We start from the raw sequence: 72089 nt of genomic DNA, 5'->3' as shown, positions 1-72089 counted from the left end.
ATTCCTCCATTAGCTGGAGGGCAGAGCTACACATAGCATCTCTTTCTCTGGAGCACCCGGCATGTCCATGCATCACGTGGGTAGCACATTGATTTCAGTGGGCACCATGTTAGATTTTATTTAGCCGGTTGTGGCGCTGCAGGGCAGTTGGACCCTTGCTGCCAGGTCCTGTGCAGATTATATCCTGCGATCGGTTAATTTGTTCAGAACCTTATACCATGTTTTTTTCAGTTTCAGAAGAAAAGAAAAAGTATAGAACAGTATAGGTTTTGGGTAAGTCTTATAAAGTTCTGAAGATCCTAAGAGATAGAAGGCGTTTAACTTTTTCCAAGTTCCAGTGCTGTAAATTATTACTTAGCAGCATATGGTGTGTAGCTCTCTGCTAATATATTCACTCAGGCTGCCTCATTACCAATTCCATCTATGCAATCTGCTTTCACAGCTTATGAAAATCACAATGAGGCGCCGCAGTATTAAATAAATGCATAAATAAGTCTCACCTGGGTTTCTTGAGCGGAGATGCTTCTTCCATTCTTCGCGAGCAAAATCATTCTCTGTACAATTTAGTCGTTTTCAGACACTTTTTCCCCGTCATGTAGTTTGCCTTCTTCCCTACTGCTCTTATCCCATTCATCTCCAGTGCACTCAATTTTCTGCCTGGGTTATTATACTGGGAAATATGTAGTAAACTAATCCTTGAGGCTAAAAGAATTCTTGGGTAATTTCTTCTATGTGTGTAATTCTCAACATCCATCTCCTAGACTCTCGCTAATTTTTTATGTCATACTTCAAGGATTTCTGTGTCCATTGAGACGTGTCACAGTGACATTGATGACTCAGCATGCAGATCAACAGAAGGTCCCATATAAATTATTTTTGATTCTGAGCTTGGTTTTCTCCAAGAATCCAACACACAGATTCATCATGAGGGGAATGTTTGAAGCCGGTTTTGCAGGAGTCTACATTGCCGTCTTTGTACCAAATTTATCAAATATCGCACAGTGTTTGGTGCATCATATGCAACATCAGTAGCTTATATGTCAGATAGATGCGGGTCCCACCTCTTGGAGCCATACCTCCAGAACGGCCCCTGAAAGTGAAGGAGAGCGCACCGCACATGTGCAGCATGCTCTCCATTCATTTCTATGGTAGTTCTGGGAGCGCGGTATTCTGGAAGCTCGGCTATTTTCGGCAATCCCATAGAAATGGATAGAGGGCGGAGGAGCCTATGCGACTGCTCTCCACTCTCTTCGGGGTCCCATTCTAGAGGAAGGTGCAGGGTCCCAGAGGTGGGATCTGCACCTATCTGACATTGGTGGCGTATACTAGCAATATGCCACCAATTTCTCAGATGAGACAACCCCTGTAAGTCAAAGGGCTCATTCACACGACCGTCTCCGTTATCACACACCGCAAATTGCAGATCTGCAAAACATGGATACCGACTGTGTGCTTTCCTTCACATTTTGCAGATCGTAAAGTCCTTCTCCATGATATAAATGCCTATTTCTCAATTCTGGATAGCAGGGCTTCATAATTTCCTCCAGTTTATATTCTTAGTAAGAATTGTTAATCCTACATTCAAATAAAGTCACTAAAGAAAACTAACATAAAAACGTAAAGGGGTTCTTTGGGCCTGTACCTAAAAAACCTCTTTTAGCCAACCTGTGGAGAGAAGACACTAAGAACCGTCCTTACCCCTCAGTCGCGCTGCTAATTCTGCCCTCCCTGTTGGGATAATGTAAATGCCCGATTGCCCAGGGGCACTTCCTCTGATATAGCGGCCAGATATGTTCCTCTTCCTTTCTATTCAGCTACATCTACATTAAGGGTAAGAAGAAGGAGAGTCGGCAGCAGTCAGGTGATGAGGATCCCAGCTGTGAAGTGACGGACATGGTCCCGTGAATAAGGCCTAAGAAAATTACGGACCAGATCAGAGGATACATAATTTATTTTATACTAAATATAAAAAGAATATGACCCATCATTATATATCTGCTTATTATTTTTAAACTCTGGACCAAACAATGGCAAAAACTGTTATAATATTTACGCAATTCCTTTATTCCCCCAGAATATAATGTTATTACTAGAAGTTTCATTGAAATATAATTTAGAAAAATCTGTTTCTTTGAGTACTGTAGTGAAATATATCACTATCAGTGAAGCAGAGGTAGATTCACCTACACATAATGAGAATACATTGCTGTATCCACATTCAGACGGCAACTGGTTTATGACACAGGAGCTAGACATGTATAACGTCTGCCACCTTGAGTTTAATATGTGTCATTACATTTTATTTCTTAATTTAAAAGTGATACCTCGATTAAATGATTATTTAAGGGGAGTCAGCAATTTTGACCATGCATAACCATGGACAGCACTTGGTAGGGGCTGGGGGGAGCAGAACAAATATACCTTTTGTGGAGCTTTTCTCATCAGGAGTAGTTAGAACATGAAGTTTTATTCTGCCAGAATTTGTAATGACCAGGCCCGTTTTGTTACAATAAATAAAGTGTCATTATTGAGGATGATAGGAGTTGCAGTACATATATCAGCAACATGCACAGTTCTGTGGTATTTCACAGAATAGGCTTTTCCCAATAGTTATGTATAGGCAACGGTAACAATGTTGGTAATCCTTTGAGCCTCTCTAGATACCATTTGCAATCTTCCCAAATAACCACAGGAATGCAAATTCATTCTTTCTGCAATTCTCAGTCTGCAGGGTGATCTTAGATCGTGGGTGTGTACTCTCTCATTGAAGTTGCTTTTCCTAGCAGCGTTCAGTCTCAAGCATGAAGGTTCATTGGACTAGGCTTCACTTTAGGACTACGTCTCATGAGCTCACACACACACATCTTCCTCTAGCTCTGATGACTATACACTCACTTTGCAGGGTGTGGGATCAGCCCATCAGCCAGGCAACTGCACTAGAGAGCTGCCTCTAGTCCCATGTGGGATACATAGTGCATAAAGAAACATTAAAATCTGTAGCATTAAATTAACCCTTTGCAGTGATTCTCTGGGTCATTGCAGTTGTGTGTGACATGTATGGGGTGGAGTAGGTCAGTAGCGGCCAAACACCTCTGTCAACAGAAGACTGTTAAAAATATCTAACGTCATCACATGTTTTTTGTTATTTATGATCATGTTACAAACAGCAGGGATTTTTCTGTTGTCTCACCTTCTCCTGTCCAATGGTATGGTTTACGGCTGATCCATTACTGTAGGTCAGCTGATCACTTCGCTCAGCTTGGTTAATTTAGGTTAGCTTAGATAGGTTAGTTAAATTGGTTAGCCTTCCTTTAAATTTTTGCACTTTCTGCACTAGTGGTGTGGTGTGGTGTTAAGCGTGAGTTCTGTGCATTTGTATCCACAAATCTCGTTATTCCTCGTATCTTCTTCTTAGCCTTGATTTGTGTTTTGTCATTGTAGCTTGGTTCTTGAGGTCCTTCTACCTGTACCTTGCTAGGTTATATTAGGCAGGTACCACATATTTATTATAGAGTGTGATATGATGACACACCAGTTCAATACTTATCAAAGCCTAGTTGTATGTGTAAATCATCCACACAACACTGTGAGGACAGAGGAAACTTGGCCAGACCTACAGCTAGGTGTACCTCTGGATTCCGACCCTGGTTGTCAGTTCATGAAATATTTTTAAGGAGTCTAGGCCCAGCCCACTTAGCCCTCCACAGAGTAATGTGGCTAGAGGTACTTACAGTATATGCACAAATGTCATCAGCTATATGACAATATTAGAATGTGCCATAACTTTTGATAAATGGCTCCTAGAGAGATGATATGACCAACAGATTTCCCATCATGATTTTACCAATCTGGGGACATGAAACATGCAATAAGACGAACTGGAACCAACATTTGATTCTCAGGTTCCCCAAGGCCAAAACTTCTCTTGAATGAGTCTCTTGAATGTGAATATGTTGGTGGATTATTCCCAACATATATCATGGCTGTGTTTTTGTCCTATACAGAGGTTTTTAGACTGTATCCACCTCTTGTGGATTGGAGAGCCAGAATGTCTAGTGACCCTTTATAAGCAGCCAGGTGAGAATTAGCGATTCAGGGACAACCTTTCGAACAACAGTTGGAATGGCCACCTGAACTAATTTGATTAACATCTTGGAAATGTAATCAGCATCCCTCTGCCCTGGAATACACAAAGGGGCTCTGGATTTATATACAGTAAATATGACTCATACAGGACACAATACGATTTATAACATTTATACAAATAAAATGTAACTCTTATAAGGGTATTTTCACACTAGCGTTTTTCTTTTCCGGCGCTGAGTTCCGTCCTAGGGGCTCAAATCCGGAAAAGAACTGATCAGTTTTATCCTAATGCATTCTGAATGGAGAGTCCGTCCCTCAGGATGCATCAGGATGTCTTCTGTTCAGTCTTTTTGACTGATCAGGCTTTTCAGAAAACCGTAGCATGCAGGATTTTTACCTCCGGCCAAAAATCCTGAACACTTTGACTGAACGCCGGATCCGGCCTTTTTCCCATTGACTTGCATTATCGATCCGGCCTTTTTCCCATTGACTTGCATTAACGATCCGGCGCCGTGTGTTCAGTCAAAACGGATCCGGCTTTTGTATGTTAAACCCGAAAAATAGGAAAAAAAAGTTAAAGTCCATAAATGGCGGATCCGTTTTTTCCAATGCATTTTTCCATTGTGATCGAAAGCCTGATCAGGATTCAAATGTAATCAGTGTTCACACGTTTTTCCGGATCCGGTGGGCAGTTCCGGTGTCGGAATTGAACGCCGGATTCAAACAACGCTAGTGTGAAAGTAGCCTTAGACGGGTTATAACACCTTCCCATCAGAGATGGTATGGAAGATTGATTTACAGATCATCTCCCAAGCCCATCTCCATTGTTTCCCGTGGGGGGGATAAACCATTGGCATTTCCATGTTCACTTCCCTTCCTCTGCGGTCTTGTAAAGTCGTACTGCTGTAAAGCTAGGCTCTACCACAGTAGTTTGCCATTATCACTAGTCACCCTGTGTAACCAGCTCAGAAGATTGTGATTAGGGATGAGCGAATCAACTTAGGATGAAACATCCGAAGTCGATTTTCATAAAACTTTGTTTCAATACTGTACGGATAGAGCGCTTTGTACAGTACTAGAATGTATTGGCTCCTATAAGCTGAAGTTATTACTTTGCAAAGTATTAACTTCATAAATTGATTTCTACTGTGAAAAAACATTTCCCAAACTTGGGTTCGGTTCCAATTGGTACCTTGAAACCAAACCCGAGTTCGGGAAATGTTTTTTTACAGTAGAAATCAATTTATGAAGTTATTACGCGAAGTCTCGCGAGACTTAGTGAAGTAATAACTTTGGCTCACAGGAGCCAACACATATTAATACTGTATGAAGTGCTCGCTCCGTATAGTATTGAAACACATTTTTATGCGAATCGACTTCAGATGTTTTATCCGAAGTCGATTCGCTCATCCCTAGTTGTGATTGGTCACTATGGTGAAGTTGCACCCATGGAGGTATGGTTGCAACCCAATAGCTAGGCACTCCTTCTCTATGGTGGCATAGGGTACCTTGGGTACCTTGCTGCTCAAATACATAATCAGGTGCTCCCTCTTGAATTTACTGGGGATCTTTCCGATAAAAACATTTCCCATAAAAAATTACATAAATTGCAATACATGGGGGGTTGTCTATATGATAAAATGCTCAATTTGCGATCTAGTATATTTGGGAAGTACGAGCAGACAATACAAAACCAGATTACGAGAGCATCTTAACTATATTACCAACCCCCGGGCAGTTGGTACATCGAGTGCAGCGAATCACTTTATAAAGGAGCATAACAGAGGCCTGTGTGGCTTCTGTACATATGCCATTGAGAAAGTAACTGTCTTACCCAGGGGTGGAAATAGAAAAAAGAAAATACTGTTACGAGAGGCTTACTGGATTTTCAGATTGAATACCCGACATCCATCGGGACTCAATCTGAAAAGGGAGTTAATGTATTTTTATCAATGATAGTGGAGTCTAATATATATGTAAAATACAATGGCAAATAACATCTGAAACTGAAACAGCAGTAACAAAACGCACGAAAGCAGCAGCGTTTTGGTGTCCGCCTCCAAAGTGGAACTGATGCAAACTGATGTATTCTGAGCGGATCCTTTTCCATTCAGAATGCATTAGAATGCAAACTGATCCGTTTTGGACCGATTGTGAGAGCCCTGAACGGATCTCACAAACGGAAAGCCAAAACGTCAGTGTGAAAGTAGCCTAAATGTGACGGGTGATTGATTGTGAGGTGTTCAGCCCAGGGTGAATTCCCATCCCCCGTTCCTCATGTTTTTCCCTTTTTCTTCCTTCCCTTCCCCTCCCATGTTTTGTTTCCACTATCCCTATTCTCCTATTGGAGGTTGATCTGAAGCTGAACCCCACACAGGGTTATGATTCGTTGGAGTTCGAAACACGTTAACCTGTTGCGATGGTGGGACGTGAATTCCACAAGATGTAATCTGCAACCAGTAATGAAATAAAGACGAAGCAATAACCGGAATATGAAGTGCTGGAACCTTTCCTTTTATTTTGCACATATTTCCTATAGTACCCAGCAGTACCATGTTTTTTCGTCTGTAGGTAGGGCCAGGATGAGATTGCATCTACCTTACCAGGCTCTTGCTTCAGTACCCCCACCCAGTCCTCATCGTGCCTGACACTTCCCAGGCTTGATTGTCAGGCCTGAATGCAAAAGCTAAGAAAAATAATAAGTTATAAAAAAAAAAAACTGAGATCTTTCCTGAATAAATGCCAGTAAAATACATACAATTAATAAAAGCTGCACACAAAAAAAAAAACAGAAGATAAAACAACAGAGACACCTGGTGGACTAAGAGTGTAACAGCACCCACCCCCTGAATACAAGAAATTACATAGAAAAATTGCTCAAAGCCCTCCTACACCTATCCAAAGCAGAGAATTCTGCTAATCTCATCAAAACTAGGAGGAAACCTCATGTAATACAAAGCATGTAATATTAGTGCAGCTAAGGCCTCATGCACACGACCGTAGTTATGGTCCGCGTCCAAGCCGCAGTTTTTGCGGCTCGGATGCGGACTCATTCACTTCAATGGGGCCGCAAAAGATGCGGACAGCACTCTGTGTGATGTCCACATCCGTTTCTCCGTTCCGAGGCCCCACAAAAAATATATAGCATGTCCTATTCTTGTCCGTTTTGCAGAAGGCACATGGGTGGCTACCGTTTTTTTTCCGATCCGCGGTTTGCGGACCGCAAAAAACGGCACGGTCGTGTGCATGTAGCCTTATAAGGCTTCTTTCACACGAGCAATACTGATTGTGCCAGGATCTGTTCAGGAAAAAACTGATGGGTTTGGACGCAAGTTCAATCAGTTTTGTCTAGGATTGTGTTTGTGTTTTTTTTTTCCGTGGCGGTGCGATCAGTTTTGATGCACTTTTCACACGCATGAAGAAAAACTGAAAAATAATAATCAACATCTTTTCAACCATCAGTGAAAAACGCATCCAGATACCTTGCTTTTTTCACACAAAGGTGAATGGGGTATTCACCTCTATGGAGCCAGAGCTACGTGAAAAACGGACACCATAGAACATGCTGTGATTTTTCCTGAATGCAGAGATAACGAGAGAAAAATGACACAGACCCTGAAATGAACAGGCCAGGATTCGGTCCAGATGCAATGCGTTCACAACATGCATTGCATCTGGATGGGAGAGCTTTAAATCCACATTAGGTAATTACACTGCAAAACTTATTACTGTAGGTAACATATATCAACAGCTAAAATTAAACCCCACACGGCTTACAGCTACTGTAAAAAGGGCAATAAATGACAAAAAATAGCAAATCTGAGGGGTCAGCTGTAGCCTTTGAAATTTACAAAGGGCTTAATAAAATCCTTAAAAAAAGAGACAAAATCTGTGAAGAAGCAATGAACAACAGGTGGCAAAAGAGAAAAAAAACAAATAAAAAAATTATTTAAATATATAAATGCTAAAAAAAAAAAACAAGGTCTGAGCAGGTAGGTCAAAAAAATAATAATATTCAGTGGTGGAAGTGTATACATCCAGAGTATTGGTACAAGAAGCAAATAATTTAAAGGAGGTCCTTTAAATTATTTGCTTCTGAGCAGGTAGGTTCCCTAAATAATGGTAAAGGTGAGTTAGTCACGGAAGATGAGGAAAAGGCAAAGTTACTAAATGTTTTTTTTAGCTCTGTATATACAAAAGAAGATAAAGGAGCTGATATCTGTGGCGCTGGGGCTGTTAGTACATCCAGTGATATACTCAACTGGATAACTGTAGATATTGTCCAAGAGAAGTTAAATAAGGTAAATGTGAACAAGGCTCCAGGTCCAGATGGATTACACCCAAGAGTGCTTAAAGAGCTCAGTTTAGTCATTGCTGTGCCCCTGATTATAATTTTTGGAGATTCTCTAGGTACTGGTACAGTGCCAAGTGACTGTCACAAGGCAAATGTGGTGCCCATATTCAAAAATGGTTTTAGGTCCTTCACAGGAGTATGTGACTATAAATAATATTATAAGTGATAACCAGCATGGGTTTACCAAGGACAGAAGTTGTCAGACTAACCTGATTTATTTTTATGAGGAGGTGAGTAGTAGCCTGGACAGAGGGGCGGCTGTGGACGTAGTGTTTCTGGATTTTGGAAAGGCTTTTGATACTGTCCCTCATAGACGCTTAATAGGTAAAGTAAGGTCTATAGACTTGGGAAGTATAGCTGGTAATTGGATTGAAAACTGGCTGAAGGACCGTGTCCAGAGAGTTGTGGTCAATGATTCTTATTCAGAATGGTCCCGGGTTATAAGTGGTGTACCCCCAAGATTCAGTGCTGGGTCCTCTATTATTTAATACATTTATTAATAGTATAGAGCAGGGATCAGCAACCCCCGGCACTCCAGTTGTTCTGAAACTACAACTCCCAGAATCCTCCTTTCACTTCTATGGGAGTTACAAGAACTGCCGGGTAAGTGTTCATGATGGGAGTTGTAGTTTCACAGCAGCTGGAGTGCCGAAGGTTGCTGATCCTTGGTATAGAGAAGGCATGCCCAACCTGTGGCCCCCCAGCTGTTGCAAAACTACAACTCCCAGCATGCCTGGATAGCCTACAGCTATTAGGGCATGCTGGGAGTTGTAGTTTGCTGAAGGGCCTCAGGTTGGGCATCCCTGGTATAGCACCATTTCTATTTTTGCAGATGACACTAAGCTATGTAGAACTGTACAGTCTATGGAAGATGTCCATAAACTGCAAGCTGACTTGAACACTCTGAGTGATTGGGCATCAACTTGACAAATGAGGTTCAATGTGGACAAACGTAAAGTTATGCATCTTGATAGTAATAATCTCTGTGCTTCATATATTCTAGGGGATGTAACACTGGGAGAGTCAGAGAAGGATTTGGGTGTCCTTCTAGATCGAAGATTAAATAACAGAATACAATGTCAATCAGCTGCTTCTAAGGCTTCCAGGATATTGTCATGCATTAAACGGGGCATGGACTCGCAGGGCAGGGATGTAATATTACCACTTTACGATGCGTTGGTGCGGCCTCATCTGGAATATGCAGTTCAGTTCTGGGCACCAGTCCATAGAAAGGATGCTTTGGGGCTGGAAAAAGTGGAAAGGAGAGCGACTAAACTGATAAGGGGCATGGAGGATCTTAGTTATGAAGAAAGATTAAAAGAATTACATTTATTTAGTCTTGAGAAGAGACGTCTAAGGGGGGACATGATTAACCTATACAAATATATAAATGAGCCACACAAAAAATACAGTGAAAAACTGTTCCATGTAAAATGCCCTCAAAAGACAAGGGGGCACTGCCTCCGATTGGAGTAGAAAAAGTTCAGTCTCCAGAAGCGTAAAAGCTTCTTTACTGTAAGAACTGTGAATCTGTGGAATAGTCTACCTCCGGACGTGGTCACAGCAGGAACAGTGGACAGTTTTAAAAAGGGTTTAGATAAATTCTTAAAAGTAAATGACATTTATGCGTATGAAAATGTGTAGAAATCTGAGTCTCACTCCCTTTTCTAAAATTCGCATCCCCACCTATCCCTTGATTGAACTTATGTCTTTTTTCAACCATACTAACTATGTAAGCATGTATCTACAGGAGGCATGGTCTACGCATCCGAGACTGTGATGGCATTTAGCCACCTTTGATCCCAGAATATTCGGTTCTTTGTCAGATTTGTCAGGTACATTTTCCAGCAAGGTCCCTTAGCTCCGCTTAGCTGGCATCAGTGTGTAAAGTAGCCTGAAACTCCTGGCTTTGCTTAGCTAAAGTGAGTGGTTACAGTGACAGCCTCGCTAGGCTCCTCTGTACCCTCCTCTGGGCTGTCATCTGGCTCACTTACCACCCCTGATGATGGGGTTGAGTACTCAGAAGGTGAGCTGAGCTATGGGCACTCTGGCTGCTGATCACTGGTGAGATGTACTGTAAGCTAGCTCTGGGTCAACTAGGTTATGTGGGTTATCCTGGGTATATACCATATTACAATCATCATGGCATATCTCCTTAACATCATCAGACAGTTCCACATGAATGCATGGTTAAGTGTTATCAAAATGAGAACGTTACCTTATCATCATGACACCTTTCCACAGAGCTGAGAGGGTCATCCACCACATACTGGAACACTAATCGCCCCAGATCTTTTTGTCCCTTTCCTGAAACCCAATCAAGGTACACCCATGTCATTGGCAAAGCAGGGTTGATTCTTCCAATCCCAGAGACAGTCAGGTTTTTTCCTATGATTATGTCTTTGGAAGACAAGTTTGGGATGGACTAGGGTCACCTGAGCTCCACTGTCTCTCGGTCCCAAAGTGACAGTAATGTCCACAGTAAAAGACTGTAGATTATCACTGGGTTTTTCTTCAATCCCACCCATGAACAAAATAGTTGGTGTAGTCTCAGGTGGCTTGGGCAAGGTCGGGCTCTTCCTTTTGACACAGTGCGGAGGTGTCCCAATTTGTTGCTCACAAAACATCTGTGGGAATCAAATGCAGACCTGGTGGGGGCAAGAGGGGCAGAAGCATCTGAGAGTCGTTGGCTGGGGGAAATGTATTTGTAGTAGGCTTACTCCCTTTCCAGCTGGCACTAGTAGTCTTCTGCATTACTGACTCACGGTTGGTAACATAGGTTTCTGCAAGCGTTGTTGCCTGGAGCGTCATCCTTGGGCTCCTGGTCCATTACAAACTGTCGTACCATGGAGCAAATATGCAAAAATTGGTCCTTTACAATCAGATTCTTAAAATGTAGTAATGGACAATCCACAGACCTGCTGCTGAAGGTTGGTTATCAGGCCATCTAGGACATCTTAGTAGCTGTCATTAGGACAATAGACCTCTGGAGTGAGGTTCTATTTTTGAATCAAGGCTTGTTTAATGCTATCATAGTCCCCATCCTGGTCATGGGAAACAGCTGCAAACACTTTCAGGGCTTTGCCCCTTAGCCCGGGCAAGTACCTGGCCTACTGCTTCCTGGGTAGCTAGTACTGTCGACAAGCCTTCTCAAATCCTCATAGAGAAGTGTCCAAGTCATATCTTTTTCCATAACTGGAAAGTGCTCCAGAAGTGACTGGAATATTGTGGTACTACTGGACTCACAGTTCTGGGAAGTAGAACCGTGCAGTTGAATTCCGGCTACCTCCAGCTGGTGCTAGATCTTGGCATGAAGGAGCCACTCGGGCCCCGGGAGTACAGCGCTCTGGGAGTTTCACCACTCAGATGCTGTGGTCGTAATTGACCACAGCATCTGAGGGCTCAAATGTTCATGATTGGCATTATTGCCGATTACAGACATTGCCTCCGGGTGTCTGCTGTGTAGGGCTGCAGTAAACGATTATTTAAAGAATTTAGTATTCTATCGATTATTTTTACGATTAATCGAGTATTCTAATAAGAAAAAATGAATTAATTTTCCTTTATAAAAACTCATCAGACCTCCTACCATCAGTCCCCAACACCCTTTGTTCCCCCGTGTGATCAGCCTAAGTGCTTCTGTTCCCCCAGTGCCTTCAGCTCTCCCCCACCCCAGAGCCATCAGCTCTGTTCCCCCAGTTCCTTCAGCTCTCCCCCACCCCAGTGCCATCAGCTCTCCCCCACCCCAGAGTCATCAGCTCTCCCCCACCCCAGAGTCATCAGCTCTCCCCCACCCCAGAGCCATCAGCTCTCCCCCACCCCAGAGCCATCAGCTCTCCCCCACCCCAGACCCATCAGCTCTCTCCCACCCAAGAGCCATCAGCTCTCCCCCACCCCAGAGCCATCATCTCTCCACCCTTGTGCCAGCAGCTTCTCCCTCCTTGTGCCAGCAGCTCTACCCCTTGTGCCAGCAGTTCTACCCCTTGTGCCAGCAGCTCTCCCCCCTTGTGCCAGCAGCTCTTCCCCCCTTGTGCCATCATCTCCCCCCCGTTGTGCCAGCAGCTCTACCCCTTGTGCCAGCAGCTCTACCCCTTGTGCCAGCAGCTCTACCCCTTGTGCCAGCAGCTCTCCCCCCTTGTGCCAGCAGCTCTTCCCCCCTTGTGCCAGCAGCTCTTCCCCCCTTGTGCCAGCAGCTCCCCCCCTTGTGCCAGCAGCTCTCCCTTGTGCCAGCAGCTCTCCCCTCCTTGTGCCAGCAGCTCCCCTCCTTGTGCTAGCAGCTCTCCCCCCCTTGTGCCAGCAGCTCTCCCCCCTTTGTTCCAGCAGCTCTCCCCCCTTTTGTGCCAGCAGCTCTCCCTCCTTTGTGCCAGCAGTTCTCCCCCCCCCCCCCCCTTGTGAAATCATCTGCCCCCCCACCTACTCCTCCTGACACCCGGAGTGCACAGCGTCATCGGTTGCTATGACGCTGTGCACTCCGGGCGCCCGGCCTTAGCTGCAACTTACCTTTCCAGCAGGGGCGCCTCCGACACTCCATCGTTCCGCGCTGCTCTGCGTCTGACGTCACACAGCGCGTCAGGTCATGGCGTGCGTACGTCAGGAGGTCAGTGGAGCGTAGGACCATGGATGTGCTGTGGAGTGTCCGGAGGCCCCCTGCTCTAAAGGTGAGTATTGCGGGCCAACGGGAGACCACGGAGCGGGAGTAATAACAAGCGCCTCACTCCCGCTACGTGGTCACGTGACACAAACGAATCTTCGATGCAAAAAATTTGCATCGAGGATTTTTTTGTGTCTAATTACTTGATTCAATCGAGTAATCGTTTCAGCCCTACTGCTGTGTATAACAGCAGGTACCTGTGGCTAGAGTGCCCACTCAGCTCCTGAGCAGTTGCCATTTTTAAACCCAGGACATGCATGACGGTCATCATCGGGGGTTAAGACCCCAGCAACGAGCGACTTATAAGACGCTGCAAAAAAAAAGTATGGATGAGCTGCAGCTGGTAATGGTGGAAGATGCACAGGTGGCCCAAGCTCAACTTTTGTACGAGGACCCATGAGCCTTTAGCTCTGCCCCTGGCTCCTGACATACCTCACTGATTATGATGGGGTCTGTTGGGTTTCCGTGATAGTGTCCATTAATTTACCGGACAAAACAGGGCTACTTTGACCAGCAGTTTTGCTGAAATTTATAATGAAAGCAGATGTGAACACAGCCTAATAAAAAGGAATTTCCAATTATAGAAAGTATAAGTGCTGGAAGGTGTGTATATCCCACCCAGATACCTCAGCTGGGTTAGATAAATAGAATCCAAAAAGCTGCAGGGGTTACAGCAAAGCGTAGTTTACTGAGACAGTTTTGTTTACAGTTTGTTCTGGGCTGGATTTTATTTGGACTGGTGGATAGGTTTGGTAGTGGGATCTACCAGTCCACATCCTTCCAGTACGTGTGTTGTCGTTTGCCTGAGGTGATCGCAGGTGAGGCCTGCTGTAATTAAGGAGGGATAAAACCAATCCTCTGTGTGTCAGTCAGGGGAGAGAAGACTTGGAAACAGAGGCCTACAGAGGCTCTGGGTGGTCTCAGCCAGGAGGACTGAGGGGCCACAAGGTTACGTATAGCCGGATATCTTCCCTATCTGGACTTGGGTGAGCTAATCTGCTAAGGGTTGGAGCTTGAGACCCTGTGTATAAGCTGTGCTTAGAGGTGAGTCAGGGAAAGAACTTTGTATTAGCTAAAGCCCAGATGGGCAGGTGTTTATTTCATTCTGTTTTGTTTGTGCTGGTGCTAAAATAAATCACCATTTGGACTTTAAATCCACTGTCTGATGAGATGTCTATGATTGCGACCCCCCCTGAGAGAGAGCGATCCCTTACAAAAGTTACCACCTTTCCACAGGATAGGGGATAACTAATAGATTGATGGGAGTCCCATCGGTAGGATCTCCACCAAACTAATAGTTATCCCTTACCATGAGGATAGGGGATAACTTACGCGGCTAACTCCAGCGCTCCCATTGAAATGAATAGAGTGGCGACGCACATTTCTGACCAGCTGATCCATCCAGAGGCTTCCACAGGGCACAGCACCTCTGTTCTCATAATTGGTAGCGGATCCAGCAGTATGACCCCCCACTACTTTATTATTATTATTTATTTGAAAGCACTATTAGTTCCATGGCACTGTGCATCAAGAGGGGGTTACACAAACATAATATAAAATACAATAAACAAAAAACTATTAACAGACTGGTACAGAGGGCGAGGACACTGCCCGCAAGAGCTTACAATCTACAAGGAAAGGGGGAAGAGCACAGTCGGTGAGGGTAACGGCTGCACATTTGGCAGTGTGGTGGCAGCATGCTCATTGCAGGTCGTAGGCTTTCCTGAAGAAGGGTTTTTAGGTTACTTTTGAAGGTTTGGATGTTGGGGGAGAGTCTGATGTGCTGGGGCAGTAAGTTCCAGAGTATGGGGGGATGCTTGTGAGAAATCTTGTAGTCGATTGTGTGAAGAACAGACGAGAGGAGAACAGAGGAGGAGGTCCTGTGAGGATCGGAGAACATGTGTGAGGATGTATCAGTAAAGCAGGGGAGAGATGTAAGGAGGGAACAGGTTTTGGACGGCCTTATATGTAGTTGTTAGTATTTTAAACTGAATTCATTGGGTAATGGGGAGCCAGTGAAGGGATTGGCATAGGGGGGAGGCGGAGAAGAAACAAGGGGAGAGGTGGATTAACTGGGCAGCAGAGTTGAGGATAGATTGGAGGGGTATGTGAGTGTTAGATGGGAGACTACACAGGAGAATGCTGCAGTACTCCAGGCAGGAGATGAGGAGGGAATGTACTAACATTTTTGTGGACTCAGGGATGAGGAAGGCGCAAATATGAGAGATGTTCTTCAGTTGAAAGTGGCAGGTGGAGGTGAGGGTTTGGATGTGTGGCTTAAAGGACAGGGCAGAATCCAATGTTACCCCCAGGCAGTGGGCCTGTGAGACTGGAGAACGTGTCATGGATAGATCAGGTAGGGGGGGCTGAGTGAGATGGGGGGAAGACAATGAATTCTGTTCTCTCTATGGTGAGTTTTGAGAAGAATGAAGATATAGGCGACATCCACTCTGGGATTCTGGATAGCAGGGCAGTGACATCTGGCCAGAGAGGTAGATTTGAGTGTCAACAGCATAGAGGTGGTATTGGAAGCCATGGGACTCTCTGAGCTGCCCCAGGCCGAATATATAGATGGAGAAAAGTAGGGGACCCAGGACAGAGCCTTGAGGGACACCAACAGAGAGGGAGCGTGATGAGGAGGTGGTGTATGAATGAGAAATGCTGAAAGTTCTGTTGGTGAGGTACGAGGAGATCCAGGAGATGGCCGGGTCTCCTGAGGATAGAAGATAACTTGCACTAAGGCCCCATGCACACGGCCGTTGTTCACGGCCGTGTGCGGGCCGTGGAACCGCGGCCTGGATCCCTCCTGTGAGCTGGAGCGCACGGCGTCACTGGTTGCTATGACGCCGTGCGCTCCCTGCTGCCGCCGCAATACAGTACTACACTGGTATGATCTATACCAGTGTATTACTGTACTGTGCCGGCAGCAGGGGGCGCACGGCGTCATAGCAACCAGTGACGCCGTGCGCTCCAGCTCACAGGAAGGGATCCAGGCCGCGGTTCCACGGCCCGCACACGGCCGTGAACAACGGCCGTGTGCATGGGGCCTAACTGGAATACCCCTTGAAGCTTTAAACCTAATAGCTGATTGATATTTTTAGTTTCAATTCCTGGTTTTATTTTCTAGCTATTTCATGCACACAACAAAATATCCCAAATTCGGTGTTAATGCAGTTTATTGGGGGCCTGCACAGCTCCTCGTACACAAGTATTGTTTTGAGAAGTCCAAATAAAAAATGCTTTTTCAGATGCCATATCTCACACCATATTTTCTTTACAAGCTTGTAGGGAGGATTGCGGTTTAAGAAGGGGTATCCATTACAAAACCGTTTTCTTTCAATAAGGTGTGCAATGAGGTTGAACGTTGAGAACCAAATCATGGGCCAAAATAAACAGGACTGACACACAAAAAAAATCTCACAAAGAGGAGTTTTTTGGTAATGTTTTCCAAATTTTCCCTCCTGGCATACAATTCTGTGCAAGGTTTAAAACATACCCACGAAAATACAACCAGTCCTGGCAGGGAGCCCTAAAAAATAACAGGAATATCATAGAAGGTTGCAATTATTAAATTGACCGCTAGATGTCAGCATAACTAAGAGCGAAGGGACTGTAGAAGTGACGTGAGGCTAGGAGGCGCATGCGCAGTAAAGACTGCGGCAGCCGGAAGTAAACAAAGCGGTAAGTGAGACTGGCTCTCGGCTGACAGTCTCCGGTAACCGGCAATGATGGAGCAGCCGCCTGGGTCCAGGGAGGAGGAGGAGGACGACGACTTAGCCCAGGAGCTGGCGGAGAGAGGCGGGCAGGAGCTGCAGTACGGCCAGTACCCGGCCGATGGGGACACGCAGGTGCTGTATTACACCATGCTGCCCGCAGAGCAGGAGGACGAGAGCGGCGAAGCCCTGGACACCTCCGACCCCAGAGACAGCACGGCCAGCCCCGAGGAGCTGGACGACGACGACAACTCTGGCGACAATGACACCGTGGTGACCAAGACGTGCACCTACCAGGGCTGCCTGGAGACCACCAGCCAAGTGGCCAAGCAGCGCAAGCCCTGGATGTGCAAGAAGCACCGCAACAAGATGTACAAGGACAAGTACAAGAACAAGAAGAAGAGCGACCAGGCCATGTCCTGCACCAGCAAGCTGGAGGTCAGCAGCCAATCACATGCAGGCTCTCATGTCTGAGAGAGGCTGGACAGCATGGAAGCTGCCTTCTGATTGGTTACTAGAGGCAACCGCTCCACATCCCCCTGCACAAAAAGCTGACATCTGATTGGTTGCTATGGTTAGAGGGATTTTCCAGGATTCCTATATTGATGACCTACAGCAGGGATTTTTAACCTCCGGCACCCCAGAATGCTTCATTCACTTGTATGGGAACAGCCGAGCATGTTTGCATGCTGGGAGTTGTAGTTTCACAGCAGCTGGAGTGCTGAAGGTTTGCTGATCCCTGACCTATAATGAATGGCGAAACAGAAACGGTCAGGAAACTAGTGTTCACACCTCTCCAAGGAACCGGTAACTCCATTCTTCCCAGAGGCTGGACCCTCGGTTATTAGCTGCCCATTGTGAATACTGGTGGCCAGAGGTTGCAGTAACATCTGCACAAGTGTCATAGTGTTTAGGCCATTTTACGCCTTAAAAAAAGTCTATGGCGTACGAGTATGTCTTAGGCCTAGTTCACACGAACGTATGGCTTTTATAGTTTTTTGCGGTCCGTTTTTCACGGATCTGTTGTGCTTCCTTTCCATTTTTCAGTATGGCATATACAGTAATTACATAGAAAAAATTGGGCTGGGCATAACATTTTCAATAGATAGTTCCACAAAAACGTATACAGATGCATTAACATATGTGTTCCGTTTTTTTGCAGACCCATTGACTTGAATGGAGCCACGGAACGTGATTTGCGGGAAATAATAGGACATGTTCTATCTTTTAATGGAACGGAAATACGGAAACGGAATGCTTACGGAACACATTCCGTTTTTAATGCGGCACCATTGAAATGAATAGTACCGTATACGGAACACAAAAAAACGGCCCTTACACTCGCAAAAAAACTATCTTGTGAACTAGGCCTTAGACATTTCCCCACCATTCATTAGTGCAGGGCGCGCTGTGAGCGGCACCGGAAATAACCAATAGCAGAGCTCCTTCCAGTAAGGACCTTGGTTATTGGTTTGGATGGGCTGCCGGACCACCTCTTTGAAGATGTGGAGGGGGAAGCTCCTGCAGCAGCGCGTGCGGTCTTCAGTTGGAGGCACCCAGCAGGGTAAGCAGCCTCCTGGTGGGCTTTAGTGGGGGTCTTAGCTCTGAGACCCCCCGCTAATCTCTATAACAAGAAGTCAGAAACGCTCTCCTCACTGCTGAGCGCGATACTGAAGACAGCCTCAATAGAAAGTCTATGGGACCGTCTCCACTACCACGCTCAGCAGCCACGAGAAGCAGCGCTCGGCGCTGATGAATGGCAGGGAAAAGTCTCCTCGTTGTAGAGATCAGCGGGGGTCAATGCGCTGGGACCCCTGTCCCTATGACATATCAAAAGTGTAGTGACTATAATGTGGGACAGGCCTGGGGCTCTAAGCCCTAAATGCAGGCAGGGAAGATCCAGTACATCGAACTGTACCTTATTACTTGGCTATAATACCCTGCCCTGCATTCACTCCAAACCCCCCAGGGGCTTATTAACCCTATGCTGGAGGGAGGGGAGCAATGTTATTTACGTGGGACTGTACGTTGGAGAAGCTGACGGGAAGGGAGATATGTTATTCAGATTAGTAATGGTTCCCCTGCATAGGCCGCTTTTACACCACCGCCATTTATTTCAGTTGTTCTGCTCCGTTAGATGAGCAGAACAATGAAGATAACGGAAGTGCTGGATCGGACTCTGCTGACTATGTCTTTTTTACCAGACAAGGCCTACATGCAAGGCTTTTTTGACAGAATCTGTGACTGACGCCCCGAACGGAGCCTCTGACACAGATGTGAACAAGTGTAGGTCTCCATATTATGGATTTGAATTACTGCAACTTGGTTAAAAATACTCCTTAAAAATGGTAAGAGGAGTATTTTTACTCTTCTGGAAAAAATTTAGTGCAACCTCTGTTGGTGGCACCAAAACACAGGCCTCCCGGTCTGAATACCAGCTGGGCACATGATTATTGGCAGGGGCGGTATAGATAGTAAGGTCAATTCCAGAAATACGGACACGTTTTAGTTTGGCTGGCTGTTTAGTGTGGGGGTGTCACCTTCCCCAACAGCACAGGGTTCAAAGGATTGGGCATGTTGGATTACAAGAGGGATAAACCGGCACTAGAGATGACTGGCAGCAGCTTGAGAACACATGCATGCTCAGCTCAGTTGGGCATGCATGTGTATGGGAAGGTTGGGAGTGAGGCCTCATGCACATGACTGTATGTATTTTGCAGTTGGCAAAATACGCATGGTGTCCACGTTGCATCCGCATTTTTTGCGGACCCGTTTACTTGGGTTCGTGGTCCGCATTTTGTGGCAAGTATAAGACATATTCTATCTTTTTGCAGAACAGACATACGTACGCAAAAAGTGCCGGGATCGTCTATATGCTTTCCGCATCCATTTGTCCATTCCACAAGAAGATAGACTATGTCCACAGAATGCAGACCACGGACCTATTGAAGTCAGTAGGGCAGCAAATAAAATGCGGACTGTACACAGATCATATCAGTATTTTGCGGATCTACAGTTGACTCTAGACGTGAGATGATTCCTCATTCTTCATCTTCTTCATGTTTAGGAGAGTGCAGAGTGCTCGGTGTCTCTTACAAAACAGAGAACTGGATCAGTCGGGGACCGGCCGCCTCGTCCTACGTTACTGGAGCAAGTGCTCAACCAGAAAAGACTGGCAAGTATATGGGTGTAATAGACCGTACTCATCCTGCTTTATATTACGGGTGTGCACAGCATGCCCCGCCATACTTCTGCTCAGACATCATTCCGTCCACCCTGCGCCTAGATGGTGTCTGTGCTCCTTGGGCTGAGAGGAGATGGGAGGGAATGGACTAATGACACCATAATGCATATGGCACTGGTGGCAATGCTGGGTTGCTGTGGACTTACCATCCCTGCATTTACATAATGCTTCAATCTGATTGTTCCCTGCATGGCAACTTCTGGAGTGGATGGGAGTCATGTGTGCCACTTTGAGGACACATCTCTGCTGCAGCCAGCCATTGGCTGCTGGAGCAAATGTAAACTCCGTCTACTCCAGAAGTTAACAAGCAGTAAAGCGAAGGAGATGGGACTGAGTGGCGGCTGGGCAACCCTTTTAAGATAAGCAGAATTAGCGGTTCTGCCTTTTTTCCATTGAAGTAACACACTGTGTGGCTCAGGCTGTGGATCGCATGGCCGACAACTGTCTTATCTCTGTGACCATGGCAGGACAATGGATGGAGAGGTGGATGGAAACAGTGATATGAGAGGTGAAGAAGTGGATAGAAATGGCCAGATGATGGATGTAGAGTTGAATAGAAATGGTGACATCCTAGATAGATATGGTGGGATGATAGATGGAGAGATGACTAGTTGAGGGGTATATAGAAATGGTGGAAGGGGTGGTGATATGGTGCTATATAAATAGCAGTAAATAAGGTAGGTTAAGGCCACTAGACGTATATCCAGATGATGTGTGTGGGGATATAAAGCCCTCCAGTGCAGCCACTGTGCCTAATATTGGCGCCCAGTGGCAGGCTTCTAATATAGCGCATATTACTTACTGTATATAGAGCACATCTTTTGCTTTTTGTTAATTTAGTTTTATTATTGAAGATGTACAGAATCCCTCATTATAGGTTTCTGTTCTTCCTCAGCATTTCCCTCACTGTTCTGTGTTTCTTTTCCAGTCTCTTTTGAGGAGTCCAGAAGTTGTCAAGTTTCTTCAAACTCAGCAGCAACTGCTCAGTCGCCAGGCTTTTGAACAGCGGCAGTCTTTTCAAGGAACATCACTTTGACCGAATTTGCCCGTAGGATGAACTAGTTATAAACTTAATCTGCTGACATCCGTTTTTTATATATTTATTATGTGACAAGACTAACGGAGCAGCCTGAAGAGATGGGAGGTGAAGCAAGCTATGTGTCATGTATGAGGAGGCTGTTCATATAGACCTCTTTTATGGTGTCCCATCTCTGGCATCCTTTGTGATAGTTTTACCACGTACCTAGCAGATGGTTTACAAAAGAGCTATGTATACTGGCCTGTACATACAGTCTTATACATCATGTTCTGTTACTCACTCTTCCGGCCCATGCACGCGGCCGTTGCCATTTTTGCGGTCCTGCCCTCCATTGAACTGTCCTATCCTTGTCTGTAAAACGGAGAATAATAGGACATGTTCTATTTATTTTTTTTGCAGGTGCTGCGGAACAGACAGCACCTGCAAAAAAAGCATTTTTGAAATCCTGGAACCCTCTTTAAGGCCCCATTCACATGACCGTTTTTGTCTGCATCTGTTCTGCATGCGCAGTCCGTTCTGAGGCTGATGCCAGTACAGGGATGAAAGACCGGGCGAGCGCTTACGCCAGGAGTACAGGCGCTCGCACCGAGTCCTCTGACTGACGTTGGGGGAGCTAGGAGGGGACTTTGGGATGCGGGGCATATTATAACTAGACCTAGTGGCCAGAGTGAACATTGCAGGATTATATACATTTTTTAAGTATATGAGAAATAAAAAAAAATAAAACTCACCAAAATTCTAGAGAAATATGGTTAACATAAATTAAACATTATTTAAACCAAAGCTCATTTTCTGATGACACATTCCCTTCAATTACTAGACCTAGATAACCTCCTTTCTCACTGGCCACTAGGCCTAATAATATGATGACAAGACCTCTATAGAGATAACAGAGGATCCACCAGTCACAAGCAAATGGCACAGGAGGCTAAAATATCTTCAAGTGGGCCTATCACTTCATAAATCTTTTGACATTGCATGGTGATATGTCATAAGTCTTAAAGGGGTTCTGCACTTTGTTTAAACTGATCTATCCTCTGGATAGAACATCAGCTTCTGATTGGTGGGGTCAGACACTCGGGACCCCCGCCGATCAGCTGTTTGAGAAGGCAGCGCCGCGGCCTTCTCACTGTTTACCGCCGGCCAAGTGACACGACTTGTATCAACTGGCCTGGGCGCGGCTAAGCTCCATTCAAGGGAACAGAGCGTAGCCCCGCCCAGGCCAGTGATACTAGTTGTGACATCACTGGGCCTGCGGTAAACAGTGAGGAGGCCGCGGCACTGCTGGAGCGCCGCTTCCTTCTCAAACAGCTGATCGGCGGGGATCCCGGGTGTCGGCCCCCGCCGATCAGAAGCTGATGATCTATGCAGAGGATATATCATCAGTTTAAACAAAGTGCAGAAACCCTTTAAAAAGAGGGTCCCAGGTGCAGAGACCACTCGCTGAAACAAAGGGGCAGAAGTCAGCTTCTCCGCAGAGTCCTGACTAGAGCAGTGTGTGGACCCAGGTAGTTCCTGTGGATCTGCAAAAACAAAACTTTGGACCGCACTCCAAGGCGACATATGCAGAAGGTTGATGCACACCTGATATGCAGCTGCATCCATACCAACTCCGAAATAACAATCCACGAAGAAGGCAGCACATTTAGATGATGAAACAGTGAAGAGCTTTAATCCATAATGATCAATCCAGTAGATGCATCGATTAATCACTATGGGTTAAAATCTCTTCACTATGTGATCATCCAGAATGTGTGCTACTTTCTTCTCCATCATTGGATCTGTACATCATTCTTCTCACATCTCTGAGGAGTGGCACAGTGCTCCTGCCCCTTCATTTTGGAGATCGGTGGGTAGGGTCTCAGTACCCAGACCCCCACCAATCAAAACTTCTGACATGATGCTATAATATGTCAATAGCTTTAGGAAATTATAGGTAGACTTTAAAGGGGTTGTCCGGGTTCAGAGCTGAACCCGGACATACCCTTATTTTCACCCCGGCAGCCCTCCTGAGCCTGGCATCGGAGCATCTCATGCTCCGATGCGCTCCCGTGCCCTGCGCTAGATCGCGCAGGGCACAGGCTCTTGTGTTTACAATAACACACTGCCGGGCGGTAACTTCCGCCCAGCAGTGTGTTCGGTGACGTCACCGGCTCTGAGGGGCGGGCTTTAGCTCTGCCCTAGCCGTTTTACTGGCTAGGGCAGAGCCAAATCCCGCCCATCAGTGCCGGTGACGTCACCGGGGTTCCTGTCAGCCACATAGAGAGCCCCGGTACGTCACCGGAACTCAGAAAATGCCTTTGCCCTGCGCGATTTAGCGCAGGGCAAAGGAGAGCATCGGAGCATGAACTGCTCCGATGCTCATGTCAGGGGGGCTGCCAGGGAGAAAATGGAGGGCTGTCCAGGTTCAGCTCTGAACCTGGACAACCCCTTTAACAAAAGGTACTATTTCCACTTTTAAAAGGCCTGCCACACTGTCTTTTCCTGGTCCATGACCGGTCGTTTATTTCTGCAGTACGATTACATATCCCCCCACCACCGCTTGAACCTGCAGTGCAGATGGCGGCTATTTAGAATATCCGATCACCCATAATTCCAGGCAGCTGACAACAGTCGGTGGTCTTCTCTATAGATGATCTTGGCTGATCCAACAGATATCCAACTCCAACCCTGGGTTCACACCTGAGCGTTCCTCAAACGCGCGTTTTAGTCGCGCGTTTTTATGCGCGTTTTTTGTAATAGTAAACGCGCGTTTGACACGCGTTTGTGTCATTGACTGCAGTGTCCTATGGCCACAAACGCGCGTCAAAACGCCCCAAAGAAGCTCAAGTACTTGTTTGAGCGTCGGGCGTTTTACAGCGCGTTCGTACGCGCTGTAAAACGCCCAGGTGTGAACCCTTCCCATAGGGAAGCATTGGTTTTCATGTCTTAAGCGTTTTACAGCGCGTTTGAACGCGCTGTAAAACGCTCGGTGTGAACCCAGGGCAAGATTAGCACTGGGAACAGTAAATGGCAGCAGGTGCAACTTTTGGCTGCCGGCTCTCATGCGTTTGAGCAGCTATAAGCTCCAAAGAGTTTATTTCCTTCATTTATCTGGTACCACAATGTGTATATGCTATACAGTATAAGGCTAGTATACCTTTGATTTTAAGGTCAGGTCAGGACGTTCAACGTTACAAGATATTCCCTGGTCCCTCTTACTGCTTTGTGTGAGTAATATATTGTGTAAACTGGTAAAATATGATTTTATTAAATGATAAAATATCATAAAATCAGGTTTAGGGTCCATTCACACGTCTATATGTGTTTTGCGGATCGGCATTTTGTGGACCGCACATCGCCGGCACTCTCATAGAAAATGCATTTTCTTGTCCGCAATTGCGGATGCGGACAGCACATTCCGGCCCCATTGAAAATGAATGGGTTCGCACCTGTTCCGCAAAATTGCAGAACGGATGCGGACCCATTTTGCGGACGTGTGAATGGACCCTTAACTGCATTTAAAGGTTGGGTGTCTGACTCTTTCCCCCCCCCCCCCCTTCTCGCTTGGTATTGTGTGAAGAGGCCACAGCCACTCATCTTGTTGGGCCAGTGATTTCACGTACATGGCTTAAGCAATGCGCATTCGCATTCAAGTGAATAGCTCTGAGCTGCAATACCAAACACAGGCATTATACTGTGCAGTGGCAGCACTCATTGGAGAGATGTGGCCTCTTCAAACAGCTGATAGAAAGGGTCTCAGGAGTCAGACCCCCACCAATCAGATTCTTAGGATTTCAGACAATCCCTTTAACCCCTGGATCTTACTTTCAGTTTTCATACTCCAATGTCCAAGGAGCTGAGATCTGGGGGAAGGGGGTGTGCTCTTCTGCAGGGGGTTGTGTAGTTGTTCCCGTGCCTGCAAAGCTCCTCTGAAAGCAGTCACCAGTGAATATTTCTTAGTTTTGATTTTTAAGATAGAAAATCGAAAAAACCAAAGCCTCCACTTCACACTTTGTTAGGTAAGGTAATAAAATCGCTAGTCACCAGAATGCTAGCGGCAGGCAGAGAGACCGCTGCAGCAGGACCCCACCAAACAAATACCAATATCTCAGTTTGTTAGACCTCTGTCCCATCCCCAACTACAAAACCTATAATAAACCGCAACCCTGTGCATGAAGTGTCGTCCATCCAAGCCAATGACAATAACTCCAGTGTTCATGTACCTAGAGCAGACTGAAAAATAAGAGCTGGATTCTGATTGATGACATTTTGTGTGATGGCACTTTTTATACAAGTCGTTTTATAGAAATTTGAACCTCTTGTAAAAAAAAATGTTTTATTTTCACACCTATTTTAGTAAATTTAAAGGACATCTGTCAGCAGATTTGTACCTATGACACCGGCTGACCTGTTGGCAGCTGAAGACATCTGTGTTGGTCCCATGTTCATATGTGCCCGCATTGCTGAGAAGAATGATGTTTTAATATAGGAGCAACGGGGGCGTTACCATTACACTTAGAGGCTAAGCTCTCTCTGCCACTTCCGCTCCCTCTGCACTTTGATTGACAGGACCAGGCATTGAAAACATCACACCTGACCCTGTCAATCAAAGTGCAGAAATCACAGCAGTTGCAGAGAGAACTGAGCCTCTAGGAGTAACAGTAACGCCCCCATTGCTCCTAGAGGCTCATTTGCATATATTTAAAAAACACAGATGCCTTCAGCTGCCAAGTGCACATGTAACAGGTCAGCCAGTGTCATAGGTGCAAAACTGCTGACAGATGCCCTTTAGATCTGATTCGTTGTAATTAATGCTTGAGGCCCATTCTATTAAACTCGCACGTAATTTACTACATGGCCAGAGACCTAATGATCTCTGGTATTTTAGATGTTTTTTTGCTCAGTACGTAGCAGGCTCTAAGTAAGCGGGTGTCGCATAGAATAAACAGTTCTGGTAGTGTGAACGCTTCCTTACATGCTTGGTTTTCTATAACGATTGATCCACAGAGTAAATTACTGTATTGAACTCATCAGATTACCAAGTGCATATAAGAGGATCCCACCTTTGGCGAATGGGTGTCCTGTGACTCATTTGAAGATTTGTGGTGGCTACGTACCCCATAGAAGTCAATGTAGCGGGGGCTGCACATGCAAGCGGCTCTTTCCATTGACGTCTATGGAAATTATAAAAAGAGGAAAGAGTTGCCCTAGTGACCCTCATACCTAAAAATGGTTGCTTTAGCCATTGTATAGAACGGGTCCGTGGGATATCAGAATAACTACATGTATAAGGTGAAATGTCTCCGTTTTCCGTACACTCTCATTATTAGTAGAACTGACACTTCAGGAGAGATTCATCAAGATTAGTGGAAAGACCAAGAGGAGCAACAACCAGATTCCAGCTCTCATTGTTATAGGCCAGGCATGGCCAACCTGCTGCTCTCCAGCTGTTGTAAAACTACAACTCCCATCATGCCCTGCTGTAGGCTGCTAGCTGTAGGCATGCTGGGAGTTGTAGTTTTGCAACAGCTGGAGAGCCTCAGGTTGGCCATCCCTGTTATAGGCAATTGCTCCACTTTTCTAATGCATCAGTCCTGATGAATCTTCCCCCTACGGCCATTCTTCTTGTATTATCTGTGTATGTGATGTGTTGTATATGTGTGTTTCTGCAGTTTTATGCATGTGGCACAGCACTGCCCGTTTACAGTGATGACTTCAGTTGGCGGTGCTATGAACAAGCAGTGTAGAATAACGTAAGATTAATTTTTCCAGTTTTTATTGTTTTGTACATTTTGATGTGTTTCATACATTTTATAAGTTTTGTACATTGAAGTAAAGAGTCATACATGCAGCCGCTGACTGATGCATGTTTTTTTTTTCATGGGTTATTAGTTTTCTTGCTGTGCTACATCTGAGTCCTAATCCTGGCCTTACACATAAGGTAAGTCAGCTGAAGTTGCCAATTTTGGGAGGATCGGTAGCCAGTCTCATGTGTACAGGGGCCTCCTGACTAAGTATGGTTAGGCCGGTTGGATTTCCCTTACCAGTTAGGTTGATTTTAGAGTCTATGGGGTTCACGTATACTCGCCATCCTTTGCATTGGTTGTACAGAATTGCTGGAGGGAAACTAATGGCAGAACTCATCCCATTGTTTTCTGTAGGACTCGTGGCATCTGTTGCATTGGTTTGGACACCAGATGTGTGTACTAAAGTGCACAGCACATCTATCAGTTGTGCCCGGTTCCAGCTGGCCAGACACAAATCACATGTGTGCTCGTCCTAAACTCTTGTAAGCCTCTTAAAGGGAACCTGTCACCTGGATTTTGTGTATAGAGCTGAGGACATGGGTTGCTAGATGGCCGCTAGCACATCCGCAATACCCAGTCCCCATAGCTCTGTGTGCTTTTATTGTGTAAAAAAAACGATTTGATACATATGCAAATTAACCTGAGATGAGTCCGGTCCCTGACTGATCTCACCTACAGGACTCATCTCAGGTTAATTTGCATATGTATCAAATCGTTTTTTTTTTACACAATAAAAGCACACAGAGCTATGGGGACTGGGTATTGCAGATGTGCTAGCGGCCATCTAGCAACCCCTGTCCTCAGCTCTATACATAAAATCTTGGTGACAGGTTCCCTTTAAGGGGTTTTCCAGGACTAGAATCTTTATGATATGCCATCGTTATCAATTCAGTCAGGGTCCAGGGATCATGACTAGGGATGAGCGAATGTTTCATCCGAAGTCGATTCGCATAAAACTTTGTTTTAATACTGTACGGAGCTCCGTACAGTATTACAATGTATTGGCTTCGATGAGCCGAAGTTCTTACTTCCACGGTACCACTTGGAACCAATCCCGAGTTCGGGAATTTTTTTTTTACAGTAGAAATCAATTTATGAAATTATTGCGCGAAGGCTCATCGGAGCCAATACATTCTAATACTGTACGGAGCTCCTGAATGAAATCGATTTGCTCATCCCTAATCATGAACGCTTCATTGTTTACCAGGCACAGCTCCGTACATTTACTACTCTGCCTGGCATTGCAGCTCAGTTCCATTCCATTATTCTGTGCTATGGTTCTCCTGCCTTTCAGTACATCATTTGGGTGCCACCATGACAGAGCAAGGTTATAATGTTATGGATCAGGATGGCTCGGGTAGCGTTCTCACCTTGTAATATACTTTGTGCTGAGAATTGATCCGGCGGGGGGAATGCTACATGGGTCCTTTATTATGATACAAGGTTCTGACACCTATGATGGTAAGAACTGGCGCTACTTTCCCCTGCTGTTTTTTCCAGTGCCCCATCCCCTTGTTTCCTAATAATGCTGTTCTTCTGGAGAAGGGAATCCTGCACAAGTCACCACCAAAGCAGAGATGGGGCCAACCTGGACTAGGTCTCTTCACTTTAAGGGCCCAATACCAGTTGCATGGTCCACCTTTAAAGGGGTTGTCTATTCTGCTGGACCCCACAAAAGATGACTCACCTGCTTCCCGATGCTGGCTCCTTGCCTGCAAAGCTCTGCTGGGCTCCAGCGAGGTTAACCGGTTTGATATCGCCGCAGCAGTGTCCGGATCCCCTTGCAACCATTTGGTTAAACGCAAGAGGAGCTGGGCACAGCCGCTGCCTGTGATTGGCTGCGGCAGTGTCAATTTGGATGTTGATATCGCACTCCTGGAGGAGTAGGAGCGGGAAGCCAACACTTGGACACGTGTAAGTCATCTTCCTTTTGCAGGTACAGCACAATGAGGGGGTTTGCCAAAACCCCCACATTCTTGCACACCCATTTTAAAGTATGTACACGCTTGGTGGTGGCTAATTCTACAGTGTTTAGCAGTGATTTTAGACCTGGAGCTAAATTTTACACTGGAACAAAAGACCAGCACCGTTCAAGAAAGACAGGAACATGGGACCATTGTGTCCACAAACCAATAACACAATCTTATCCAATATTCAAAAAGGGGTCAAAAACAGAGCCCAGAAATTATAGGCCGGTAAGTCTAACATCTGTAGTTTTTCTATGAGATTCTATTCTGGAATATCTCAGTGAAAATAAGCAAATAACGCTGTATCAGCATGGCCTCATGAGGGATCGGTCATGTCCAACTAATTTAATCAGTTTCTAGACTTTATCGAGGTGAATGAATTGATGTCGTATATCTGGACTTCTCCAAAGCATTTGACACTGTACAACATAAAAGGTTAGTATATAAAATGAGAATGCTTGGATAGAAAACAGAGGGTGGTTATTAACGGTACACACTCAGATTGGGTCACTGTCACTAGTGGGGTACCTCAGGGGTCAGTATTGGGCCCTATTCTCAATATAATTATTCATGATCTTGTAGAAGGCTTGCACAGTAAAATATTAATTTTTGCAGATGACACTAAACTGTAAAGCAGTTAACAAGGAAGAGGACAGTATACTGTGTGTGTATATATAGATATATATACACTACAGAGGACAGTATACTGCTATAGATGGATCTGGATAGATTGGAGGCTTGGGCAGAGAAGTGGCAGATGAGGTTTAACAGACTAATGTAAGGTTATGCACATGGGAAGGAATAATGCAAGTCACCAGTACATACTAAATGGTAAAACACTGGGTAACACTGACATGGAAAAGGACCTAGCAATTTTAGTGAACAGCAAACTAAGCTGTAAAAACCAGTGTCAGGCAGCCGCTGCCAAGGCCAATAAGATAATGGGTTGCATCAAAAGAGGCAAAGATGCCCGTGATGAGAACATAGTCCTACCACTGTACAATTCTTTGAATAAGTGGTTGCGATCCCTTTCATCACATGGGATATCAAGGTTTAATCGCATGGTGGAGGTAAGTGGTAACTAGCAGCAAGATCACGTGGGACGCCACAGCTGATACACCACTATCCACCAACGAGTGAGTACATGAATGCTGTTAACAGCAAATATCAAAGAATTAATCTCTGTATTATTAACGGAGGAATGGCAGTAATTTTAAAGTGACTGTGGACTAAATACAAACGGTATTAAGAACCATCAAGCCCCTATTAAGGAGTAGAGACATATTTAGAGAGCTGGACTACCTGGATTTGCAGAGTATAAACGATATTATTTAAACACAGATAATTGATGCTATATGCCGTATATATTGTGATATTATCGTCCATCATATATTGTGTGGATGTTTGATGACCATATGTTATCTACCGAACTAGAGTAACTGTTAGCCACCATTAACACCACAGCGCACACTTGTGCAGGAATATACACAGCCAAGTTGCACATTGATGGAAAGATAAACATCTAGTGTTTTATTTTATGTTTTGTTTTAATTTATGTTGCATGCATTTGGAATAACATTGTTTCAGGGATATTTCTATATTTTAATAAATGTTTTAATAAATGACAAGGATATTCAGGTCTCTGATTTCAGATGGTGTGTTCCTATGTATTATTTTACTAGTGAACTTTTCAATATTTTGTGTGATTGGGTGAAGTCATAGAGATGGAGCACCTTAATCCAGGGTAACCAGAGGGTGAGCCGCTTTTACAATACTGAAGTTTTGAATTTATTAATTCACCTAGGTGTAACAGGTTGTCCTTGCAGCTTCCACACCATAAGACGCAGCCTGTGTAGAGGAAGAATACACTCCTTCTGGAAGATCAGGTCTCTTATTTTTTGTAACTGTCCTTTGAGCGTGACAACAAAAACGGGAATCGGGCCATGCAAAGCCATCATGGGAGTTTGGCTATGACTTTTGCCTGTTTCTCCAAACTCTTCCTGAGCAATATCCGCAATAATGGAAGCTATATAAATATACATGTATGCACCCGTTTCTCCTCCCAGTTGATTGATATATCGTTTTCTTTTCCACTTGACTATCGAAGAGAAGATTGTAAAGTTGAGGCTCCACTCCTCTGGATAAAGCTCCTTGCAGCCTGTTTATTGATATAAACCATTTGGTAAATTAACTTGACTGAAAATAAGTTTGGTGGTTGTGAGGGTAAGGTTAAAAGTTAGCTAAAGCCAATCTGACAAGCCTGAGATCTTTCCGGTTGGATGACCACCTCTTTTTCTTATTCCACATTTTGTGAACCCACAATCTGTCACCATGCGTACCCAAGTCACAGGAGAGGAATCCGTAGTGAGAACTTTTCTGAGGCTAGGGAATCAGAAAGTTACCATGTAGCAGATTCCTGGGTTTTAGCCACCACTTCAGCCCTTAGTGAATTGAAGGATAGATCCAAAAGTTTCTTACCTAGCCTTTTGTCATTTCTGTTTCAAGGAGTGTATATTGCTTCGGGGGAAGTGGACATGAGATATGGACCCTAGTATTACATCTATGATGATGATGATAATAAATCCAACACTTTCTTGACAAAGTAAATGGACACTTTGGGATGAGGAAAGAGGTGACTTGTTCTCTTCATGCTTGCATCTCTCTTCTCTGAATACAAGTTTGTCGTTTGCTGATGAGAGTTTATGACGAAATCGGGTATTTCAGCTCCTGAGTTGGAGTTAGCTGTGACTCCTTGTAATTGATCAGGGACCGATTATGTCATAACAGCGGCTTGGTTGTGCGCAGATCCATCAGAAGATTTTATTGTTAAGGATGTCTTTACCTGCCAATCAATAAGCTTTGTGATGTCAGTCACACCATAAATGTTGAAGGGCAGAAAAATGAATTGCAAATGTCCATATTTATGTGCACTATGCCCACAAGAATTTCCTGTGGCTGGGCACAGGTTGACATCCATGAGAGGTATTGTGGTCATAAAAACTTTTGCTTCCAAACGCATGACTGATCAAATAGTCCTCATTGTGAATTTTCTGTTTCTGAAGATGGCACTTCTAATATTCTTCAACAATCCCTGGAGGAGCTGAAGAACTGGATTATTGATTGTTTTGGGGAAACATGTCATCTGGAAGGAATTCTCTGAACCTGTATGCCCACTGAGGGTTGCAGAAATGGGTCTTGGATGGTTTTGTACATCAGCAGTGCATCAATCCGCAGAATGGAACCGCCAGCCCCATGATAGAAATGCCTATTCTTGCCTGCAATCTTTTCTGCGGGGCCATGGAACAGAAGTTCAGATGCGGACAGCACACAGGTGTGCTGTCCGCCTCTTTTGCAGCCCCATTGAAATGAATAGGTCTGCAAACGTTCCGCAAAATTGTGGACCGGATGCAGACTCAAATATATGGTTGTGTGAATGGGCACTAAGATGAATACCATTAGGGGGGTCAACATTAAAAATACATTAGAACAGGAGGAGCTGAGCCGATTGATATATATATTCTTGTGGGAAAAAATTCTGTAAAACCTGTAATTTATATATCTTTACTTTTTCCCACTCCTGTGAACAGCTATCGGTACAGGAAGGAGTAGTTATCAGTGACTGATAGCATTGTGTGTATCAGATCTGTCAGTCATTGATCACTACTCCCTCCTGTACAGGTAGCTGTTCACAGGAGCTGGAAAAAACAAAGCTATAAATGTTTAAAATACAGGTTTTATTGAATCTTTTCCTACAAAACTAAATATAAATCTTGCTCCGTGCAGCTGTTCTTCTCTCTAAACTATAGGGGATCCTCGAGGGAGAACTGCGAGGGGTAAGGAATGGAGGGCCTGCCAATTCTCAGTCTGTTCTCTCAGCAAAGTAGTATATGTTTCCTCCTGCAGGTTCTGATTGTTGTACAGCTGCTTATTCTGCAGAACATAGGAGGAGGAAATGTATTATTTTATTAAAACTGGTGTGACATATGCCAGTCTTAAGCAGAGGTGCACTGGATGTGCCAAATTTATTAAGGGTCAAAGGTTTCCTAACAAACTTGGCTCATCTTCTGGTGGTCAGTGCATAAAATTGCAAAAAGTTTCAAATTGTGTGTAAAGCCATATAGAGATACTGCTCTTTACGGCTGATAGGGTTAATGGGTAAGTTCATTAGTTCCCTGCTTGTCACAAAAGCAGAAAAGCCCGATACTCGTTTACTAATACTGCAAATAATAAAGATTTCAATTATTTTTATTCATTTTGTGACATATCCATTATGATAATAACTCTTGATTCACTTTGGGATTTTCGCTGCATCTTTTGTACATCCAGGTTTTGTACACGTGAATGGTATTGCATGCAACAAAAGTTTAGGACACAGTCTGGTGCAGTCACATCGGTCACACGAGCCCTGGTTAAACAGTTTTATTGAATCCGTAGCTCTCCAGTTGTTGTTGAGCTACTCAACAAACCCATCATTCAAAAAGAGGAATTCTTCAGGTGTCGAAGCCTGCCCTGCCTTTATACACATGGACTACTTCTCGCTGACAAGAAAAGGATGATCAGTGTTCTCGACAGATAATTGTCTGTCCTCCCTGCCATATCGTGATAAATATCTGGGTTATGTCCTCATAATTATCTGTCCTCCCTGCCATATCGTGATAAATATCTGGGTTATGTCCTCATAATTATCTGTCCTCACTGCCATATCGTGATAAATATCTGGGCTCAGACCCACGCCTAAACTGCCATATCGTGATAAGTATGTCCTGATAATTAATTATCTGTCCTCAGTGTGATATTGTGGTAATTATCGGGACCCAGACCCATGTCCTGGGCACAGCTTTATTTTGTCCCAATTATTTGGATTCAGTTGTAAGTGTTGATAATTATCTGAATGTCGGCGTAATTTTGGGGGGAAGTGCTGCCTCTTAAAAACTCAGCCTTATCTGAATTCACTAGAAAATGATCATCCATTTCATTCTCAGTCAGGGCCACATTAAAGAGGTTTTTCACCTTTTAATCGGTTCTCATTTATTTAGTATTTATAGAGTTTATTCTTCTTTTCTGGGCCGTCCCTGTACCTCCCAGCAAAGTATGATTTATTATAACAAATTACTTTGCCATATGATATAAAATCTGGCAAAAGTAAGACAAGCCAGAGAGAAACAAAATCATCTAAGTTTCAAACATCTTTAAAGACACGTGTATATATTGCTACAAGAAATGCAAATTTGTTAAAAGATTTTTTTTTTCATTCCTTTTCCTAATTCAATTCACAAGACACAAATATAAAAAAAAATAACTCTTAAAACCAAATCTGAGTCCCGTCATCAACGAAGAACATATTTATATAAAAAAAATATAAGAAAATAAATCATTGAATGGTGTACCGTATTTAAGTGCATCAGGTTTCTGTAAGAGGCAATTTAGAAATCAAGTGAATTACGGGTGAAGTGTTTCCTTAAGAGAAATATGTCTGTAGATGATATGAAAATCATACAACATACATCAGCGCTCGTTTTATGTTACACAGTAAAAGCCACAGTACACAGACCGAAATATAACTATGTACATTACAAATAATTCTTAAAAAAGAAAGATATTCTTTAAGCCACTGCCTGCAATAGCACTCAGATATTTGTATTATGATACAGAGGAGATGGGATTATGGGGGGAGCCCATCTGAGTCAGAACCTTGTCCAGCCATTGCAAGGGACCGTGAAGATGGATCTCAATCCAGCAAGGTGTGCTTGTGACATCTTGACGGTGATACTCTGCTCCCCAACCCTAAGAAGCAAGGAATCAGAAGTTAGTTTATGTCCTAGGTGATTTCCATAGGGACAGTAAGTCAAGACCCTAAATTCACTGTGTAGTTCTTTAGCAATTGATTGTTCCCTATTCTTAGACTGACTGAGGCCTTCTTCTGTGAGATTACTAGCAGGAAGTCCAGATCCTATGAGTCCGTTCCTATAATCATTACCTTTATAGCGACCAAAGCATCTAAGATACCTATTACACTGGCACAATTTCGGGGGAAATTATGAGGAATACGAGCGCTCATTTGTGTGTTTGCTCGTTCATCGGCTGATCAGCATCTTTCATCAGGATGAAGATGACCGATTATCAGCAGCACATCTTCCTGTGTAATCAGGGATGTGCTGCTGATAATGAGTAGGACAGTCGTTCCTCCCACATTCAGTATCCATTGGCCTGAGTTATCTTCCTTCAGTCAGTGTAATACCACCCTAAGTTTTTTTAATAAAGGGTGGGGATTTTAACACCATGTTGTGCTTTTTGTACAGTTCTATGCATGCACTTGCTCACTGGTGTCAACCAGTGCATAAACAACCAATTTTAATATAGTTGGGCCGTCGGCTTCGATATGGGCTTCAAGTTAGTTACTAATAGTAATAGGGGTGCCATATAATCCCCTGTATAGCTCACTATTTGTTCCATACAGGCGTGCATTATCCGTTATTGTACTTACCTTTACAAAGCTCATCCGTATGGTGCACATTTTGGTAAGCTCATACACCACTTCAAAACCTTGGTTCACCGACTGTGAGAGGAGCTGAGCGAACAGCTGGTTATTGAATATCTTCAAGCTGCAGCCGCTTGGGATCTTGCAGACAGTTGCCGGGTGGAAGCCATGCTGGTAATTACAGTTGCGGCTTTGTACAAATATGCTGCTGTCACCTAGACATTCTGCATACACCTCTCCCCCGACATAATACAGATGGACCCCTAAACCGTTAGCAGAGAAGACAATTAGCTGGAAGGTACTATGGTCACGTCAGGAAAACAACTTTAGCATACACTTAAAGGTGTTTTATGGCCAACTTATACCCCCGCCTAGTTCAATTCGGTTCTTTCATTTTTATTTGAGCATATGGATGTCGTGGGGAGGGGGTCCTAGTTCTGCAGACAAAGCCTGAACATCAGAATGGCTACATGTGGAATCTCTGTTCAGATCCGACTTTCCCCAAAAGGTAACTGCTGACGGGGTTAGATATATTATATTTGCTATGTTGGACTGATTGGGATAATCCAGAGCCGCATTTACAATACTGCAGGCTTCAGATCTGAAATATCCCAGCGTTCCTTGATAGTTCAAAGTGTGCAAATAACTTGCTCTAGTGATCTGCATTCTGGCAAGTAGAGTGGTATTAACCTGGTAAGTAAAAACTAAAGAAGGTTGTCAGAAACCGCCTATTTTGTCAGGACTGGGCTACCATCTAATGCAGGGGTGCACAACCTTTTCTGGTTGGGGGCCACATTGTCAACCTGAAACAATTCCAAGGGCCGAAAATAATCTTTAAAGGGGTATTACCAAATGAAATACTATATTTATGGCATATTGAACATACAGTATATATTCTAAATGTCTAGTTACACTTCTAAGTACTCCCATCTAATGGGACAATACATGAAAGATTCATGTGAGCAGCCCCAAGATATAGACATACATGTCCGCTACCAGATGGCTGGGGGCCGCATAGAATGGTATTGAGGGCCGCATGTGGCCCCCGGGCCTCAGGTTGTGCACCCCTGATAATGTGTATGGGAATGTGCCGATTCTCCAGCAGTCTCAGATTTGGGATTTCCACACACCCAATCCTTTGTTCTCTTGGACCATAAGGCTCCGTTAGTGGAGTATGGCAGTGGCTTATTACCCTCTTCTTATTGAGAGTATATAGAATAGTGGTCAGACGAATCTGTCATCAGGAAATATCAGGACCGATTGTTTAAATCAAGTTTTAGGCTCCATTCACATGTCAGTGTGTGGTTTGCGGATCCGCAAAACACGGACACCGGCAATGTGCGTTCCGCATTTTCAGTGTCAGGGTTGCCAGGAGTTGGACCCCAACCAATCTCATATTGATGAGTTATAGGCTATCAATGTCAGAATCTCAGAAAACCCCTTTCAACTTTATGGCCAGTGCGAAAACTGCCAGTGGTAATCATCAAACATTCTACAAAAAACGAAGTTTAATATGAAAACTTGATCCACACAATAGGTCATTTTCTGATGACACGTTCCCTTTAACTGTCCAATGAATTACAGGAGCTCAGCTAAGCTGCCTACCATGTGCATGTCACAGTATTCAGACTATATGACCTACTATGCCATCATAAAGCAGGTGGCATTATACTTATGTGTCTTACAGTCTGAAATTGCATTGTACCCAACAGGCAGAAGAAAAGGAAATGAGCGGTGGAGAAGGTTGGTGACAGGCCTATAGTTTTATTTTAAAGTTGAAGAGTCCAATGGACCGTCATTAGGACTGTCAGTTTTTCATGGCCATTTTTCAACCATTAAAAAAGGGTCCAATTGATTTCAATGTGATCCGTCTGGCTGTGAAAATGGGCAAAAACTAGGTCATGTCCTATTTTTTTGATGGACGCTATTCACTAGGCCGTTAAAAAAAAGCGTTTTTGCTTAAATGTGTGTCGTGTGCCTGTAGCCTTACAGTTTAATTCCCTTATTACAGAAGAGCTGAACTCTCAAATGATCACCCTCTGGAGTTGACGCTTACCTTTGCCGATGTGCCGGCGGGTGTTTTCAATAGTGGAGTTTCGGTTGACATTGGATAGAAGTCCTAAACAAAACCTGTTCTTGTTATTAGAGGGGTCTGTGAACCCATCGATGAGTACGCTGCGGGACGATGCCTGGAATGTCTCCCCCACACGATTGTTGAGCTCGTAATAGGCAACAGAACACCAGTGCAGTGGTTCTTCATAGCACACAGGGCGGAAATCTGTGGGAAGGTCAATATGAAATAAAAAGTGTTGTCTGCTATACAATATAAACATGTAATCAAAGATTATATACGCCTGGTTCCCATTTGTGGCAGTAAAGTGGCCATACTTGTCTCTTATCCCTTTGTGACCAACCTGCTTTGGCCCTTACTGACCAAGCATTTTTCTTCCTTTTTTCATTGTCGCTTCCAAGAACTATAATTTTTTTATTTTTCCGTCTATGTAGCTGTATAAGGGCTTGTTTTTTACAGGACAAGTTGGTGTTTTTAATGGAGCCATTTTGGGGTAAACATAACTTTCTGATAAACTTTTATTAATTCTTTCTGGGAAGGAGATGGGAAAAAACAGCAATACTGCCACTGAGTTTTTACATGGTAAATTTTCCGGCGTTCATTTTTCGGAATAAATAACATCTTTATTCTCTGGGTCAGTACGATTACAGCGATACCGAATACATATCGTTTTTTGTTTTGTTTTACTACTTTTGTACAATAAAACCCCTTTTTTTAAAAGAAAGAAAATCTTTTTGCATTTCTGCTTCCCAAGACCCATAACTTTTTTTTATTTTTCTTTCTATGGAGTTGTGTTAGGGGTTCATTTTTGCGGGACAACTTGTAGTTTTCATTGGTATTACTTTAGGTTAAATTACGCTTTTTGATCACTTTGGTGGCGACTGAAGAATAAATTAGCAATTCTGCAATTTTCTTTTTACAGTGTTAACCTTAGGGAATAATTTATATGATTTGTCTAGTGCAGGTCGTTACAGAAGCGGCGATACCAAACATGTAGGAGATTTTATTTTTGCTATTTTTTTTTCATTGAAAAGCATATTTTCAATGGGAAAAAAAAATATTTTTTATTGAATTTTTTTTAATGAAAAATATGTTTTTTAACCTATGTTTACCATTCAATAGTCGCAAAAGGGGACTATAATAGGCAATATTTAGATTTCTTTTAAAATACAATGCGGGGGCCATTGTCTGCAGCATGTAAGGGGTTAAACAGCATGTAAGGGTCCAGCGCCTAGACCGGGCCCCTTAGTGACCGTCGTAAAAAGGTGTATTGGTGGTCACCAAGGGCTTAAAGGCTATGTACACCTTTGGAGGCAATTCTTTTTTTAATGATTGCATTTTATTCATTTTGGGCTAAAATCCTTTTTTTAATTGGTCTTTATTAAAAATATTGAGCCGTTCTGTCACAAAGGGTTAACTGTTTTTCTAACTGTGTGACTGGTACTTTCACTTTGTGCGGGTCATCTAATAAACCTGCTCTCTAAACTATTAAGAGGTCATAAACACTTATTTAAGCCACATTCTTATCAGTAAGACATTGTATAGAATTGCACTATAATGAGTGTTTATAATATCTGAGAGCAGAGATAAGGAGCCGTCAGCTGAGCTGCCAGACGGAACAGAGAGAAAATTCAGATCCTGCTACTAGATAAACAAAGGCTTAAAAAAGACAGTGTTTCAACATTTTTAATAAAGACCAATTTTACAGATTTTTAGCTCAAAATGAGCACTATGCAATAATAATTAAAAAAAAATGTCCCCAAACGTGTACACAGCCTTTAAAGGCAGTCTATCAAGTAAGCATACATGTAGGATTTACTTTTCTTGTGAAAATCTATTTCCTCTGCTCCTGAGAAATGCTTTCTTTTATTTTTATGCAAATAAGCTTTCAGTGCACCGTAGGCGGGGCCACTTCATTTGGTGCACCATCGTTCTGCAAGTAACACTGCCCTATGCTTCCCTTCTTAGATTGACAGCTGGTAGCAATGACGCAGAGAAAGCCCGATGCACCTAACACAGTGATCATCAAAATACGGCTCATCAAAATACATAAAAATAAAAAGAAGCATTTCTCAGGGTGAGAGAACTGGATTTTGCCATGAAAGCTATAGTTATATTTCAGGGCACTTACCCTACATGGAGGTATGCTTGCTTGGAAACTGATTTTGGAGGAGACAGACCCTCTTTAAGTCTATGGGAGATACCAGAACCATATGTGCTACATACGTCAAAGGAGAGTGTGCGTGTATGGCAGATTAGACCTCAATGGCATCCCAGGGGGATAGAGGGTGCAATTACGACTATTAGTTACGTTTTTAGAGGACTTCAGCAATAGACCCTAAGGGTTTGGCTACATTAAGTGACACGACACAGAGGGGTCTGGCGACATTTGATATCATGTATTTCAATTGTGTCGCAAAGCGACATGTTGCAGAAAAATTAGACTTGGTTGATATTTTTGTGACTGTCGCGTCGCAGCATGTCGCATTGTGACACTATTGAAATGGATTACATGAAACGTTGCGCGACACATGTGTAGCCGGACCCTAAAACCCTACCAATGTCCAGATAACTATTATTTTACAATAGGGCTGCAGCTATCGGCTTTTTTTGTAATCGAGTATTCTAACGATTAATCGAGTACTCCAATAATAAAAAAATAATTAAAAGAACGTTTTTCTTTATAAAAACTCATCAGCACCCCAGTGCCATGAGGCTCCCCCCCAGTGCCACCAGCTCAATATCTACATATAGAGACCTAGAGACTAAGGAGCAAAGGACTGAAAGCTGGGGAACTGTTACTGGTTAAGGGTTGTCCGGTTTCATGATATTGATCACCTATCCTCAGGATTAGTTGATAATATCAGATTACTGGGGGTCGAATCAGCTGTTTGAAAAGGCTGCGGTGCTCATGTGAGCGATGCAACCTCTTCAATGTTTACCTGCATGCGGTCTAGATTGTAGTGGCTGTTCGTGCCATTCACTAGAACTGTAATTACCCTGCACTGGACACTGCCCTGAAGAGGATGCAGTGCTGGCAGATAACCCATCTTTCCCACAGACTGATTTTAAGTAGTGTAGCATAAAGCTGGAACCCGGTTTCCCTATATTCATTGGAGGCCTGCTGGGACAAGGAAAGGTAGCATACAGGGTGGGTCCAGTATATACTGCATGTGGAATCTGTCTGCCCTGAATTCACTGGAGGCCAGCCGGCACCAGAAAAGGTGGCATTTAGGAGAGGCTCCCATCCAAGAGAGGTCACCTTGCCATGGTGGATGGGAACAAATAAGTCTGATCACAATGTATTAGTGAGAACCTCAAATTCATTTATATGTTGAGTATTAGTTCATATGTTTTGTGTATTTTATGTTTGCAGAGTGCTGTTGCATTGTTTATGATTTAGTATTTTCAGTCATCTGCGTCTTCAGAAGTGCTGACTAACTTGTTTTTGTCTTTGCAATTTGGGTATATCTGTCTGAGATCATTGTCTGAGGCTCCATTAGATCTACTTATCATTCTGGTAAACTTGTGGACATTTACATGCACAACAGAATTCTCTACCAGCCTTTCATTATCACAAATACTAGACAGAAGGTCCTTTCATTTATCACCTACCTCTGATTGTAGCTGGTAAAACTAATTGACAATCAGTTGAATCCCCTGAGTTTCTGTTTTGGTTCCCATGAACCTCTGGTGGGTTGTATGGTGGTGGTGGGGTATCTTTGGGGACAAAAAAAAACAGGTAAATGTTGTGAATACAAAATGTAACAACAAGTTAGAAGGCAACAGCTTGCCGGATGTCAGTGTAGATCACCTGTGATCTGGTAGGGACTTCCTGGTTCAGAAGAACTTCTGGGGGAATCGGGGTAGCCAATAGTGTTCGGCGAGTGGTGGAAGATATTGTTGGGGGAGACCGAGAACTGGAGTGCACACCGGCTGCTGAAATGACTCAGGGAAGGTGGCGTTGTGAGGCATCAGTGGTTCGTTGTTGAGGGACGTATTTCGAAACTTGGCCAGCAGACTGAGATCTGTGTTAAACTCACTATGCCTGGGAACCAGTACAGGTGGAAGAACTGAAAGAGAAATAATGGTTATTATAGAGAAGTAGCAGAACCATGTCTGACCAACAGGGGGACATAAACATAACCAGACCTGTATTATCATAGCCCCTCTCTGATTCAAGTAAAAACAAATTCACTTGAGAAGGCCATCTTATTCTAAGTACACATCTGCATTGTGAAATCTGGCAGGCTGTTCTGGCAGAGGAACAGCCTCGCCGAGTTCACCGTATCGGGCATAGCCGGATAATGCCGTAAACTGCCTGATCTGACCTGACTATAATGGTATCAGACGGGGATACATCCTCTTTCCTCCACGACGACAGCTTTTGGCCAGATGGAAAGTCATGCATGCAGGACTTGTTGCTGAAAGCTGCCATTTATGCCGGAAAGTGCGAGAGTGATCCCTGCAGGATCCTATTGTAGTCAACTGGGGTTCCAGCAGTTTGCGGCATTATCTTGCTATGCCGACTACAGAGAGCTGCTTGAACAAACATAAAAACTTTTCAACTAAATGTAAATGAACAGATGACAAATGAGATAATGTAGAAGCAGCGCTGTTGTGAAGATTGTTTGAGTTCTTTATGTCTTCCTCCTTAAAGGGGTTGTCCTTGTCTTTAATACCAATGACCTATCCTCAGGATTTGTCATCGCTATCTGATCATGGGGGTCAACTTCTGGGACCCTCGTCGATCAGCTGTTTGAAGAGACCGTGGCGCTCCGTGACTAGCATAGCCTGTTCCTAGGCCCGTGACGTCACGTTCATCAATCACTAGGCCTAGGCGTAGTTCAGTTCCATTCAAGTAAATGGGACTGAGCTGCTATACCAAGCACAGCCACTATCCAATGGACGGCGCTGTGCTCTGTAAGATGTGAGGAGGCGACCGCGCTCACATGAGCACTGCAGCCTCATCAAACAGTTCATCAGCGGGGGGTGCCCAGTGTTGGTCCCCCAGGATCACATTCCGATGACCTATCCTGAGGATAGGTCATCAATATTAAACATTCGGACAATCCCTTTGAAAAATAATGTACTTAGTCACAACTATTTGTTTTATTAATACCGTCAATCTAAAAGGAAAAAGTCAGACACCTTGGAAATATTCCTCATTAAAAATATCCTACCATTTTGTGTCTACAGTTTTTATGAAGAGCTGTGTCTCCATGGTAACATACTAGTCTGATCCTGCAGCCAGACCCACTTTCACCTGTACCCTACTCCTGTATATATATATATATATATATTTTAGGGAGATTACAAGAATGATTGGGAATATGAAAGGATGTATTATCAGACTACACACGGTTTGTTTGTAGTCTGTAGCTATGGAGACACATAGGAGGTATAGCCATAGAACAGTAGGATAGATACAAAGATGCTTTGGTTTTTATTTACTTTGCATTGGCCTAAAACATAATAATGTTGCAAAAGCCTAAATGCTCTTGAAAACCTCTTTGAGATGACCATTAACACCTGCAGTAAAAATCGTCTTTTAGAGCAGGTGGTCCCCTGATACAACAGGGTCAATATACACAGGATATTAGGGAGTGGAACAGTTCTGGTCTACATCAGGGTCTGTCTTCTCGAAGAGGTGATCTACCACTGAATACTATAGAAGGAAGCAATGTAATTCCAGTACTTGTATCTATGTGAAGGAAAAGAAACATTGGGTGATGTGTACACAATCTATAGAAAAAGGACTGAGCAGGAAACGGTGTTGTCTGAGTTATTACAATTTTTAGCAAATGAAGGCACTAATTACAAGAGAGCCAATGCTCTCCAGTTTGACCTCCACCACTTCCAGCACTGCTGCTCCTCTGCCTCCCTCGGGTTCCACTGACACCAGTGCTGCAGCAGTTGTGTGACCACAGGAACGTCGCTGCTGCAGCCAGGAAGACAGAGACTAGAAGGAGACAGGAGGGGTGGTTGTGGCGCTGGAAGAGGCAGGAGTCCAACATTTATGTCATCACAGCTCCAGCATTTGAACATTTTCACAGCCCTTTTAAGTAAATCGATGCACAAATTACTAATTACAAGTAACATATTTTTTTTTACCTGGAGTTTCCACCCTTCGGTAATGGTAAGGATTTATGCATACATCCTTCTGTTTTGATCCGAAAGGAAACTCGCAGCATTCAAGTGGTTTTAACTCATGATGTGACTGAAGATCCGGCCACCTCCAGACCCTACAGTAGATGACATGCGGAAGACCCTTTCGATGTGACACCTGCAGTCTCCCATCCAGCGATCTTGGAATAGTGACGCATTTACTTAGCTGTCCTGGGGAACTTAGCGCCTTCTCAAGCTCCTCCATTGCACCCTTCTTCTTCTTCAGCTTCTTCACCAGTGAATCCACTGCTTTTTCTGCCCATTTTTCCTCCTCATCTCCTTGCTTCCAGCCGAGCAGCCGCTTAACAGCAGGGCTAGTGAAGGAGAACAAGGAACTGATCGGGGTGCTGGTGTGCATATGAGTGTCACTGTCAGGCAACACCCTCCTGAATATAGGATACTTCTTTATTAGATTCGTTTTTTCTTCAATCTGAAGACGCTTTTAACAGTTTCTGAGAAGGACTCTCTAAATAGACTCTGTTAATGAAAAAATACAGACAGTTAGACCAAAGCACAAAAATTTACACGTGCCAAGAAGAATAAATGAAGAATGTAAAAAAGCAACATATCTACCACTAAACAATAAGATAGGATTCAATTACTCCAAGGAGCCAATGCACCTACAACGTTGGTAATAGGACTTTTGGGTGGTTTTCTACGGACTACTGAAGTTCTTAGTCTAGACATTAAAAAAATATCCTCCAACCATTTATCTAACTGGCCCTAAACCCTAGGGTGCAAACGCTCCACCTGCTTGATCTGTCATTTTAGTAAATATTTGTATTGCTAGAAATTGGCCTTGTGCTGTCTCTCTGCTCTTCATTCTGGAAATGTATGACTAAATTGGCAAGCGGTTGTTACCAAGCCTCTTCACAATAGGGTGTGTCCCTACACAGTATGAATCTTTCAGCACTGAGAGGACAGTGTGTGCACACGCCCAGGGTACCAAGGGGATGGAGTCATTGTACTGTCAGACAAGTTCATTTCATTTACTAGAGAATGGTGTAAGTAGTAAATTTTTAAAATCACTTGATTTAAAAAAAATCCACCTGAAAAAAGCTGATAAAAACCATGAACCTGATAAAACAACTACAAAGCTTCTGAACATCACATGAGCCTCCTGTGCACCTGTAAGTGTGATTTAACCCTCTTATCAGCTTTCTGAACTCCCTAGAAGAAAACATAGTGGGAAGTAAGCGAAGTGAGGTCACTGCATAAAGTGCTGAGAGAATTGCAGCTAGCTGTGCCGCTAAAACAGGGAATAATATGGCTGAAAGAGACTTTAGGGAAGCCAAAACATAACTGTTCCTTCAAAGCTATAATTGTACAAAAAAGCACCAGCCGTTATGCAAACTTTTCTTCTTCTTTTTTTTTTTTAAAAACTCAGGTACGCTTTAAGATATATGTGCACTGCAGTGTCTCAACCTGTGTTTGCTTTGACCCATTTTACAGGGACCGAGGTACCTTCTCAGTATGTTTTAGAAGTACAGGAGCTAACAAATGAATATATAGGCGGATTGAAACCCATGACCTTAGACTTAGTACCTGCCAAGATACATGTAAATGCATGTTGGACATATACACTTAATATGACCGCACTCGCACACATAGGGACGTCTGGGTCATCAACCACAGACCTCACTTCTGTTAAAAGGATTGTGTCAGATTTTGATAAACCAGTTATGCAATTTCAATTATCAAATCACAGGTCCTGAGGATTTAAATTGCTTGATAATTGTATGCTGAGAAAGAACAGTCATTAGAAGTGAGGGACAGACGTCACTGGCAATGACTCAGTCAAGAAATCAATGGAAATACAAGGCTCAAGACTGTAATAGATGTAGACGAGAGCTGTACTGGAAGCTCATAGGCTCCAAAGTAAAATTTGAAACTGGGCCCTCATTACCAACTGGTGTCTTCTTATGTGGCAGAGGAACCACTGGCCCCTTTAAGGCACCAGAGTAAAAGTACTACAATTGCCTCTGCACATCCTCTATAGCTACACCGCTGGCTTAGACTACTTGGACAAGACTGTCAAAAGACTAGATGTTGCTTTTATTTTAACCTTCACATCATTAAATAAATGGTGCAATCGGGGTGATCAAGTATATTGGAAAACATTACATTTTTATCAGTTTGCACATGTATTTGACCTCAAGACCATCTAATTTAAAGTGATCTTACTTTAAGGCTACTTTCACACTAGCGTTGCTCTTTTCCGGCATAGACTTCTGTCCTAGGGGCTCAATATCGGAAAAGAACTGATCAGTTTAATCCCCATGCATTCTGAATGGAGAGTAATCTGTTCAGGATGCATCAGGAGGTCTTTAGGCATTAAAAATACAGCAATGTCGGATCAGTCCTTCCGGTCTGCGGTAAAAATGTGAAAAAAATTTATATAACGGATCAGTTTCTCCGGATGACATCTGAAGACACGGATCCGTTCTTGCAATGAATTTGTAAGAGGGATCCGGATCCGTCTACAAATGCTGTCTGTTTCCATGCAGATTGCCGGTTCGATCGCCGCAAGTGTGAAAGTAGCCTAAGGGTGAATCTCTAGGGTTACCAGTACTATGTGAAGGCACATTATACATATTAGATGTAACTCAGCTGAACTTGACGACTTCAGTGGGACTGCCCAACTATTTCATTTGTATGGGGGTGTCCCAATTGTGGTCTAAAAGAGAAAAGCCGCTGCTGGAGGATTAGCCAGGATCCACTATTAGCCTAGGAACAGACTGTACTGTTACTATTAATATTAGTGCAGCAATTAGAACCTAATAGTTCATTGAAATGTGGTAAGGTGTTAGGAACCACGAATCTACTAGTCACCATAAGTTTAGGATCACTGGCCAGGCCTACTGATGTTTATCAGACCAAGGCTTCCAAGAAATTTATTTTATCATGTTGAGGTTCGCCAGTCTACTAGCAGACAATCATAAAAAATTACGGCACTGGTACTGCTCCGATAGTGGTGGTCTAATATTAATCAGTTGTTGAGCAATTCATATCATCTTCTTAGCGATCACAAGGAATTTCTGGGTAATGTCAAAGGCTTCTTGCAATGGTTAATGTCAATGTCCCCCATCAGGCCCACCCTGAACAAGAATAATGGGTGAGGGAAGATGGCACGAAGAAACTACTCAAGAGAAACATCTTATCATGGTTTGGTGCTGTTCTGAAGCTGGACAGATGTTCATCATTGATGGAACTATGAACTTGGTTTCTGAAGAAATACAATGGTCATGCTGAGACCTCCAGAGTGGGAACTGAACCGGCTCTCTGCTCTGGTTAATACTTCTATTAATGCTTATATTTTCTAATATGGCATAATGGCACAACCCTTTTTTCTATTAAGATATCCTTTTTTGTTGATCAGTATCAATAAAAGCTCAAATAAATCCACACTGATTAAATAAAACACGGAAAAATTTCATGATGTAAAGTCAACTTTTTAGACACATTGTTTCTAAATACTTTTAACGTTCAATCAATAAAAAAATTTAATTTTTGAATTTTGTAAAAATAAAATGCAAATACTTCTTCAGGCTGGTGTGCGGGACTGATTAATAGGTTCCTGTACTTTTGTTACCAATGTTTGATTAATGAATACCGCGTATAGATTTGATGACCTTTAGATTACACTTACAACCTCTGTTGCACCATTGTATATTCTATTCATATAAAATACCAGTACTGGTAAAACCAGCATTGGCAAAGAATAAGCTGAGAAGGAAGACATTTTAGGTAGCACAGAATGGTGCTGTCGAAAAAATAATTGAGGGAAGTGACTAACCGTTCCATAAAATCTGGTTCTCCGGTCAGTATGTGCGTTTGTTTGAAGTGATTTCTGCTCGGAGTTACTGAAATATAGATTTACATGCTGTATTTCTTTTATCAATTAACAAAATCCAAGTCATGAACAAAAGAGAAATCTAAATCCAATAAAAAAAAATTGGTGCGTTACATACATTTGTATTTTTTTTGCAAAAACAATGTAACTTGTAACAACAAGAAACTCAATGAATGGGAAAAGGTACATGTTACCGTATTTTTCGCCCTGTAAGACGCACCTGTCCAGGTTTTTGAGGAGGAAAATAAGGAAAAAATATTTTGAACCAAAAGATGTGCTTTTGGTGGGTTTTGAACTAATATGAATATTGCTGTGAGCCCGGTGTAATAGAGCACAGTGACTGGACCGGGCCCCGCCGAGATTCCCCGCCTCCAGCCGGCCAGCGATGTATCAGTGTTAGCAGAGTAAAAATGGCAGTATTCGCCCCATAAGACGCAGGGCAATTTCCCCCCACTTTGGGGGGGGGGGGGGGGGGAGGGGAATGAGTCTTATGGGGCGAAAAATATGGTATATTTCTAAGATACATATTTATTTCAGGGCTGTGGAGTCGGTAGATAAATGCTCTGACTCCGACTCCTCAGTTTTTTGTACTTCCGACTCCGACTCCTCTGTATTTAATATGCGAATGTATTTTATACATTCCTTGAAGGAAAGAAAGAAGTTCTTCTAAGCTCTTCTAGCACAGAGAGGTAGTTGGGCAGAAGCTGCTGCCTTCTCCTTTGTGTGCTGATCTTCTGCTGAAGACAGGGCAGTGGGAGGATCCAAGAAGGGACATTTATTTTAAAACATGATTTCCCTAGAAGAATCCCATAGTCATGTTTAAAGTTTAAGATAACATTCTGAGTTTACACGTTTTATAGCCTTAGCTGAATGACAGCAGTTTTTCCAATGGTTTACAGCAGGGATGTCAAACTCGTGGCCCTCCAGCTGTTGCAAAACTACAACTCCCATCATGCCTGGGCATACTACAGCTATCAGCGAATGATGGGAGTTATAGTTTTGCAACATCTGGAGGGCCATGAGTTTGACATCCATGGTTTACAGCTTCAGTCTTGAACTATTGACCCTCCATTCCCTTCACTTATACAAGTGTCTCTAGTCCTGCAAAACACATATTTACTTAATCCCTTATCAGTGAGAGGCTAGGTAAACCATGGGCATTGTGTTCCCTGTAACATCAGAACACAACACAATGGAAAGTATATGTATTGCCACTCCTAATTGTGCATTGCGTGCCATATAGTGAAGCATATGAAAAGCATGCTTCTTCACATCACTGAACGCGTTTGTTTTGCGGTTACGTGAGGCACTGCATGCATTGGCCTTTATTCTTACAGTAGAGAAGTCATTAATTATAACTGTTTATGAATTCGGACATTTAAACTTGCTTTTTTATTTTTTTATTCCAATTTAAATTTAGTAGGAGTCGGAGTCGGTTCATTTTTTGCCGACTCCGACTCCAGGTACCCAAAATTGACTCCGACTCCGACTCCTCGACTCCGACTCCACAGCCCTGATTTATTTACTACAGATATGATGATGATATCCTCAGCATCAGGACTGTCAATAAGGCCCAATGCACACCACCGTAGTTTTCATGCATTTCTATGGGCCCGCAAACAAATGCACAAAGCACACGGATGTAATCTGCCGTTCTGCAATGAAGCACGGAGCAATGTTGGGGAACTAACCTTCCATTCCTGATCATTGCCAGCTGATTCAGCTGCATTTACAGGGAGCAATCATCCCCTTGGTATGGGGATGAATGATCAATATTACGATCGTTAATCCACAAACAGATTCATTGTTTGTGGACAGCACATCCCTGTGCATACAGTACAATGTGCTGCCGCCAACAAATGATGATTTTGGTGCCTCATAAACGAGCGGTGGTTGGATGAGGGGGTCAAGAACAAAAAAGTGTCGGGACAAGTTAGTCTTAGTTCTGTCAAGATGTCATGGTCTGCTTTAAAGGGATTATCCAGGATTTTTATATTGACAGCCTATCCTCAGCTATGGTCAGCTGTCTGGAGAGGCACCGGCGCCCCAGTGAACACTGTGGCCACCTCACAGGTTACCAAGCACAGCACCACACATGGTGGCTTGGTATTGCAACCCAGGCCCATGGGATTGAGCTCCACCAAGGCCATCTGACCAATGAACGGGAATTCATTGTCCTAGAAAGAGGTGGCATCACTCACCAGAGTGCCAAGGCCTCTTCAAACAGGTGCTCGGCGAGGGTGCCAGGTGTTGGCCCGCCACGATCCTGAGTATAGGTCATCAATATCAAAATTATGGATAACCCCCTTAAGGTCTTCCTACTGTACCATTATTTCAAGTGAAGTGAAATATATCTCTCAAAGGAAAGCTTTATGGGTAATTATTTTGGGCTGACAAAGTATCCACTAAAACAGTCCTCTCCTCATCCCTGAGCTAATTACTGCACCTCTCCTACATCCCCCCCGGGTGCCTGTGCCACACACACATCACACCCACTGCGCCCAGACAAGCGTTTACAGACGTTCCGTAAGCTGTATTTGTTTAGTATGATGAAAGGAGACATCACTGACAACATTACACAAATGTTTAGCTTTGGAGGGGTTTAGAGAAGAACATTGATCCCTTTTCATTCAAATAAGATTTCTAGCCGGTGACATCAGTGTGAACGAGAGCACCACGCTTGTCAGAGGGAGCCGAGCCAAGAGTGCGGACAGATAAAGCAGGGGCGTTGGTGCGTCCTGGGATGTCCGCACACCCAGCTACACAGATGAAAAGAATTTACCGTACTCCCTACCTAACAGCTGGTCTCAGGGGATGGAAGCTTCGTACATTGCAAGAGAATACACTCAAGTGAAAAGATCACATTGGTGCTATCTTGGACCACCAAAGGGTGCAAAAAAAGTTTCCCAGGAATAGAAACAGGATCTGCTTTTTTTTTTCAGAAACAGCGCCACTCCTGTCCATAGGATTTGTTTGGTATTGCAGTTTAGCTCTATTTACTTTAATAGCAATGGGCTCCAAGACAAGCCTATAGCCATCCATGCCGAGGAGAATGAAAATTAACTTCATCATAAAACCCCCAATTCCACTGCATTTCAGCCCTGCCACAGAATCACCTGCTAGCATCAGTTCAGTGATCTTCTCATTAGCTCAGAAGAAAGTGTTAGGCTAGGTCTACACGACGACATAGGGCACAACTACACTGCAACATGTGTAGCGCGTCAACAAATTTTTATAATGGTAGTCTATGGTGTCGCACTGCGACATGACAGTCGCAGAAAAATCCATCTTGAATGTGTTTATTGCGACTGTCGGGTCGCAGTATGTCGCATGTTGCAGTGTGACACCATAGACTACCATGGTAAAAATAATGTCGTTGTGTAGACCTAGCCTTACCGAGGACAAGCTGATATCCCTCTGTCAGGCTGATTGAATTAGAAGAGCAGACTGGTTGCTTTACAAAGAGGAGGAGAGGGGGTGCTTGAAATCACTGTCTTCTCCTGTTAACCACAGTTACCTCCAAGGAAAAAATGCAGTCATGATTGCATTGTATCAAAGGGGCTTCACAGGCAAGGACATTGCTACTTGCAAGCTTACACCTAAATGGGAGCTAAGTGTCTTGGTGAGCAAAAACATTGACAGTTTGGGTCAATGACCAAGAAACTCCAACTGAGAACGTATGGTCCATGGTCAGAAAGCAGGTGGACAAACAAAAACACAGACATTTTGATAAACTCCAAGCCCTGACTAGGCAGGAATGGGTTGTCATCCGTCAGGATTTGACCCAGAAGCTGATATCCAGCATGCCAGGGTAAATTTCAGAAGTCTAGTAAGAGAAGGGTCAACACTGGGAGTCCTTGCATAAGGCCTCTTGCACACGAACGTTTTCTTTAGTTTTTTTTCTGTTCCGTTTTTGCAGATTCCGTTTGCGGAACCATTCATTTCAATGGTTCCACAAAGAAACGTAATGTACTCAGTATGCATTCCGTTTCTGTATTTCCGTCCCGTTGAAAGATAGAACTTGTCCTATTATTGCCCGCAAAAAACGATCAGTGGCTCCATTCAAGTCAATGGGTCCGCAAAAAAAAATGGAATGCATCTGTATATCTTCCATATCCGTTCCTTTTTTGCGGAACCATCTATTGAAAAATCTTATGCCCAGCCCAATTTTTTGGTGTACTTACTGTTTAAACATTATTGTATGCTTCTGTTTCCGATCTGCAAAAAAACGGATCACAAACGGAAACACGGAATGGCAAAACGGAACGGAAGCAGAAACACTACTGAAACTATAAAATGGATCGGTGAAAAACAGACCGCAAAATACAGAAAAAGCCATACGGTCGTGTGCAAGAGGCCTAAACCTGATGTATTTCTTATTTATTTTTATTTTTTTTAAGTAAAAATTTTTTTTTACAAAAATTATGAAATGCTTATATCAGAAGCAGAAAAAAGGAGCAAACATTGTGAAAACCTAAATTTTGGGTGAATGATTGTTCATCAGTCATCCCCTTTAAATATGTTATTTTGACAGGGAAAAATAATAAAATCTACAGAACACCTAACCCAAACCCGAACTTCTGTGAAGAAGTCCGGGTTCGGTTCTGGGTACCAAACATGCCGATTTTTCTCACGCGTGTGCAAAACGCATTACAATGTTTTGCACCCGCGCAGAAAAAAAACGCAAACATGGAACCCAATCGCAGTGAAAACTGACTTGATTTAGTGTCAAAATCGCACCATTTTCCCTGAACGCATCCGCCCAAATCCGCAACGCCCGTGTGAAAGGGGCCTTACTGCGAGAAACAATACAAAGCAAAATGCTACAACAAATGCTACTCCACCTCCAGCATGCCGCCAGAACCGGTCAGTGCTATTTGGATAGTACATAATGATGTGCACAGAAAGGAATGTCTGCTGTGGCCGGTCTTATATTTAGAAGCTTCGCTCTACGTCGTGTCAGGACGTCATGTTATGGTACAATGGTGGGAAGCAGCTCGTGGAAGACAAAATATATAAGACGAGTTCAGAGAGAGAGAAATGCAGGGACGGCCGGAGTGGCGACTGAGTCATGGTTGAGGTATGCTGCAGGATGTAAGGGGCAGGTGAGCGCTCCCTGTTATCACCATGTACAGCCTGCGTCACCGGGAAGTGGCCCCGTTATTAACCACACCGAGATGAAAAGATCTTCCAGTGGTAATGGTGTCTATATCCAGAGGCCGCTTCCTTCCAGGACGTCAAAGCCTATTCTAATGGAGAAACCTGTCCACACCTTCTATACAGTATACTCAAACCTGCCCACACCTTCTATACAGTATACTCAAACCTGCCCACACCTTCTATACAGTATACTCAAACCTGCCCACACCTTCTATACAGTATACTCAAACCTGCCCACACCTTCTATACAGTATACTCAAACCTGTCCACACCTTCTATACAGTATACTCAAACCTGTCCACACCTTCTATACAGTATACTCAAACCTGTCCACACCTTCTATACAGTATACTCAAACCTGCCCACACCTTCTATACAGTATACTCAAACCTGCCCACACCTTCTATACAGTATACTCAAACCTGCCCACACCTTCTATACAGTATACTCAAACCTGCCCACACCTTCTATACAGTATACTCAAACCTGCCCACACCTTCTATACAGTATACTCAAACCTGCCCACACCTTCTATACAGTATACTCAAACCTGCCCACACCTTCTATACAGTATACTCAAACCTGCCCACACCTTCTATACAGTATACTCAAACCTGTCCACACCTTCTATACAGTATACTCAAACCTGCCCACACCTTCTATACAGTATACTCAAACCTGCCCACACCTTCTATATAGTATACTCAAACCTGCCCACACCTTCTATACAGTATACTCAAACCTGCCCACACCTTCTATACAGTATACTCAAACCTGCCCACACCTTCTATATAGTATACTCAAACCTGCCCACACCTTCTATACAGTATACTGGAAGATATAACATATATATATGGAATTTATCTGTCTAATATGTATCTATCCTTCTATCTATCTATCTATCTATCCTTCTATTGAATATCTATCAACTCAAATCTATTACCTAGCGTCTATTCCATATCTATCTAATCTACCAATTCAATGTATCCAATATCTATTTATTTATCTTTAATCTAGCTAATATCTATCTATCTACTATCTATGTCTGATATCTAATATATCTCATATCTGTCTATATCCATCAATCTTTTATCAATTTAAATTTAGACTGAAGGTATACCGGAAATTCGATAACTTTTCATTATACTGAATAATGAATAAGCTTTATTTGATGAAAACAGAATTCACCTTTAGTGCTGTCTCCTAATGGGGTGTCGCACAAAAGAAAATCTCATTAGGGGGTAATTTATCATGAGGGCAGTTTTTGAAGTCCGCCGTGCTCTGAATCTGCACTGCTGAAATTTGTACCAAATGTATCAAACATCAATGGAGTAATATTTTTGCGCTGCATGCTGCCCCCTTACTAGAATAAGATTTTTTTTTTTCTTCTTAAAAAGATGCAGTTGATAAATCGGACATGTACCTGACAACATACCGTAGCTAACCATGCCCACTTCCCCTCCCAATTTTCAAAAGTGACGAGGGTGGGATAAGAATGCACAAAATGTTATGCTAAAATTCTGCCAAACGACATGATAAATTACCATCAATGTATTCACCTATCCTGTCCAAACTCCACCAAGAAAGTCGCGGACCCCCCACCCAGCGCCTCTCAGCTAAGGTCATAATTAGCACATTAATATTTACAATATTTGTCACCCTCTTGGCCCACAAATTCACCTTCTTCCTTGTAAAAACAGACATCCTTGTGCCAAAGTAGGTGTTAGATGTCCAAACACAGTTTAATATGTGAGGCTTGAAGATGTTCTCCTGCCAAAATAATTTAACTGGAGAACAATGGGCATGTTAGACAGAATGAAACCTGTTTTGGGGACACTGGCGCCACTGCCGACCTCTGTAACCTCTCTCCAGCAGCCAAGAGGAGGTCACAGCGGCAGGACTGCAGTAGTTTAGCCTTCATCTCTCTGCTGCTTTCATCAACATGGCCACCTCTTCTTTAAGCCTCTTACACACAACAGTTCCCCCCCCCCCGTTTACAGGACGATTTTTGCATTAATTTCAATAGTTCCGGGGAAAAAAAAAAAAAAAGGGATGTAATCCGTATGCATTCCGTTTAAAGATAGAACATGTCCTATTATTGCTCGCAAATCACGTTCCGTAGCTCCATTCAAATCAATGGGTCCGCAAAAAAAAAAAAACAGAACATATCCGTTCCGTTTTTGCAGAACGATCTATTAAAAATGTTATGCCCAGCCCAATTTTTTCTATGCAATTACTGTATATGCCATACGGAAAAAACGGAACAGAAACAAAAAACGGATCTGTGAAAAACAGACCGCAAAACACTAAAAAAGCCATACGGTCGTGTGAAAGAGGCCTTATAGAGAGTGGAGCCATGGATCTCGCTTCTAGGACACCTTGTGATCAGCTAGGTAAAACTCCATTCCCCTGTAGTGCCAACTGCGGTAGTATAATATGGTGCCCACTCAAAAGACATAGATGCCCTGGGTCAGCCTGAGAGGGTAGTGCCAACTGCAAGAAAAATGTAATATATTATGGTGCCCATTCATAAGACATGGATGCAGTGGGTCCACTTAAGACCAATCTGCTTTTTTACAGTAGATCCCCGATTTGGCTAACAGACATTTTCCCTAGCGTGAGACCCCTTCTATGACACTCACATACCCTAATGGGCTTTACGGAGAGTGGTTGCTCAGAGCCAGACTTATGGGGGTTGTTTCATCTGGAAATTTATGAAATATCACTAACATATGCCATCAGTGTCGGACTGGGGTACCAAGGGCCCACCAGTAAAATTTATTTTGGGGGCCCACCGTACAGATACACTCAAATATAATAAATAATCTGCCACATTTTTTATTTAGACATAGGCTGGTTGAGGTGATGTTCATTGAATATATGTAGGTAGTGCAGTAAGTCTACTGTGTTATGTGCAGGTGGTGGGAGACTAGGGGCCCACCGGGGAATTCCCCTGTACCCCTGTGGGCCAGTCCGAGCCTGTATGCCATAAATGTCCAATAGGTGCGGGCCCCACCTTGGAGGGCCCTACAGTTAATGAAATGTACGTCATGCATGCACTTTGTCTTCTCCATTCACTACTATGGGACTCCCGAAAATAGCCAAGCAAACTCACTCAGCTATTTTAGGAAGCCCCATAGCAGTGAACGGAGAGGGAACCGCACATGTGTGGCCACCTGCTATGGGACCTCCAAAAACAGCTGCCAGCGACTCAGCGCTTGTCTATTTATTTTTTTTAAAGGCCCCCTTCTTGAGACAGGAGAGGGTCCCAGAGGTGGAGGTATCCTGTGGCTATGCCGCAAATGTCCAGATAGGACTACCCCTTTAAATAAAACCTGTGCAGACTTGCACGCTCAGCTGCTCATGTTCCAGACATCAGTCGATATGTCTGTGAAGGTTCTCGTATATAAGTAGTAATAAGTCTGAGCAACTGGACTTCTTGTATATTTTTTTCGTCAAAGACTTTTCGCTTGTCCTCCGACTGGCTTTCTTGATTAGAAGGACTTGGGTGAGAAATCTCCGCTGTTAAATACTGGAGACTCCTGCTTCAGTTATAAAGGCGATTTATTTTTGCATTTGCAAGGCTAAATCTATTAGGAGCGATTCCACTGCCTCGGGAGAGGTGTTAGAGCCGCAATGTAAGTGGCAGACAATAGATGTCGCACTCCTCTACCTCTATTCTCTAATCATAGATAGCTTCCTTCACACCTCTTTGGAAGCAGTCCTCCTCTGTGTCTAAGATGCAAACCTCGCTGTCATCAAGTGTCCTTTGTCCTTAAGATGCAGGTGCACAGTCCTGACCTTGGGTGTTGGCTCTTCTGTGCTGGCCCATACGTCGGTGTGGCCGCTGTTTTGTTTGCCCAATGTACAGTTCTTGGCAATCCTCACTCCACTGGACGGCATACACCATATTGCTCTTTTTGTGTTTTGGCGTATGGTCTCTTGGGTGAACCAGTTTCTGCCTTCACTGGCAGTCTTGACATTCTTTTTTAATTCAGTAGTCGGTTGTCAGCCATGTTAGCATTCATGGCATGGTGCTGCACTTCTGTCCACACTGCTCCCCGTGCAGGGCCCATGGGCTGTACACATCAAGAACGTTTCCTGATGTATACCTCCAAAGGATGCTTGGAGGTGACTGTAGAGCCATATAGTGTCCGTTTGGCCTCCATGACACTGCTATATGTCGGTATTCCTTTTTTTCTGCTGCATGGAGGCCAAAAAGGCAGTCTTTTAGCCTTCGTAAGATATATGTGGGGCCCATGGAGGCATTTAGTCTATGCGCCCATTGCATAAGGAAACTGGACGCTGCAAACGAATGTAGCCTTACTTAGCCTGTGCCTAACGCATATATAACACATACATAGGCGTCCGCTTGCGAGAACAGCGGGTGCCACTGCTGACAGGTGCCCGGGGCTAATGTATGCGATCGACAATAAAGTCGATCATACACATTTAACCCCTCAGATGCCGTGGTCAAATGTGCACCGGCTCCCCCTAGTGGGGATTGAGGGAGCTGGATGGAGTGTGCAGCAGCCTCGGTCCTCCTGGAAGATCCGAGGCTGCCGCACATTAGTTCCTATGGAGACCCTTCCTGTGGCAGAGCTCCATAGGAACACAGTGAAAGTCCCATAGACTAATGCACTGGAGTCTATGAGAGAAGCAGTCTCATGATAGCTTGTTCAAGTTCCCTAGTAGAAACTGTTAAAAAGTGCAAAACAAATAAAAATATAAAATCTCAAATCAAACCAAAAATTTAAGTAACAATTAAAAAAAATACACATCATGGACATTGGTGTGTGCGAAAACACCTGTACTATTAAAATCTAAAACTATTTATGCCATACAGCAAACTCCCACAAACAATTGAATACAAAGTTATCAAACAGTCATACTCATTCCAAAGTGGCATCAATGAAAGGGACAGCCTCATACACCAAAAACAAAAAAAACCTATGGGGGTCAGAATATGCACAGAAAAAGTTAGTTTCTTTCCAAAGTTTTCTTTTAGTATAAGGCTGAGTTCACACGGGCATGACTGATTTGTTCAGGATGCGCCCCGGGTGTACTGCGGCAAACCCGCGCGAGTAGGCACCCAATTGCAGTCAGTTTTGACTGCGATTGCGTTCCGTTGTTCAGTTTTTATCGTGCGGGTGCAATGCGTTTTGCACGCGCGTGATAAAAAACTGACTGTGGTACCCAGACCCGAACTTCTTCACTGAAGTTCAGGTTTAGGTTGTTGTGTAGATGTTATTATTTTCCCTTATAACATGGTTATAAGGGAAAATAATAGCATTTTTTAATACTGAATGCTTAGTAGGGGGTCAATTGAGGGTTAAAAAAAATATATAAATAACTCCCCTTTTCCTCTTATTCGAGTAGCTGCCGGTCTCTTCTTACTTCTTTAATCATGAGCTGCCGGCTGAAGGACCTGTGGTGACGTCAGATCACATGGTCCAATCACGGGGTCCATCACCGTGGTGATGGACCATGTGATCTGACGTCACCACAGGTCCTTCAGCCAGCAGCTCATGATTAAAGAAGTAAGAAGAGACCGGCAGCTTACGCGATCAAGAGGAGAAGGTGAGTTACCGTTAACAAAAAAAATATTTTTTAACCCTCAATTGACCACCTACTAAGCATTCTGTATTAAAGAATGCTATTATTTTCCCTTATAACCATGTTATAAGGGAAAATAATACAGTGAATAGACTGTCACCTAGCAACCGTGCGTGAAAATCGCACCGCATCCGCACTTGATTGCGGATGCTTGCGATTTTCACTCAGCCCCATTCACTTCTATGGGGCCTGCGTTGCGAGAAAAACACACACAATATAGAGCATGCTGCGATTTTCACGCAACGCATAAGTGATGGGTCCAATTTCAGTGTGGGTGCAATGCGTTCACCTCACACATTGCACCCGCGCGGAAATCTCGCCCGTGTGAACTCAGCCTAAGGCTACTTTCACACTTGCGGCAGAGTGATCCGGCAATCTGTATGCAAACGGACAGCATTTGTAGACAGATCTGGATCCGTCTTACAAATGCATTGCAAGAACGAATCCGTCTGTCCGTTTGTCTTACGGACAAACTGATCCGTTTAAAAAAAATTTCCACATTTTTAAAGGACTGCGCATGCGCAGACCGGAAGGACAGATCCACAATTGCAGTATTTTTAATGCTGAATCCGGCACTAATACATTTCAATGTAAATTAATGCCGAATCCGGCATTCCGGGAAGTGTTCCGGAATTTTGGACAGAGAAAACCGTAGCATGCTGCGGTATTATCTCTGTCCTGAAAAGTCAAAAAGACTGAACTGAAGACATCCTGAACTGATTGTTCTCCATTCAGAATGCATGAGGATAAAACTGATCAGTTCTTTTCCGGTATTGAGCCCCTAGGACGGAACTCAGTGGCGGAAAAGAAAAACGCTAGTGTGAAAGTACCCTAAGCCGCAAGAAAAATGACACATATGTGGTATTGTTGTAATCGTACTGACTCGGAGAATGAAAGTGACAGGTCAGTTTTACCGCATAGGAAATGATGTAAAAACAAAATGAGGAGGAACTGTTTTTTTTTTTTTATAATTCCACCCCATTGTCCTGCAAAAAAGGGGTTAATCTGCCTTATAGAGGTTTTCCAAGATTCTGATATTAATGACCTATCCTCAGGATAGCGAACAAAAGAAGCGAGGGTTACGGCAGCGTCTCCGACAATTCCTTTATTCCATACTGCAGCGAGTGTGTACAAAAAAAGACAAACAGCAACGTTTCGGCTACTATGTACCCGCTGCAGTATGGAATAAAGGAATTGTCGGAGACGCTGCCGTAACCCTCGCTTCTTTTGTTCGTTGATCTGGGGATCTGCGATCCGGGGCTGGCTGGTGCATTCCGGTCTTGGTTGTTAGGGTCTGTGAGCGCTGTTCTACAACATTATTTGATTCTATCCTCAGGATAGGTCACCAACAGATCGGCGGGGATCCAACTCCCGGCACATCCACCGATCAGCTGTTTGAAGAGGCCACAGTGCCCCGGTGAGTGCTTGGGCCTCTTCGTAGGCCAGATACATCACTGTACATTGGTCATGTGGCCTAGCGCAATACAAAGCACAGCCACTATACAATGGACGGCGCTGTCCTTGGTAAATGAAGAGGAGTCCGCAGAGCTCACTAGAGTGCAGCGGCCTTCTCAAAAAGATGATTGGTGGGGGCCTCACTTCACCTGATCTGATATTAATGAACTATCCTGAGGATAGGTCAGCAATAACAGGATATTAGAAAACCCCCTTTAAAAGGATTGTCCAGCTTTATGCACTTTATTTTAAGGGATTGTCCAGCCTCGGAGGTGACAACCCTGCCCGCAGTCCCAGCACTGCCCCGTTCCCAGCCCCGCAGGGTCAGGCACAGTATTGTCTGGCGATCACACTGTACATTATATTTACAGTACGGCAGCCTGTATTCTGCCAGTGGACTACCTGTGACTTCCACGTGTTCTCCACGTGCAGCCGCTGCACGAAAAATGTCAGCTGTTATGTCCTGGGGACCCCCGATAACAGCTCAAGGACCCCGGATGGGAAAGACGTCATCTCTGGAATAAATACAGATAAGTCCCGGTCCAGGTTCTGTGCACAGCACCGGGTTATCTCCGCAGGTGAATACATAGATAACGGGTAGATATAGGCGTTTACAGATAATCCTTATAGATACATAAATGTCAGAGATAATAACAGATATGAGGTTGATAGATACTATATTAGATGATAGACAGACGGATGCAGCTCAGCAGTTGTTTAATTCTGAATTGACGTTGGGCACTGAGGGGTTAAGTGACTACAGCCCCCAGTATGCACAGAGATGACAGGCTCCTTGGGTGTGAGGAGCAGTGGTGCAGCCTCCTCTCTCCCCTGATATGTAAAGGAGTAGTGGTGCAGCCTCCCCCAGTATTGTAGGGGAGCAGTGGTGCAGCCTCCCCCCCTATGTAGAGGAGCAGTGGTGCAGCCTCCCCCCCTATATAGAGGAGCAGTGGTGCAGCCTCCCCTCTCTTCCCTGATATGTAAAGGAGTAGTGGTGCAGCCTCCCTCAGTATGTAGGGGAGCAATGGTGCCCTACCCCCTATGTAAAGGAGCAGTGGTGCAGCCTTCCCCCCTATGTAAAGGAGCAGTGGTGCAGCCTTCCCCCCTATGTAAAGGAGCGGTGGTGCAGCCTTCCCCCCTATGTAAAGGAGCGGTGGTGCAGCCTTCCCCCCTATGTAAAGGAGCGGTGGTGCAGCCTTCCCCCCTATGTAAAGGAGCAGTGGTGCAGCCTTCCCCCCTATGTAAAGGAGCGGTGGTGCAGCCTTCCCCCCTATATAAAGGAGCGGTGGTGCAGCCTTCCCCCCTATATAAAGGAGCGGTGGTGCAGCCTTCCCCCCTATATAAAGTAGCGGTGGTGCAGCCTTCCCCCCTATATAAAGGAGCGGTGGTGCAGCCTTCCCCCCTATATAAAGGAGCGGTGGTGCAGCCTTCCCCCCTATATAGAGGAGCAGTGGTGCAGCCTCCCCCGATATAGAGAGGAGCAGTGGTGCAGCCTCCCCCGGTATAGAGAGGAGCAGTGGTGCAGCCTCCCCCGGTATAGAGAGGAGCAGTGGTGCAGCCTCCCCCCTATATAGAGGAGCAGTGGTGCAGCCTCCCCCCCTATATAGAGGAGCAGTGGTGCAGCCTCCCCCGGTAGGTAGAGGAGCAGTGGTGCAGCCTCCCCCGGTAGGTAGAGGAGCAGTGGTGCAGCCTCTCTCCTGATCACAATGCTGGCGTCAGGCTGTCTCCTCTCCCCCCCATCTCCCCGCACAGTGCAGCCAGTATGTCACCCGCCCCACCTCCCGCACTTCCCGGGTGACTCCTCGTGCTCAGTGTAGTGCTGCTGTGGAACTACAAGTCCCAGCATGGCGCACCGCACAGGACACAACACGCGCCCCGGACAATGACCCCGATGTCCCATCATCAACCATAAGCGACCGATCACACTGGGAAATCGCGCGTTACCTGTTTACAGATTGCCGTCGGGGGACGATCATTCATTCCATGCGACACACACGGCAGCCGCTCACGTGCTGACATTAGTCACTGACCGTCCGCGGGGACCGCCTTACATTGCACTATAAGTCACAGCATTTCATAGCGGCGTAAGATGGGAGTTGTAGTATAACAGCATTTGCAGAAATCACCTAAAACCCTCCTTCTCTATACCACCTGGGCACGAGGACCCCTCACTAACGCACGGTGTGCACACAGGTCTATAGGTGAGGTGCCGTGGTCCTACCTGTGCGGCTGTGGCCCCGGACGGTCCCTGTCGGTCTCCTGTGTAGAAGCAGTGAAGGAAGCGGCGGCAGGAGGAGGAGCGGGAGGAGCAGGGCGAGGCGGCAGTCAGGCTGGAGCCGCTCTGTCAGGGAGTGTTACTGCGCAGCTGGCAGCGGCCCAGGGCACGTCCCCCTCCTGTGCCGCCGGTGATGGAGGTCACCCGTGTGCAGGAGCGGACATTCATCATGTGTGTGAACACAGCCCTGTGAGGGGGAAATACATTATCCCAAAAATCCCAATAATCTAATCCTAACAGAAAGTAAAGATTAACCTTGTCAGCGCCAAAGCGCTTTTTACTTTTTTGGGATGTTTTTCTGCACGCTCGCGTTATAGTAATGGCTACACGACGACTTGTCGCAGGTTGCGCGCGACATATTCAAGTGAACGTGCGACTTGCGACACAAAATCCAGCACGTCGCACTGCAACACCATTGACATGGGAAATGTCGTGCAATGGTGCTGTACTGCGACATGCCGCGGCACGACAGTCGCAAAAAATCCATTGACTATCGTGACCAAAAATGTCGCAGTGTAGTTGTACCCTTTCTGCCCTGATGTGTAGCCTGGTACCGCTACGCAAAGTCGTGTAGCGCAACAGCAAAAATATGTGCAACTTGACTGTTTTAGAGCTGGGACAGACACGGCTCAGGGGAGCTGCACATGACATTGAAGTCAATGGAGTGAATGTCGCTTGCGACAAAATCCAGCAGCGTTGGATTTTATGCAAATGTTACGTCACGTGGCGACACCGTAGACATACATAACCAGAAATGTTACATGTCACTGTGTGGCCCTAGACATACACATGTTATCGGGGACAGGTATAGCTTTTACAACGGGAGTTCTTTTTGTGCGGTTCGGTTTTTGGGGTGCGTTTTTATTCGGGCCATGCCAATTCAGAACTGCAAAGAAAACTATGGGAAAAAAAACACATTACTTTTATCAACTGAACTATCCACCATTGCTGACCAAAATAAAACATGACCCGGACAGATGGCAGAACCTGCCTTTGTCGCTGGTAGGACGTTGCCACTTGGTTAAGATGACGGGGGCGGCGAAACTATTATACCCACCTCAGACCATTCCTGTACTCCTGCGGCAGACAGATGTCAAAGGGCTGGAGAGCAGGTTCATTCACTGTATCTGGAATGGGAAGAAGCCTAGAATCTCCCTGAGGAAAGAACACGGAGGTCTCAACTTCCCAGATATACGGGGTTACCATATAAGCTGCCTCAGCAGGCACATATTAGATTGTTCAGGCCCCCCAGAGCCTTTCGCTTGGGGGACACATGGGGGCAATGACACCATTAATTTTTGTATTTTGGTATGCTTTTGCTCTCCTTTCTCCCCCCCCCCCTACTTTTTTCTTGCTTTCCCGCTCTTTTATTTCAGGTTTACATCAAGTGGTTAAGTTCTGTCAGAATCAGCTGGTTTTATCCGGTCTGACCTGAGCCTTGGATGACAAGCAGGGATCCTCTCTGATTGGTGCAGCTGGTTGCTGAGGGAGATTTCCAGACAGCTGATTGGTGTGGATGCCAGCGGCGGGAAGGTATGGTCCTTTAAAACAGTGTTTCCCAACCAATGTGCCTCCAGCTGTTGCAAAACTACACCTCCCAGCATGCCCGCACAGCCAAAGGCTTTCCGGGCATGCTAGGAGTTGTAGTTTTGCAACAGCTGGAGGCACATTGGTTGGGAAACACTGCTTTAAAAAGAGGGTTTCGGCGGCACTTCTGGACCAGTTTTATCAGGACCGTTTTGTCGCCGTGCCCTTCCTCCCTATTCCTCTGCTTTATGTCGCTTTGCTTCATTAGAGGGGCTGTATCACTCAGCTATTGCGGAGTGGATTTAGGTAATTATTGGAGTTTTTAATGGTTATTTATTTAATGAATTTGACGTTTTAATTATTTATTAATTTATTTACCCTTAATAAAGCATTGCGGCCATTTTTATTCCAACACAAGGTGTCATGTCATTATTTTATTAATTACTATGGTTCAGTTATTAGGTCTGAAAGGGGTCATTTGCCTCCATTATTTAATGGCAAGTCTTACTATTCCAACCTATGTATGGAAGGACAGTCAGCTGCGCCCTGGGATCTGCTGGCTCTATCACATACAAAATTGCCAAAACTCCCGTGTGTGGCAAGGCGATCGCTAATCTTAAGGGATACTATCATAGTATGGAAAAATATTAGAAACCTAATTGGTCTCTCGTCCCAGTTCTCCAAACATCTCCCCATACATAATAACCCTAGTGTCATCCCGGGACAATATGAAAAATCCTTCAGGTATTGGGCGACTAAGGGGGTGATTAAAATGGGGGATCTCTTTCATGAACGGGAGGCTAGGCGGGCTACTATATCGGAAATGGAGGATAGATGGAACTTGTACGGCCCAAATCTGTTTCCCTATATGCAAGTGAGGAATTATGGGAAGAGCCTAGACAAGGATGTATCCAAGGAATTGCAACGGAACAAATTTGATTCCTTTCTTGAGAACAAAAACAAAACCTCCATTTCAGTGTCATATAGTGTACTGAGAGATACATGGGAGGATTCTATATCTGAAGGGCTATTCTAAAAGTGGGGCAATAAGCTGGGCATCGAGGATGTTCAATCAGTGGCTCGTGCTGGCATACTTGCCTTAAATAAGGCAGTGTTAAATGAAAGGATGAGGGAAACACATTTTAAGATTCTTCACCATGCACTGTACGGTTATGACCTGCCAGTGACAGCGGCGAGACCGGACAGAATTACAACCTGCCCTGAGTGCGCCACTCCAAAAACGGACTTGTTCCACAGAATATGGAGTTGCCCGAAGTTGGGAGAGTTTTGGAAGCAGGCATGGGCGTCTGCAGAAATGTTTCCAGGAGGAGCATCATTTTATTGACATCCATGCTCTGCTTGTTTCTGAGGATGTAATGAAGGGGAGGAGCATATTCATTATCACAAAGTATAATAACGCATGAGCTGTGCAGTGGCGGATCCAGAGCCCGGTCTCGGGAGGGGCACTTCCAGATTATTTTCTTTCCGCCGCCACAAAACAATGGTGCTTATAGAACAGACTACACAGTGTAGCGGTATACTGTACATTGTGTGGCACAGTGTAGGCTATATGTGTATAACATAAACTTATTTCACATGAAAACTTACAATTACTTGGCTTGGCCCTTGGGGATCTCGGACATCACTTCAACACTTGGCTGGGGGGCTCGGCGGACCTGATGTTGTGTTTTATCCTAATGAGAAAGATTTCATAATAAGGATTTGGAGAATGGGCAGAGGGATAGCAGAGCAGGGTGAGGCTGGTGCTGCTATTAGGGGGTCTTACCATGGGGGAGTAATAAAGCCCACCATAATGCCCCCCAGTAGAAATAATTTTCCTTATAATGTGACAAAAAATACCCCCTTGTAATGCCCCCAGTTGAGCTAATGTCCCCATAGTGCCCCCATAATGTGCCAGTATAAAATACCCCTATATAGTGCCCCCAGTAAATGCCTCCATAGTGCTCCTCTCCCCTTTCCTCCTAGTGCCCCCCATAATGTACCAGTATAAAATTCCCCAGTAGATGCCCTCAGTGTCCCCCATAATTTGCAAGTATAAAATACCTCTTCTTAGTGCCCCCCGTAGATGACCCCATAGTACTCCTCTCCCCCCTTCCTCATAGTACCCACCATAATGTGTCCCAGTATAAAATTCTACTGTACAGAGCCCCCATATAAAACACCCCTTCTTTGTGGCCTCAGTAGTTGCCCCTATAGTGCCCCCAATAATGTGCCAGTAATAACAGACCCCCCATCATGTGCCAGTAATAACAGACCCCCCATCATGTGCCAGTAATAACAGACCCCCATCATGTGCCAGTAATGACAGTCCCCCCCCTTGTGCCAGTAATGACAGCCCCCCATTATGTGCCAGTAATGACAAACCCCTATTATGTGCCAGTAATGACAGCCCCCATTATGTGCCAGTAATGACAGCCCCCCCATTATGTGCCAGTAATGACAGCCCCCCCATTATGTGCCAGTAATGACAGCCCCCCATTATTTGCCAGTAATGACAGCCCCCCATTATTTGCCAGTAATGACAGCCCCCCATTATGTGCCAGTAGCCAGAGACCCCCATTATGTGCCAGTAGCCATCAGTATTGTACACAAAAAAAATAAACACTTATACTTACCTCCTTGGCAGCGATGTGATGCAGGCCTCTTCCGGCCTGTGTCCCGCTCTGTACAGCTCAGGCGACGCGATGACATCACCGTGCCACCTGCATCGGCCTCTGATAGGCTGCAGGCACTAGGCCGGCAGCCTATCAGAGGAAGGGAAAGGGACACGCCTCTCCCTCCCCTGCCTAAGCACAGTCATCTGTACCGCTGTCCTGAGGACGGCGATACAGATGACTATGGAGATGAGCACTTCCACACTGGAAGCATTCATCTCCCTGTGCCCCGCAATCGTTGGACAGCTCTATCGCCGACGTTAGTTGTACTTCAGGCAGATACCAAAGGGGAACCCAGGGTTAGTGGGGTGGGGGACGAGACGGGACTTACCATGTTAGGACACAAAGTGGTACTAGGAGCTAAACGATGCCTGTTATCACGGTGGCTTGAGTCAGAGGTCCTGAGTGCCGAAATGCTACTACGCCAAATCTTTCATTTAGAATGGCTAGACGCTCTAACCAGAAAATAAATCTTAGGAAAAAAACTTTATCGGATATGGAGAAGGTTCATTCTGGATTATATACCAGATTCTGAGTATAATACACTGATGGAACCCTTTCAAATGACAGCATGGTATTTACAAGAAGATCTGAAGGGCCAGCTAGGTAGATTGAAAATAAGAGGATGATGGCTTTCTTTTAGATGAGGTCCGTGTCCAGTGAATCGTGCCTATACTGAAGAAGATGATCAGGGGGAGTATAAGGGTTACCCAGAGAGGTGAAACGTAGGGGGGGCTCTAGGGAGGGTGGGAGGGAAAGGGGGGGGGAATAACCGAGTAAAATAATTGTTGTGTTACCAGATCGTTATAATTACCTCTGTAATGAGATAAATTGAGTTTTGTAATGCATTTGAGAGATGATCTACTTCCAATGTAATGTATCATCTGCTTTATTGTAACACGATAATAATAAATAATTGTTAAAAAAAAAAACGTAACTGATTTTAGCTAAAGCAGTCTGAATGTTGTGTTTCGACCCGACCGGTTCTCCACTGCGGTTGCCGTTTTTCAAAAGGTGTGATTACAGTTTATTTGCGGTTTTATTCCGTAGACATGAATGGAGAAAACTGCGAGCACATTGCCGTGGTTTTTCCTATTCATACCAGTGGGATAAAACTGCTACTAATTCTCATAAGGGTCCATACACACATGAACGTGTCTCTGTTTTTTTTACAAAGGACGTTGCAGAGTTTTTTTATGTTCATAGTATAGCACAGACACTATACAATGTACGGCGCTGTGCCAATGTACGGCGCTGTGCACGGAAAAGGCCGCACCGCTCACAGGGGCGCTGGTGCCTTCTTAAACAGCTGATCGGTGGGGGTTCCGGGTGTTGGATCCCCACCGATCCTAAGGATAGGTCATTAGTATTAAAATCTCAGAAAACCCCTTTAACGGTATAGATTTTAACAAGGTATTTTGAAGGTTGTGTTTAGACAGCGCGCAGTTCTCCGCTGCGATTTACTGTAGTTCAGAAATTTCCATGCAGGTTTCTTTGCATTTCTGCAGCAAAACCACTTGCGGATTTGATGCGGTTTTGCCGCAGATTTCACGCTTGCATTGAAAAGGGTGAAATCCGCAGAAAAGAACCGCACAAAGAATGGACATGCTGCAGATTTCAAAATCCGTGCGGCAGGTCACTTTCCACGTGGAACGAAAAAGCAAAGTGCCCATGAGATTTGTGGAATCTCACACGCCATGTTTTTTCCGCACAAGAATCCACATGGAAAAAATATGCGTAACCTGCAATGTGTAAACACAGCTTTATGGTTCCTATCATGGCTATGTTACCACCAGGGGCGGATTAGCCATAGACCTTACAGGGAAATTTCCCGGTGGGCTGATGACCAGGGGGCCTGCCTGGGCCCTCCTCAAGGTCGGCCAGTGGAAGTTTTTGGGGATGTATTTTGTGCTGCTGGCAGTAATTTGTGATGGACTGTGGTATTTGGCTCTGTTGGGTGGTGTAATGTGCCACAATATGGTATTGCTGGCCCTGCCTTCCATCAATTTGGACCCAACTACAAAACGGGGCCACTTTAAGTTCCCAGTCCGCCCCTGGTTACCACAAATAGTAAGTAAAATTAGGGTAACGTTAGGCGACTTTTTCCTTAAGGCTACTTTCCCACTCGTGTTTTGAGCGGATCCGTCCAGATAATACAACCATCTGCATCCGTTGAGAACGGATCCGTTTGTATTATCTTTAACATAGCCAAGACGGATCCGTCATGAACACCACTGAAAGTCAATATATTGTGCCATATTGTGTCAGTGAAAACTGATCCATCCCCATTGACTTACATTGTGCGTCAGGACGGATCCGTTTGGCTCTGTTTCGTCAGACTGACACCAAAACGCTGCAGGCATCCAGAGCGGAATGGAAACGGAACGGAGGCAAACTGATGTATTCTGAGCGGATCCTTTTCCTTTCAGAATGCATAGGGCAAAACTGATCCGTTTTGGACCGCTTGTGAGAGCCCTGAACGGATCTCACAAACGGAAAGCCAAAACGCCAGTGTGAAAGTAGCCTTACGTGAAATGCCCGCTCTAGGTTCTGCTCACACCTTTGTCAGTATTTTTGTTTTGTTTCGGTGATGAACAGACAGAGATGGAGGAAAAACGTGCATCTATTGTATCATATATATATCTGTGAACCCACCGAATTTAAAAGGGTTTTCCAAGATTTTTATAATGATGAGCTGTATCTGATCAGTGGGGTCCGACACCCTGGACCCCTTCCGATCAGCTGTTTGAAAAAGGCATCGGCATTCCTGTGCGCGCTGCGTCCTTCACCGCGCTCACCAACCACAGCGCCGCACATTGTATAGCGGCTGTGCATGGTATCGCTCTCAGCCCCATTCACTTCTATGGGGCTGAGCTGCTCCTAGGCCACGTGGCCGATGAATGTGTCATCACTGGCCTAGGAAAAGCTGAGAGAAGGCCATGGCACTACTGTGATCGGCGGGGGTCCCGGGTGATCAGATACTGATGACCTATTCTGAGGACAGGTCACCAGTATTAAAATCTCGGAAAACCCCTTTAATTTAACCAGCAGATGTAAAAACATCAATGAGATACCGCCCGGTTATTCATCAGTTATTTAACATTGAATCAATAGGATGACAAAAGGTAAAAGTAGACGACAGCGTACGGCTCTGCTCATGTCGTGGTGCCAGCCTCCATCAGCTTTCCGTCAAAAACTAATTTTTCCAACAAAATGATGGAAGTTTTGAAAGTCCCTATAATCAATCGGTCACAGATCCATAGTACGACCTCGGATCGGGCACAGCGCCATGGCCATCCTATTATAAATGGAAGCCATGATGCCAGTGTGTACAGAACCTAGTATGTGATAATGGCACAACGCTGTGCAAAAATGGATCCCTTTGAAGTCAATGGAATCCATTTTGACATTTATTTCCATATAACTCAATTAACAACATTTGCCTAGTTTTCCCGCCTGCAGCCCACCACCTTCGGCACACGTCCCACACTTTTTGTAAAAGTTAAAGGCTAGGTCTACACGACGACATTTGTCACGTGACATTTTTGTCGCACCAATGTCGCGCGACAATTTTTATAATGATAGTCTATGGTGTCGCACTGCGCGACATGCGACATACTGCGATGCGACAGTGGCAAAAAATCCATTCGAGATAGATTTTTCTGGGACTGTCGCAGCATGTCGCACTGTGACACCATAAACTATCATTATAAAAATAGTTGCGCGACATTGGTGCGACAAAATGTCGCGGTGTAGTTGTGCCCTATCTGTCGCGCGACACATGTCGGCGTGTAGACCTAGCCAAAAAGTCACAAATTTGGCTGCAAACCAGCACTTGCAACAAAATTTGCAACTTTTCGATTCCAGATTTAGAGCTAAAATAAATGACCCTCGTCGTTTTTTATTGCTGGTTTTTCCTGTATCTGGGGATGAAATATTACACCCAGTTACAGGGAGAATACAGCCTCCGGGGCCTCACTGCGCACGTGCCTCCAGCGGTCGGGAAGGCATGGACGGTAACAAAAGGTCTCTGCTTTCTATATGGTGAGCCCGACTGTCACTAACAACCGGATCGCCGCTCCTGCAGCCGCATGGTCTCTGTGCAGCTGCAGACTCGGCAAGTAGTCACCTGTGCGCAGTGTCAGCAGAGAGCAATGGTTGTCAGCATTTTGTAATTGGTTTTAAAAAGGACGCCTTATTTCTAGTTATAATGTTTGCTGTGATATTATATGTTTGTTTTATGGGTAAATGTCGTAGTGTAACATAGTCCAGGGTGATTCACATTCATATACAGTATGTATTATATGTAATTGTATTGCCAGGTCAGCAGCCATTGATGAATTGGTTGAAGGCTGCATATAGTGCCGAGATGTCTGCCTCATACCTGTGAAAACAGCAAACTGCTCCCCGGGGGGTTAGTTAGCACAGAGATGCTAACCAGGATGGTCTCGTTTGCTGGTCACACTCAGGACAGGGGACAGCAGACTCTCTGGCCCCGTTTGTCAGCATGGGGGCTTCATACCAGAGAATGAACAATAAGTTGTAATCCTTCATAACTTCTTCAGAATGGGGCTGACGTCTCTAAAACCCAGCTCATCACCTCTGGTATAATGGGGGCATCGCATGGACATCAGACATGGAGTATCAACTCGCCTTCATCTTCTTAAAATAAGGATCTCATCTTCCGAGCGTCCTGGACGTGTCGTGTTTAATATGCTAGGACTCGGAACGATGAGATATGAATTATGAAGAAGGTCTGGGGTCTGTATCTTCACCAGCGCAACTGGTAAACTATCTTTTTGATATTTTCTTACCTGTTCCCTATATGGCCACGGAGCCGGCTGCATGGGTAATGGAGCTCGGCCTAGAGGGGCTGAGCCAGAGGAGGGAGAGAGAATCCCCCTCAGACCTGCCGCTGGAGGAAAGGCATAGACATGCAATCCCTGGATATTTGGGTGTCACAAAGTGGGAGATCCAATCGAATTGGTTTGTGCACCGTTAGGCCTCATGCACGCGACTGTTGTTGTGTTTCGTTCCACAAAATGGGGTTCCGTTGTTCCGTGATCCGTTTCCGTTTTTGTTTCCGTGTGTCTTCCTTTATTTTTGGAGGATCACCAGACATGAAGGGAAGTAAAAAAAAGTCTAAGTCAAGTTTGCCATGCAAATGATAAGAAAAAAACGGACGCGGATGACAATCTTGTGTGCCTCTGCGTTTTTTCACGGACCCATTGACTTGAATGGGTCCGCAAACCGTTTTCCGTGAAAAAAATAGGACAGGTTATATTTTTTTGACAGACTGGAACCACGGATCATGGATGCGGATAACAAACGGTGCATCAGCCGAGTTTTCGACGGACCCATTGAAAGTCAATGGGTCCGCAGAAAATCACGAAAAACGGAACAACGGACACGGAATGAAACAACGGTCGTGTGCATGAGGCCTTACTCTGCCCAAATCTCCTGGGAGGAAAGGACTTTTACCACACAAATGTTAAGAAATAGAACTTTCTTTGTTTTCTCCTTTTTATTTTATAATTGTTTGCCATTTATGTATGTCTCTTGTTAATCATTTTTTGTAACCAAGTACTGTCTATTTTACATTATTTTACATTAAACCTAAAAGTTTGATGGTTCGTCTTGTAACCTTCAGAACCTGTTAGCTCCATGAAGAGTGTGTGTGCAGTCTGAGGCGGTATGTTGTTTTTCCGTGTGGCTTGCTATCGTGTGGGTGTCTGCTTGCGAGTGGAACATTCAGGGGTGTCCTGTCGAACTTATAACTGATGGGCATTTTGCGGAACGGAATTGCGGACCCATTCATTTCTATGGGGCCGCACGATGTGCTGCCCGGATACGGAATTGCGGACCCGCACTTCCTAGTCCGCAATGCCATTCCCGAAAAAAATAGAACATGTCCTATTATTGTCCGCAATTGCGGACAAGAATAGACATATTCTATGAGTTCCGGTGA

General features: G+C 44.4%; 2 protein-coding genes across 2 annotated transcripts; one reads left to right on the top strand and one right to left on the bottom strand.

Moving 5' to 3' along the window:
• The first annotated feature begins 16756 nt into the window (after nt 1-16756).
• LOC122931146 (regulatory factor X associated protein) lies at nt 16757-22168 on the top strand. The gene is made up of 3 exons (XM_044285123.1): nt 16757-17242; nt 19872-19979; nt 20977-22168. The coding sequence occupies exons 1-3, from the start codon at nt 16817-16819 to the stop codon at nt 21082-21084; spliced, it is 642 nt and encodes a 213-aa protein (XP_044141058.1). The 5' UTR covers nt 16757-16816; the 3' UTR covers nt 21085-22168.
• A 10904-nt stretch (nt 22169-33072) lies between these two features.
• Nucleotides 33073-61988, bottom strand: SMAD9 (SMAD family member 9). Its single transcript, XM_044284738.1, is given in 8 exon segments — nt 33073-34627; nt 35328-35584; nt 37378-37599; nt 41008-41112; nt 41207-41322; nt 41324-41465; nt 43507-44037; nt 61866-61988. Coding segments are annotated over 7 exon segments (1398 nt in total). The 5' UTR covers nt 43919-44037; nt 61866-61988; the 3' UTR covers nt 33073-34483.
• Between the last annotated feature and the right edge of the window lie 10101 nt (nt 61989-72089).

This window comes from Bufo gargarizans, chromosome 3, assembly GCF_014858855.1.
Source record: "Bufo gargarizans isolate SCDJY-AF-19 chromosome 3, ASM1485885v1, whole genome shotgun sequence".
Taxonomy (NCBI): Eukaryota; Metazoa; Chordata; class Amphibia; order Anura; family Bufonidae; genus Bufo; species Bufo gargarizans.
Note: the sequence above shows the minus strand (reverse complement) of the source record. Positions and strands in the feature narration are given on the sequence as shown.

Excerpts from the sequence above, each read along its gene's own strand:
- LOC122931146 (XM_044285123.1), top strand. The coding sequence starts at position 16,817 with ATGATGGAGCAGCCGCCTGGGTCCAGGGAGGAGGAGGAGGACGACGAC. Across the intron at positions 17,243-19,871 it reads CCTGCACCAGCAAGCTGGAG|GAGAGTGCAGAGTGCTCGGT; the intron begins GTCAGCAGCCAA and ends CTTCATGTTTAG. Across the intron at positions 19,980-20,976 it reads TGCTCAACCAGAAAAGACTG|TCTCTTTTGAGGAGTCCAGA; the intron begins GCAAGTATATGG and ends TTTCTTTTCCAG.